This window comes from Triticum urartu, chromosome 4A (assembly GCF_056163025.1).
Source record: "Triticum urartu cultivar PI428250 chromosome 4A, HENAU_Tu73, whole genome shotgun sequence".
Classification (NCBI taxonomy): Eukaryota; Viridiplantae; Streptophyta; class Magnoliopsida; order Poales; family Poaceae; genus Triticum; species Triticum urartu.
In genome coordinates, this window is record NC_141876.1 from 194157080 (window position 1) to 194229168 (window position 72089).

The following is a 72089-nucleotide window of genomic DNA, read 5'->3' on the forward strand; positions in this document are numbered from 1 at the left end:
AACAAGAACCAATAATATAGTAAGAAGAGGCAGGGGAGGTATGCCAACAAATAGAGGAGTGAAACCTCCAACTGAGAAGAACCGACATAACCTCCAACATCGAAAACATCATACAAGATGCGAGTGAACTCCGTTTTCGATGAACTCGAGCTTGTCACCAAGATGACCATAAGCTCCAAAACTCACAAAGAGAAGAACCAAACAAGAACCGATAATATAGAGGCAGGGGAGGTACGCCAACAAATAGAGGAGTGAAACCTCCAACTGAGAAGAACCGACATAACCTCCAACATCGAAAACATCATAGAAGATGCGAGTGAATTCCGTTTTCGAGGAACTCAAGCTTGTCAACAAGATGACCATGAGCTCCAAAACTCACAAAGAGAAGAACCAGACAAGAACCGATAATATAGTAAGCAGAGGCAGGGGAGGTATGCCAACAAATAGAGGTGTGAAACCTCCAACTGAGAAGAACCGGCATGACCTCCAACATCGAAAACATCATAAAAGATGCGAGTGAACTCCGTTTTCGATGTACTCGAGCTTGTCACCAAGATGACCTTAAGCTCCAAAACTCACAAAGAGAAGAACCAAACAAGAACCAATAATATAGTAAGAAGAGGCAGGGGAGGTATGCCAACAAATAGAGGAGTGAAACCTCCAACTGAGAAGAACCGACATAACCTCCAACATCGAAAACATCATACAAGATGCGAGTGAACTCCATTTTCGATGTACTCGAGCTTGTCACCAAGATGACCATAAGCTCCAAAACTCACAAAGAGAAGAACCAAACAAGAACCAATAATATAGTAAGAAGAGGCAGGGGAGGTATGCCAACAAATAGAGGAGTGAAACCTCCAACCGAGAAGAACCGGCATAACCTCGAACATCGAAAGCATCATAGAAGATGCGAGTGAACTCCGTTTTCGATGTACTCGAGCTTGTCACCAAGATGACCATAAGCTCCAAAACTCACAAAGAGAAGAAGCAAACAAGAACCAATAATATAGTAAGAAGAGGCAGGGGAGGTATGCCAACAAATAGAGGAGTGAAACCTCCAACTGAGAAGAACAGGCATAACCTCCAACATCGAAAACATCATAAAAGATGCGAGTGAACTCCGTTTTCGATGAACTTGAGCTTGTCACCAAGATGACCATAAGCTCCAAAACTCACAAAGAGAAGAACCAAAGAAGAACCGATAATATAGTAAGAAGATGCAGGGGAGGTATGCCAACAAATAGAGGAGTGAAACCTCCAACTGAGAAGAACCGGCATAACCTCCAACATCGAAAACATCATAGAAGATGCGAGTGAACTCCGTTTTCGATGAACTCGAGCTTGTCACCAAGATGACCATAAGCTCCAAAACTCACAAAGAGAAGAACCAAACAAGAACCGATAATATAGAGGCAGGGGAGGTATGACAACAAATAGAGGAGTGAAACCTCCAACTGAGAAGAACCGGCATAACCTCGAACATCGAAAACATCATAGAAGATGCGAGTGAACTCCGTTTTCGACGAACTCGAGCTTGTCACCAAGATAACCATAAGCGCCAAAACTCACAAAGAGAAGAACCAAAGAAGAACCAATAATATAGTAAGAAGAGGCAGGGGAGGTATGCCAACAAATAGAGGAGTGAACCCTCCAACTGAGAAGAACCAACATAACTTCCAACATCGAAAACATCATAGAAGATGCGAGTGAACTCCGTTTTTGATGAACTCGAGCTTGTCACGAAGATGACCATAAGCTCCAAAACTCACAAAGAGAAGAACCAAACAAGAACCAATAATATAGTAAGAAGAGGCAGGGGAGGTATGCCAACAAATAGAGGAGTGCAACCTCCAACTCAGAAGAACCGACATAACCTCCAACATCGAAAACATCATAGAAGATGCGAGTGAACTCCGTTTTTGATGAACTCGAGCTTGTCACCAAGATGACCATAAGCTCCAAAACTCACAAAGAGAAGAACCAAACATTAACCGATAATATAGTAAGAAAAGGCAGGGGAGGTATGCCAACAAATAGAGGAGTGAAACCTCCAACTTAGAAGAACCGGCATAACCTCCAACATCGAAAACATCATAGAAGATGCGAGTGAACTCCGTTTTCGATGAACTCGAGCTTGTCACCAAGATGACCATAAGCTCCAAAACTCACAAAGAGAAGAACCAAGCAAGAACTGATAATATAGAGGCAGGGGAGGTATGCCAACAAATAGAGGAGTGAAACCTCCAACTGAGAAGAACCAACATAACCTCCAACATCGAAAACATCATAGAAGATGCGAGTGAACTCCGTTTTCGATGAACTCGAGCATGTCACCAAGATGACCATAAGCTCCAAAACTCACAAAGAGAAGAACCAAACAAGAACCGATAATATAGAGGCAGGCGAGGTACGCCAACAAATAGAGGAGTGAAACCTCCAAATGAGAAGAACCGACATAACCTCCAACATCGAAAACATCATAGAAGATGCGAGTGAACTCCGTTTTCGATGAACTCGAGCTTGTCACCAAGATGACCATAAGCTCCAAAACTCACAAAGAGAAGAACCAAACAAGAACCAATAATATAGTTTAAAGAGGCAGGGGAGGTATGCCAACAAATAGAGGAGTGAAACCTCCAACTGAGAAGAACCGGCATGACCTCCAACATTGAAAACATCATAGAAGATGCGAGTGAACTCCATTTTCGATGAACTGGAATTTGTCACCAAGATGACCATAAGCTCCAAAAGTCACAAAGAGAAGAACCAAACAAGAACCAATAATATAGTAAGAAGAGGCAGGGGAGATATGCCAACAAATAGAGGAGTGAAACCTCCAACCGAGAAGAACCGGCATAACCTTGAACATCGAAAGCATCATAGAAGATGCGAGTGAACTCCGTTTTCGATGTAGTCGAGCTTGTCACCAAGATGACCATAAGCTCCAAAACTCACAAAGAGAAGAAGCAAACAAGAACCAATAATATAGTAAGAAGAGGCAGGGGAGGTATGCCAACAAATAGAGGAGTGAAACCTCCAACTGAGAAGAACAGGCATAACCTCCAACATCGAAAACATCATAAAAGATGCGAGTGAACTCCGTTTTCGATGAACTCGAGCTTGTCACCAAGATGACCATAAGCTCCAAAACTCAGAAAGAGAAGAACCAAAGAAGAACCGATAATATAGTAAGAAGATGCAGGGGAGGTATGCCAACAAATAGAGGAGTGAAACCTCCAACAGAGAAGAACCGGCATAACCTCCAACATCGAAAACATCATAGAAGATGCGAGTGAACTCCGTTTTCGATGAACTCGAGCTTGTCACCAAGATGACCATAAGCTCCAAAACTCACAAAGAGAAGAACCAAACAAGAACCGATAATATAGAGGCAGGGGAGGTATGACAACAAATAGAGGAGTGAAACCTCCAACTGAGAAGAACCGGCATAACCTCGAACATCGAAAACATAATAGAAGATGCGAGTGAAGTCCGTTTACTACAAACTCGAGCTTGTCACCAAGATAACCATAAGCGCCAAAACTCACAAAGAGAAGAACCAAAGAAGAATCAATAATATAGTAAGAAGAGGCAGGGGAGGTATGCCAACAAATAGAGGAGTGAACCCTCCAACTGAGAAGAACCAACATAACTTCCAACATCGAAAACATCATAGAAGATGCGAGTGAACTCCGTTTTTGATGAACTCGAGCTTGTCACCAAGATGACCATAAGCTCCAAAACTCACAAAGAGAAGAACCAAACAAGAACCAATAATATAGTAAGAAGAGGCAGGGGAGGTATGCCAACAAATAGAGGAGTGCAACCTCCAACTCAGAAGAACCGACATAACCTCCAACATCGAAAACATCATAGAAGATGCGAGTGAACTCCGTTTTTGATGAACTCGAGCTTGTCACCAAGATGACCATAAGCTCCAAAACTCACAAAGAGAAGAACCAAACAAGAACCGATAATATAGTAAGAAAAGGCAGGGGAGGTATGCCAACAAATAGAGGAGTGAAACCTCCAACTTAGAAGAACCGGCATAACCTCCAACATCGAAAACATCATAGAAGATGCGAGTGAACTCCGTTTTCGATGAACTCGAGCTTGTCACCAAGATGACCATAAGCTCCAAAACTCACAAAGAGAAGAACCAAGCAAGAACTGATAATATAGAGGCAGGGGAGGTATGCCAACAAATAGAGGAGTGAAACCTCCAACTGAGAAGAACCAACATAACCTCCAACATCGAAAACATCATAGAAGATGCGAGTGAACTCCGTTTTCGATGAACTCGAGCATGTCACCAAGATGACCATAAGCTCCAAAACTCACAAAGAGAAGAACCAAACAAGAACCGATAATATAGAGGCAGGCGAGGTACGCCAACAAATAGAGGAGTGAAACCTCCAAATGAGAAGAACCGACATAACCTCCAACATCGAAAACATCATAGAAGATGCGAGTGAACTCCGTTTTCGATGAACTCGAGCTTGTCACCAAGATGACCATAAGCTCCAAAACTCACAAAGAGAAGAACCAAACAAGAACCAATAATATAGTTTAAAGAGGCAGGGGAGGTATGCCAACAAATAGAGGAGTGAAACCTCCAACTGAGAAGAACCGGCATGACCTCCAACATTGAAAACATCATAGAAGATGCGAGTGAACTCCATTTTCGATGAACTGGAATTTGTCACCAAGATGACCATAAGCTCCAAAAGTCACAAAGAGAAGAACCAAACAAGAACCAATAATATAGTAAGAAGAGGCAGGGGAGGTATGCCAACAAATAGAGGAGTGAAACCTCCAACCGAGAAGAACCGGCATAACCTTGAACATCGAAAGCATCATAGAAGATGCGAGTGAACTCCGTTTTCGATGTAGTCGAGCTTGTCACCAAGATGACCATAAGCTCCAAAACTCACAAAGAGAAGAAGCAAACAAGAACCAATAATATAGTAAGAAGAGGCAGGGGAGGTATGCCAACAAATAGAGGAGTGAAACCTCCAACTGAGAAGAACAGGCATAACCTCCAACATCGAAAACATCATAAAAGATGCGAGTGAACTCCGTTTTCGATGAACTCGAGCTTGTCACCAAGATGACCATAAGCTCCAAAACTCACAAAGAGAAGAACCAAAGAAGAACCGATAATATAGTAAGAAGATGCAGGGGAGGTATGCCAACAAATAGAGGAGTGAAACCTCCAACAGAGAAGAACCGGCATAACCTCCAACATCGAAAACATCATAGAAGATGCGAGTGAACTCCGTTTTCGATGAACTCGAGCTTGTCACCAAGATGACCATAAGCTCCAAAACTCACAAAGAGAAGAACCAAACAAGAACCGATAATATAGAGGCAGGGGAGGTATGACAACAAATAGAGGAGTGAAACCTCCAACTGAGAAGAACCGGCATAACCTCGAACATCGAAAACATAATAGAAGATGCGAGTGAACTCCGTTTACTACGAACTCGAGCTTGTCACCAAGATAACCATAAGCGCCAAAACTCACAAAGAGAAGAACCAAAGAAGAACCAATAATATAGTAAGAAGAGGCAGGGGAGGTATGCCAACAAATAGAGGAGTGAACCCTCCAACTGAGAAGAACCAACATAACTTCCAACATCGAAAACATCATAGAAGATGCGAGTGAACTCCGTTTTTGATGAACTCGAGCTTGTCACGAAGATGACCATAAGCTCCAAAACTCACAAAGAGAAGAACCAAACAAGAACCAATAATATAGTAAGAAGAGGCAGGGGAGGTATGCCAACAAATAGAGGAGTGCAACCTCCAACTCAGAAGAACCGACATAACCTCCAACATCGAAAACATCATAGAAGATGCGAGTGAACTCCGTTTTTGATGAACTCGAGCTTGTCACCAAGATGACCATAAGCTCCAAAACTCACAAAGAGAAGAACCAAACAAGAACCGATAATATAGTAAGAAAAGGCAGGGGAGGTATGCCAACAAATAGAGGAGTGAAACCTCCAACTTAGAAGAACCGGCATAACCTCCAACATCGAAAACATCATAGAAGATGCGAGTGAACTCCGTTTTCGATGAACTCGAGCTTGTCACCAAGATGACCATAAGCTCCAAAACTCACAAAGAGAAGAACCAAGCAAGAACTGATAATATAGAGGCAGGGGAGGTATGCCAACAAATAGAGGAGTGAATCCTCCAACTGAGAAGAACCAACATAACCTCCAACATCGAAAACATCATAGAAGATGCGAGTGAACTCTGTTTTCGATGAACTCGAGCATGTCACCAAGATGACCATAAGCTCCAAAACTCACAAAGAGAAGAACCAAACAAGAACCGATAATATAGAGGCAGGCGAGGTACGCCAACAAATAGAGGATTGAAACCTCCAAATGAGAAGAACCGACATAACCTCCAACATCGAAAACATCATAGAAGATGCGAGTGAACTCCGTTTTCGATGAACTCGAGCTTGTCACCAAGATGACCATAAGCTCCAAAACTCACAAAGAGAAGAACCAAACAAGAACCAATAATATAGTTTAAAGAGGCAGGGGAGGTATGCCAACAAATAGAGGAGTGAAACCTCCAACTGAGAAGTACCGGCATGACCTCCAACATCGAAAACATCATAGAAGATGCGAGTGAACTCCATTTTCGATGAACTCGAGCTTGTCACCAAGATGACCATAAGCTCCAAAACTCACAAAGAGAAGAACCAAACAAGAACCAATAATATAGTAAGAAGAGGCAGGGGAGGTATGCCAACAAATAGAGGAGTGAAACCTCCAACCGAGAAGAACCGGCATAACCTCGAACATCGAAAGCATCATAGAAGATGCGAGTGAACTCCGTTTTCGATGTACTCGAGCTTGTCACCAAGATGACCATAAGCTCCAAAACTCACAAAGAGAAGAAGCAAACAAGAACCAATAATATAGTAAGAAGAGGCAGGGGACGTGTGCCAACAAATAGAGGAGTGAAACCTCCAACTGAGAAGAACAGGCATAACCTCCAACATCGAAAACATCATAAAAGATGCGAGTGAACTCCGTTTTTGATGAACTCGAGCTTGTCACCAAGATGACCATAAACTCCAAAAGTCACAAAGAGAAGAACCAAAGAAGAACCGATAATATAGTAAGAAGATGCAGGGGAGGTATGCCAACAAATAGAGGAGTGAAACCTCCCACTGAGAAGAACCGGCATAACCTCCAACATCGAAAACATCATAAAAGATGCGAGTGAACTCCGTTTTCGATGAACTCGAGCTTGTCACCAAGATGACCATAAGCTCCAAAACTCACAAAGAGAAGAACCAAGCAAGAACTGAAAATATAGAGGCAGGGGAGGTATGCCAACAAATAGAGGAGTGAAACCTCCAACTGAGAAGAACCAACATAACCTCCAACATCGAAAACATCATAGAAGATGCGAGTGAACTCCGTTTTCGATGAACTCGAGCTTGTCACCAAGATGACCATAAGCTCCAAAACTCACAAAGAGAAGAACCAAAGAAGAACAAATAATATAGTAAGAAGAGGTAGGGGAGGTATGCCAACAAATAGAGGAGTGAAACCTCCAACTTAGAAGAACCGGCATAACCTCCAACATCGAAAACATCATAGAAGATGCGAGTGAACTCCGTTTTCGATGAACTCGAGCTTGTCACCAAGATGACCATAAGCTCCATAACTCACAAAGAGAAGAACCAAGCAAGAAGTGATAATATAGAGGCAGGGGAGGTATGCCAACAAATAGAGGAGTGAAACCTCCAACTGAGAAGAACCAACATAACCTCCAACATCGAAAACATCATAGAAGATGCGAGTGAACTCCGTTTTCGATGAACTCGAGCATGTCACCAAGATGACCATAAGCTCCAAAACTCACAAAGAGAAGAACCAAACAAGAACCGATAATATAGAGGCAGGCGAGGTACGCCAACAAATAGAGGAGTGAAACCTCCAAATGAGAAGAACCGACATAACCTCCAACATCGAAAACATCATAGAAGATGCGAGTGAACTCCGTTTTCGATGAACTCGAGCTTGTCACCAAGATGACCATAAGCTCCAAAACTCACAAAGAGAAGAACCAAACAAGAACCAATAATATAGTTTAAAGAGGCAGGGGAGGTATGCCAACAAATAGAGGAGTGAAACCTCCAACTGAGAAGAACCGGCATGACCTCCAACATCGAAAACATCATAGAAGATGCGAGTGAACTCCATTTTCGATGAACTGGAATTTGTCACCAAGATGACCATAAGCTCCAAAACTCACAAAGAGAAGAACCAAACAAGAACCAATAATATAGTAAGAAGAGGCAGGGGAGGTATGCCAACAAATAGAGGAGTGAAACCTCCAACCGAGAAGAACCGGCATAACCTTGAACATCGAAAGCATCATAGAAGATGCGAGTGAACTCCGTTTTCGATGTAGTCGAGCTTGTCACCGAGATGACCATAAGCTCCAAAACTCACAAAGAGAAGAACCAAAGAAGAACCGATAATATAGTAAGAAGATGCAGGGGAGGTATGCCAACAAATAGAGGAGTGAAACCTCCCACTAAGAAGAACCGGCATAACCTCCAACATCGAAAACATCATAAAAGATGCGAGTGAACTCCGTTTTCGATGAACTCGAGCTTGTCACCAAGATGACCATAAGCTCCAAAACTCACAAAGAGAAGAACCAAGCAAGAACTGAAAATATAGAGGCAGGGGAGGTATGCCAACAAATAGAGGAGTGAAACCTCCAACTGAGAAGAACCAACATAACCTCCAATATCGAAAACATCATAGAAGATGCGAGTGAACTCCGTTTTCGATGAACTCGAGCTTGTCACCAAGATGACCATAAGCTCCAAAACTCACAAAGAGAAGAACCAAAGAAGAACAAATAATATAGTAAGAAGAGGCAGGGGAGGTATGCCAACAAATAGAGGAGTGAAACCTCCAACTTAGAAGAACCGGCATAACCTCCAACATCGAAAACATCATAGAAGATGCGAGTGAACTCCGTTTTCGATGAACTCGAGCTTGTCACCAAGATGACCATAAGCTCCAAAACTCACAAAGAGAAGAACCAAGCAAGAACTGATAATATAGAGGCAGGGGAGGTATGCCAACAAATAGAGGAGTGAAACCTCCAACTGAGAAGAACCAACATAACCTCCAACATCGAAAACATCATAGAAGATGCGAGTGAACTCCGTTTTCGATGAACTCGAGCATGTCACCAAGATGACCATAAGCTCCAAAACTCACAAAGAGAAGAACCAAACAAGAACCGATAATATAGAGGCAGGCGAGGTACGCCAACAAATAGAGGAGTGAAACCTCCAAATGAGAAGAACCGACATAACCTCCAACATCGAAAACATCATAGAAGATGCGAGTGAACTCCGTTTTCGATGAACTCGAGCTTGTCACCAAGATGACCATAAGCTCCAAAACTCACAAAGAGAAGAACCAAACAAGAACCAATAATATAGTTTAAAGAGGCAGGGGAGGTATGCCAACAAATAGAGGAGTGAAACCTCCAACTGAGAAGAACCGGCATGACCTCCAACATCGAAAACATCATAGAAGATGCGAGTGAACTCAATTTTCGATGAACTGGAATTTATCACCAAGATGACCATAAGCTCCAAAACTCACAAAGAGAAGAACCAAACAAGAACCAATAATATAGTAAGAAGAGGCAGGGGAGGTATGCCAACAAATAGAGGAGTGAAACCTCCAACCGAGAAGAACCGGCATAACCTTGAACATCGAAAGCATCATAGAAGATGCGAGTGAACTCCGTTTTCGATGTAGTCGAGCTTGTCACCAAGATGACCATAAGCTCCAAAACTCACAAAGAGAAGAAGCAAACAAGAACCAATAATATAGTAAGAAGAGGCAGGGGAGGTATGCCAACAAATAGAGGAGTGAAACCTCCAACTGAGAAGAACAGGCATAACCTCCAACATCGGAAACATCATAAAAGATGCGAGTGAACTCCGTTTTCGATGAACTCGAGCTTGTCACCAAGATGACCATAAGCTCCAAAACTCACAAAGAGAAGAACCAAAGAAGAACCGATAATATAGTAAGAAGATGCAGGGGAGGTATGCCAACAAATAGAGGAGTGAAACCTCCAACAGAGAAGAACCGGCATAACCTCCAACATCGAAAACATCATAGAAGATGCGAGTGAACTCCGTTTTCGATGAACTCGAGCTTGTCACCAAGATGACCATAAGCTCCAAAACTCACAAAGAGAAGAACCAAACAAGAACCGATAATATAGAGGCAGGGGAGGTATGACAACAAATAGAGGAGTGAAACCTCCAACTGAGAAGAACCGGCATAACCTCGAACATCGAAAACATAATAGAAGATGCGAGTGAACTCCGTTTACTACGAACTCGAGCTTGTCACCAAGATAACCATAAGCGCCAAAACTCACAAAGAGAAGAACCAAAGAAGAACCAATAATATAGTAAGAAGAGGCAGGGGAGGTATGCCAACAAATAGAGGAGCGAACCCTCCAACTGAGAAGAACCAACATAACTTCCAACATCGAAAACATCATAGAAGATGCGAGTGAACTCCGTTTTTGATGAACTCGAGCTTGTCACGAAGATGACCATAAGCTCCAAAACTCACAAAGAGAAGAACCAAACAAGAACCAATAATATAGTAAGAAGAGGCAGGGGAGGTATGCCAACAAATAGAGGAGTGCAACCTCCAACTCAGAAGAACCGACATAACCTCCAACATCGAAAACATCATAGAAGATGCGAGTGAACTCCGTTTTTGATGAACTCGAGCTTGTCACCAAGATGACCATAAGCTCCAAAACTCACAAAGAGAAGAACCAAACAAGAACCGATAATATAGTAAGAAAAGGCAGGGGAGGTATGCCAACAAATAGAGGAGTGAAACCTCCAACTTAAAAGAACCGGCATAACCTCCAACATCGAAAACATCATAGAAGATGCGAGTGAACTCCGTTTTCGATGAACTCGAGCTTGTCACCAAGATGACCATAAGCTCCAAAACTCACAAAGAGAAGAACCAAGCAAGAACTGATAATATAGAGGCAGGGGAGGTATGCCAACAAATAGAGGAGTGAAACCTCCAACTGAGAAGAACCAACATAACCTCCAACATCGAAAACATCATAGAAGATGCGAGTGAACTCTGTTTTCGATGAACTCGAGCATGTCACCAAGATGACCATAAGCTCCAAAACTCACAAAGAGAAGAACCAAACACGAACCGATAATATAGAGGCAGGCGAGGTACGCCAACAAATAGAGGAGTGAAACCTCCAAATGAGAAGAACCGACATAACCTCCAACATCGAAAACATCATAGAAGATGCGAGTGAACTCCGTTTTCGATGAACTCGAGCTTGTCACCAAGATGACCATAAGCTCCAAAACTCACAAAGAGAAGAACCAAACAAGAACCAATAATATAATTTAAAGAGGCAGGGGAGGTATGCCAACAAATAGAGGAGTGAAACCTCCAACTGAGAAGAACCGGCATGACCTCCAACATCGAAAACATCATAGAAGATGCGAGTGAACTCCATTTTCGATGAACTCGAGCTTGTCACCAAGATGACCATAAGCTCCAAAACTCACAAAGAGAAGAACCAAACAAGAACCAATAATATAGTAAGAAGAGGCAGGGGAGGTATGCCAACAAATAGAGGAGTGAAACCTCCAACCGAGAAGAACCGGCATAACCTCGAACATCGAAAGCATCATAGAAGATGCGAGTGAACTCCGTTTTCGATGTACTCGAGCTTGTCACCAAGATGACCATAAGCTCCAAAACTCACAAAGAGAAGAAGCAAACAAGAACCAATAATATAGTAAGAAGAGGCAGGGGACGTATGCCAACAAATAGAGGAGTGAAACCTCCAACTGAGAAGAACAGGCATAACCTCCAAAATCGAAAACATCATAAAAGATGCGAGTGAACTCCGTTTTCGATGAACTCGAGCTTGTCACCAAGATGACCATAAACTCCAAAACTCACAAAGAGAAGAACCAAAGAAGAACCGATAATATAGTAAGAAGATGCAGGGGAGGTATCCCAACAAATAGAGGAGTGAAACCTCCCACTGAGAAGAACCGGCATAACCTCCAACATCGAAAACATCATAAAAGATGCGAGTGAACTCCGTTTTCGATGAACTCGAGCTTGTCACCAAGATGACCATAAGCTCCAAAACTCACAAAGAGAAGAACCAAGCAAGAACTGAAAATATAGAGGCAGGGGAGGTATGCCAACAAATAGAGGAGTGAAACCTCCAACTGAGAAGAACCAACATAACCTCCAACATCGAAAACATCATAGAAGATGTGAGTGAACTCCGTTTTCGATGAACTCGAGCTTGTCACCAAGATGACCATAAGCTCCAAAACTCACAAAGAGAAGAACCAAAGAAGAACCAATAATATAGTAAGAAGAGGCAGGGGAGGTATGCCAACAAATAGAGGAGTCAAACCTCCAACTGAGAAGAACCAACATAACCTCGAACATCGAAAACATCATAGAAGATGCGAGTGAACTCCGTTTTCGATGTACTCGAGCTTGTCACCAAGATGACCATAAGCTCCAAAACTCACAAAGAGAAGAAGCAAACAAGAACCAATAATATAGTAAGAAGAGGCAGGGGACGTATGCCAACAAATAGAGGAGTGAAACCTCCAACTGAGAAGAACAGGCATAACCTCCAACATCGAAAACATCATAAAAGATGCGAGTGAACTCCGTTTTCGATGAACTCGAGCTTGTCACCAAGATGACCATAAACTCCAAAACTCACAAAGAGAAGAACCAAAGAAGAACCGATAATATAGTAAGAAGATGCAGGGGAGGTATGCCAACAAATAGAGGAGTGAAACCTCCCACTGAGAAGAACCGGCATAACCTCCAACATCGAAAACATCATAAAAGATGCGAGTGAACTCCGTTTTCGATGAACTCGAGCTTGTCACCAAGATGACCATAAGCTCCAAAACTCACAAAGAGAAGAACCAAGCAAGAACTGAAAATATAGAGGCAGGGGAGGTATGCCAACAAATAGAGGAGTGAAACCTCCAACTGAGAAGAACCAACATAACCTCCAACATCGAAAACATCATAGAAGATGCGAGTGAACTCCGTTTTCGATGAACTCGAGCTTGTCACCAAGATGACCATAAGCTCCAAAACTCACAAAGAGAAGAACCAAAGAAGAACAAATAGTATAGTAAGAAGAGGCAGTGGAGGTATGCCAACAAATAGAGGAGTGAAACCTCCAACTTAGAAGAACCGGCATAACCTCCAACATCGAAAACATCATAGAAGATGCGAGTGAACTCCGTTTTCGATGAACTCGAGCTTGTCACCAAGATGACCATAAGCTCCAAAACTCACAAAGAGAAGAACCAAGCAAGAACTGATAATATAGAGGCAGGGGAGGTATGCCAACAAATAGAGGAGTGAAACCTCCAACTGAGAAGAACCAACATAACCTCCAACATCGAAAACATCATAGAAGATGCGAGTGAACTCCGTTTTCGATGAACTCGAGCATGTCACCAAGATGACCATAAGCTCCAAAACTCACAAAGAGAAGAACCAAACAAGAACCGATAATATAGAGGCAGGCGAGGTACGCCAACAAATAGAGGAGTGAAACCTCCAAATGAGAAGAACCGACATAACCTCCAACATCGAAAACATCATAGAAGATGCGAGTGAACTCCGTTTTCGATGAACTCGAGCTTGTCACCAAGATGACCATAAGCTCCAAAACTCACAAAGAGAAGAACCAAACAAGAACCAATAATATAGTTTAAAGAGGCAGGGGAGGTATGCCAACAAATAGAGGAGTGAAACCTCCAACTGAGAAGAACCGGCATGACCTCCAACATCGAAAACATCATAGAAGATGCGAGTGAACTCAATTTTCGATGAACTGGAATTTGTCACCAAGATGACCATAAGCTCCAAAACTCACAAAGAGAAGAACCAAACAAGAACCAATAATATAGTAAGAAGAGGCAGGGGAGGTATGCCAACAAATAGAGGAGTGAAACCTCCAACCGAGAAGAACCGGCATAACCTGGAACATCGAAAGCATCATAGAAGATGCGAGTGAACTCCGTTTTCGATGTAGTCGAGCTTGTCACCAAGATGACCATAAGCTCCAAAACTCACAAAGAGAAGAAGCAAACAAGAACCAATAATATAGTAAGAAGAGGCAGGGGAGGTATGCCAACAAATAGAGGAGTGAAACCTCCAACTGAGAAGAACAGGCATAACCTCCAACATCGGAAACATCATAAAAGATGCGAGTGAACTCCGTTTTCGATGAACTCGAGCTTGTCACCAAGATGACCATAAGCTCCAAAACTCACAAAGAGAAGAACCAAAGAAGAACCGATAATATAGTAAGAAGATGCAGGGGAGGTATGCCAACAAATAGAGGAGTGAAACCTCCAACAGAGAAGAACCGGCATAACCTCCAACATCGAAAACATCATAGAAGATGCGAGTGAACTCCGTTTTCGATGAACTCGAGCTTGTCACCAAGATGACCATAAGCTCCAAAACTCACAAAGAGAAGAACCAAACAAGAACCGATAATATAGAGGCAGGGGAGGTATGACAACAAATAGAGGAGTGAAACCTCCAACTGAGAAGAACCGGCATAACCTCGAACATCGAAAACATAATAGAAGATCCGAGTGAACTCCGTTTACTACGAACTCGAGCTTGTCACCAAGATAACCATAAGCGCCAAAACTCACAAAGAGAAGAACCAAAGAAGAACCAATAATATAGTAAGAAGAGGCAGGGGAGGTATGCCAACAAATAGAGGAGTGAACCCTCCAACTGAGAAGAACCAACATAACTTCCAACATCGAAAACATCATAGAAGATGCGAGTGAACTCCGTTTTTGATGAACTCGAGCTTGTCACGAAGATGACCATAAGCTCCAAAACTCACAAAGAGAAGAACCAAACAAGAACCAATAATATAGTAAGAAGAGGCAGGGGAGGTATGCCAACAAATAGAGGAGTGCAACCTCCAACTCAGAAGAACCGACATAACCTCCAACATCGAAAACATCATAGAAGATGCGAGTGAACTCCGTTTTTGATGAACTCGAGCTTGTCACCAAGATGACCATAAGCTCCAAAACTCACAAAGAGAAGAACCAAACAAGAACCGATAATATAGTAAGAAAAGGCAGGGGAGGTATGCCAACAAATAGAGGAGTGAAACCTCCAACTTAGAAGAACCGGCATAACCTCCAACATCGAAAACATCATAGAAGATGCGAGTGAACTCCGTTTTCGATGAACTCGAGCTTGTCACCAAGATGACCATAAGCTCCAAAACTCACAAAGAGAAGAACCAAGCAAGAACTGATAATATAGAGGCAGGGGAGGTATGCCAACAAATAGAGGAGTGAAACCTCCAACTGAGAAGAACCAACATAACCTCCAACATCGAAAACATCATAGAAGATGCGAGTGAACTCTGTTTTCGATGAACTCGAGCATGTCACCAAGATGACCATAAGCTCCAAAACTCACAAAGAGAAGAACCAAACAAGAACCGATAATATAGAGGCAGGCGAGGTACGCCAACAAATAGAGGAGTGAAACCTCCAAATGAGAAGAACCGACATAACCTCCAACATCGAAAACATCATAGAAGATGCGAGTGAACTCCGTTTTCGATGAACTCGAGCTTGTCACCAAGATGACCATAAGCTCCAAAACTCACAAAGAGAAGAACCAAACAAGAACCAATAATATAGTTTAAAGAGGGAGGGGAGGTATGCCAACAAATAGAGGAGTGAAACCTCCAACTGAGAAGAACCGGCATGACCTCCAACATCGAAAACATCATAGAAGATGCGAGTGAACTCCATTTTCGATGAACTCGAGCTTGTCACCAAGATGACCATAAGCTCCAAAACTCACAAAGAGAAGAACCAAACAAGAACCAATAATATAGTAAGAAGAGGCAGGGGAGGTATGCCAACAAATAGAGGAGTGAAACCTCCAACCGAGAAGAACCGGCATAACCTCGAACATCGAAAGCATCATAGAAGATGCGAGTGAACTCCGTTTTCGATGTACTCGAGCTTGTCACCAAGATGACCATAAGCTCCAAAACTCACAAAGAGAAGAAGCAAACAAGAACCAATAATATAGTAAGAAGAGGCAGGGGACGTATGCCAACAAATAGAGGAGTGAAACCTCCAACTGAGAAGAACAGGCATAACCTCCAACATCGAAAACATCATAAAAGATGCGAGTGAACTCCGTTTTCGATGAACTCGAGCTTGTCACCAAGATGACCATAAACTCCAAAACTCACAAAGAGAAGAACCAAAGAAGAACCGATAATATAGTAAGAAGATGCAGGGGAGGTATGCCAACAAATAGAGGAGTGAAACCTCCCACTGAGAAGAACCGGCATAACCTCCAACATCGAAAACATCATAAAAGATGCGAGTGAACTCCGTTTTCGATGAACTCGAGCTTGTCACCAAGATGACCATAAGCTCCAAAACTCACAAAGAGAAGAACCAAGCAAGAACTGAAAATATAGAGGCAGGGGAGGTATGCCAACAAATAGAGGAGTGAAACCTCCAACTGAGAAGAACCAACATAACCTCCAACATCGAAAACATCATAGAAGATGTGAGTGAACTCCATTTTCGATGAACTCGAGCTTGTCACCAAGATGACCATAAGCTCCAAAACTCACAAAGAGAAGAACCAAAGAAGAACCAATAATATAGTAAGAAGAGGCAGGGGAGGTATGCCAACAAATAGAGGAGTCAAACCTCCAACTGAGAAGAACCAACATAACCTCGAACATCGAAAACATCATAGAAGATGCGAGTGAACTCCGTTTTCGATGTACTCGAGCTTGTCACCAAGATGACCATAAGCTCCAAAACTCACAAAGAGAAGAAGCAAACAAGAACCAATAATATAGTAAGAAGAGGCAGGGGACGTATGCCAACAAATAGAGGAGTGAAACCTCCAACTGAGAAGAACAGGCATAACCTCCAACATCGAAAACATCATAAAAGATGCGAGTGAACTCCGTTTTCGATGAACTCGAGCTTGTCACCAAGATGACCATAAACTCCAAAACTCACAAAGAGAAGAACCAAAGAAGAACCGATAATATAGTAAGAAGATGCAGGGGAGGTATGCCAACAAATAGAGGAGTGAAACCTCCCACTGAGAAGAACCGGCATAACCTCCAACATCGAAAACATCATAAAAGATGCGAGTGAACTCCGTTTTCGATGAACTCGAGCTTGTCACCAAGATGACCATAAGCTCCAAAACTCACAAAGAGAAGAACCAAGCAAGAACTGAAAATATAGAGGCAGGGGAGGTATGCCAACAAATAGAGGAGTGAAACCTCCAACTGAGAAGAACCAACATAACCTCCAACATCCAAAACATCATAGAAGATGCGAGTGAACTCCGTTTTCGATGAACTCGAGCTTGTCACCAAGATGACCATAAGCTCCAAAACTCACAAAGAGAAGAACCAAAGAAGAACCAATAATATAGTAAGAAGAGGCAGGGGAGGTATGCCAACAAATAGAGGAGTCAAACCTCCAACTGAGAAGAACCAACATAACCTCGAACATCGAAAACATCATAGAAGATGCGAGTGAACTCCGTTTTCGATGAACTCGAGCTTTTCACCAAAATGACCATAAGCTCCAAAACTCACAAAGAGAAGAACCAAACAAGAACCGATAATATAGTAAGAAGAGGCAGGGGAAGTAAGCCAACAAATAGAGGAGTGAAACCTCCAACTGAGAAGAACCGGCATAACCTCCAACATCGAAAACATCATAGAAGATGCGAGTGAACTCCGATTTCGATGAACTTGAGCTTGTCACCAAGATGACCATAAGCTCCAAAACTCACAAAGAGAAGAACCAAACAAGAACCAATAATATAGTAATAAGAGGCATGCGAGGTATGCCAACAAATAGAGGAGTGAAACCTCCAACTGAGAAGAACCGGCATAACCTCCAACATCGAAAACATCATAGAAGATGCGAGTGAACTCCGTTTTCGATGAACTTGAGCTTGTCAGCAAGATGACCATAAGCTCCAAAACTCACAAAGAGAAGAACCAAACAAGAACCAATAATATAGTAATAAGAGGCATGCGAGGTATGCCAACAAATAGAGGAGTGAAACCTCCAACTGAGAAGAACCGGCATAACCTCCAACATCAAAAACATCATAGAAGATGCGAGTGAACTCCGTTTTCGATGAACTCGAGCTTGTGACCAAGATGACCATAAGCTCCAAAACTCACAAAGAGAAGAACCAAAGAAGAACCGATAATATAGTAAGAAGATGCAGGGGAGGTATGCCAACAAATAGAGGAGTGAAACCTCCAACTGAGAAGAACCGGCATAACCTCCAACATCGAAAATATCATAGAAGATGCGAGTGAACTCCGTTTTCGATTACTCGAGCTTGTCACCAAGATGACCATAAGCTCCAAAACTCATAAAGAGAAGAACCAAAAAAGAAGCAAAAATATAGTAAGAAGAGGCAGGGGAGGTATGCCAACAAATAGAGGAGTGAAACCTCCAACTGAGAAGAACAGGCATAACCTCCAACATCGAAAACATCATAAAAGATGCGAGTGAACTCCGTTTTCGATGAACTCGAGCTTGTCACCAAGATGACCATAAGCTCCAAAACTCACAACGAGAAGAACCAAACAAGAACCAATAATATCGTAAGAAGAGGCAGGGGAGGTATACCAACAAATAGAGGAGTGAAACCTCCAACTGAGAAGAACCGGCATGACCTCCAACATTGAAAACATCATAGAAGATGCGAGTGAACTCCTTCGATGAACTCGAGCTTGTCACCAAGATGACCATAAGCTCCAAACCTCACAAAGAGAAGAACCAAACAAGCACCAATAATATAGTAAGAAGAGGCAGGGGAGGTATGCCAACAAATAGAGGAGTGAAACCTCCAACTGAGAAGAACCGGCATAACCTCCAACATCGAAAACATCATAGAAGATGCGATTGAACTCCGTTTTCGATGTACTCGAGCTTGTCACCAAGATGACCATAAGCTCCAAAACTCACAAAGAGAAGAAGCAAACAAGAACCAATAATATAGTAAGAAGAGGCAGGGGAGGTATGCCAACAAATAGAGGAGTGAAACCTCCAAGTGAGAAGAACAGGCATAACCTCCAACATCGAAAACATCATAAAAGATGCGAGTGAACTCCGTTTTCGATGAACTCGAGCTTGTCACCAAGATGACCATAAGCTCCAAAACTCACAAAGAGAAGAACCAAACAAGAACCAATAATATAGAGGCAGGGGAGGTATGCCAACAAATAGAGGAGTGAAACCTCCAACTGAGAAGAAGCGGCATAACCTCCAACATCGAAAACATCATAGAAGATGCGAGTGAACTCCGTTTTCGATGAACTTGAGCTTGTCACCAAGATGAACATAAGCTCCAAAACTCACAAAGAGAAGAACCAAACAAGAACCAATAATATAGTAATAAGAGGCATGCGAGGTATGCCAACAAATAGAATAGTGAAACCTCCATCTGAGAAGAACCGGCATAACCTCCAACATCGAAATATCATAGACGATGCGAGTGAACTCTGTTTTCGATGAACTCGAGCTTGTCACCAAGATGACCATAAGCTCCAAAACTCACAAAGAGAAGAACCAAAGAAGAACCGATAATATAGTAAGAATAATCAGGGGAGATATGCCAACAAATAGAGGAATGAAACCTCCAACTGAGAAGAACCGACATAACCTCCAACATCGAAAACATCATAGAAGATGCGAGTGAACTCCGTTTTCAATGAACTCAAGCTTGTCACCAAGATGACCGTAAGCTCCAAAACTCACAAAGAGAAGAACCAAACAATAACCGATAATATAGTAAGAAGAGGCAGGGGAGGTATGCCGACAAATAGAGGAGTGAAACCTCCAACTGAGAAGAACAGGCATAACCTCCAACATCGAAAACATCATAGAAGATGCGAGTGAACTACGTTTTCGATGAACTCGAGCTTGTCACCAAGATGACCATAAGCTCCAAAACTCACAAAGAGAAGAACCAAAGAAGAACCGATAATATAGTAAGAAGATGCAGGGGAGGTATGCCAACAAATAGAGGAGTGAAACCTCCAACTGAGAAGAACCGGCATAACTCCAACATCGAAAACATCATAGAAGATGCGAGTGAACTCCGTTTTCGATGAACTCGAGCTTGTCACCAAGATGACCATAAGCTCCAAAACTCATAAAGAGAAGAACCAAAAAAGAACCAATAATATAGTAAGAAGAGGCAGGGGAGGTATGCCAACAAATAGAGGAGTGAAACCTCCAACTGAGAAGAACAGGCATAACCTCCAACATCGAAAACATCATAAAAGATGCGAGTGAACTCCGTTTTCGATGAACTCGAGCTTGTCACCAAGATGACCGTAAGCTCCAAAACTCACAACGAGAAGAACCAAACAAGAACCAATAATATCGTAAGAAGAGGCAGGGGAGGTATGCCAACAAATAGAGGAGTGAAACCTCCAACTGAGAAGAACCGGCATGACCTCCAACATTGAAAACATCATAGAAGATGCGAGTGAACTCCTTCGATGAACTCGAGCTTGTCACCAAGATAACCATAAGCTCCAAACCTCACAAAGAGAAGAACCAAACAAGCACCAATAATATAGTACGAAGAGGCAGGGGAGGTATGCCAACAAATAGAGGAGTGAAACCTCCAACTGAGAAGAACCGGCATAACCTCCAACATCGAAAACATCATAGAAGATGCGAGTGAACTCCGTTTTCGATGTACTCGAGCTTGTCACCAAGATGACCATAAGCTCCAAAACTCACAAAGAGAAGAAGCAAACAAGAACCAATAATATAGTAAGAAGAGGCAGGGGAGGTATGCCAACAAATAGAGGAGTGAAACCTCCAAGTGAGAAGAACAGGCATAACCTCCAACATCGAAAACATCATAAAAGATGTGAGTGAACTCCGTTTTCGATGAACTCAAGCTTGTCACCAAGATGACCATAAGCTCCAAAACTCACAAAGAGAAGAACCAAACAAGAACCGATAATATAGAGGCAGGGGAGGTATGCCAACAAATAGAGGAGTGAAACCTCCAACTGAGAAGAACCGGCATAACCTCCAACATCGAAAACATCATAGAAGATGCGAGTGAACTCCGTTTTCGATGAACTTGAGCTTGTCACCAAGATGACCATAAGCTCCGAAACTCACAAAGAGAAGAACCAAACAAGAACCAATAATATAGTAATCAGAGGCATGCGAGGTATGCCAACAAATAGAGGAGTGAAACCTCCAACCGAGAAGAACCGGCATAACCTCCAACATCGAAAACATCATAGACGATGCGAGTGAACTCCGTTTTCGATGAACTCGAGCTTGTCACCAAGATGACCATAAGCTCCAAAACTCACAAAGAGAAGAAGCAAACAAGAACCAATAATATAGTAAGAAGAGGCAGGGGAGGTATGCCAACAAATAGAGGAGTGAAACCTCCAACTGAGAAGGACAGGCATAACCTCCAACATCGAAAACATCATAAAAGATGCGAGTGAACTCCGTTTTCGATGAACTCGAGCTTGTCACCAAGATGACCATAAGCTCCAAAACTCACAAAGAGAAGAACCAAAGAAGAACCGATAATATAGTAAGAAGATGCAGGGAAGGTATGCCAACAAATAGAGGAGTGAAACCTCCAACTGAGAAGAACCGGCATAACCTCCAACATCGAAAACATCATAAAAGATGAGAGTGAACTCCGTTTTCGATGAACTCGAGCTTGTCACCAAGATGACCATAAGCTCCAAAACTCACAAAGAGAAGAACCAAACAAGAACCAATAATATAGAGGCAGGGGAGGTATGCCAACAAATAGAGGAGTGAAACCTCCAACTGAGAAGAATCGGCATAACCTCCAACATCGAAAACATCATAGAAGATGCGAGTGAACTCCGTTTTCGATGAACTTGAGCTTGTCACCAAGATGAACATAAGCTCCAAAACTCACAAAGAGAAGAACCAAACAAGAACCAATAATATAGTAAGAAGAGGCAGGGGAGGTATGCCAACAAATAGAGGAGTGAAACCTCCAAGTGAGAAGAACAGGCATAACCTCCAACATCGAAAACATCATAAAAGATGCGAGTGAACTCCGTTTTCGATGAACTCGAGCTTGTCACCAAGATGACCATAAGCTCCAAAACTCACAAAGAGAAGAACCAAACAAGAACCAATAATATAGAGGCAGGGGAGGTATGCCAACAAATAGAGGAGTGAAACCTCCAACTGAGAAGAATCGGCATAACCTCCAACATCGAAAACATCATAGAAGATGCGAGTGAACTCCGTTTTCGATGAACTTGAGCTTGTCACCAAGATGAACATAAGCTCCAAAACTCACAAAGAGAAGAACCAAACAAGAACCAATAATATAGTAATAAGAGGCATGCGAGGTATGCCAACAAATAGAATAGTGAAACCTCCATCTGAGAAGAACCGGCATAACCTCCAACATCGAAATATCATAGACGATGCGAGTGAACTCTGTTTTCGATGAACTCGAGCTTGTCACCAAGATGACCATAAGCTCCAAAACTCACAAAGAGAAGAACCAAAGAAGAACCGATAATATAGTAAGAATAATCAGGGGAGATATGCCAACAAATAGAGGAGTGAAAGCTCCAACTGAGAAGAACCGACATAACCTCCAACATCGAAAACATCATAGAAGATGCGAGTGAACTCCGTTTTCAATGAACTCAAGCTTGTCACCAAGATGACCGTAAGCTCCAAAACTCACAAAGAGAAGAACCAAACAATAACCGATAATATAGTAAGAAGAGGCAGGGGAGGTATGCCGACAAATAGAGGAGTGAAACCTCCAACTGAGAAGAACAGGCATAACCTCCAACATCGAAAACATCATAGAAGATGCGAGTGAACTACGTTTTCGATGAACTCGAGCTTGTCACCAAGATGACCATAAGCTCCAAAACTCACAAAGAGAAGAACCAAACAAGAACCGATAATATAGTAAGAAGATGCAGGGGAGGTATGCCAACAAATAGAGGAGTGAAACCTCCAACTGAGAAGAACCGGCATAACTCCAACATCGAAAACATCATAGAAGATGCGAGTGAACTCCGTTTTCGATGAACTCGAGCTTGTCACCAAGATGACCATAAGCTCCAAAACTCATAAAGAGAAGAACCAAAAAAGAACCAATAATATAGTAAGAAGAGGCAGGGGAGGTATGCCAACAAATAGAGGAGTGAAACCTCCAACTGAGAAGAACAGGCATAACCTCCAACATCGAAAACATCATAAAAGATGCGAGTGAACTGCGTTTTCGATGAACTCGAGCTTGTCACCAAGATGACCGTAAGCTCCAAAACTCACAACGAGAAGAACCAAACAAGAACCAATAATATCGTAAGAAGAGGCAGGGGAGGTATGCCAACAAATAGAGGAGTGAAACCTCCAACTGAGAAGAACCGGCATGACCTCCAACATTGAAAACATCATAGAAGATGCGAGTGAACTCCTTCGATGAACTCGAGCTTGTCACCAAGATAACCATAAGCTCCAAACCTCACAAAGAGAAGAACCAAACAAGCACCAATAATATAGTACGAAGAGGCAGGGGAGGTATGCCAACAAATAGAGGAGTGAAACCTCCAACTGAGAAGAACCGGCATAACCTCCAACATCGAAAACATCATAGAAGATGCGAGTGAACTCCGTTTTCGATGTACTCGAGCTTGTCACCAAGATGACCATAAGCTCCAAAACTCACAAAGAGAAGAAGCAAACAAGAACCAATAATATAGTAAGAAGAGGCAGGGGAGGTATGCCAACAAATAGAGGAGTGAAACCTCCAAGTGAGAAGAACAGGCATAACCTCCAACATCGAAAACATCATAAAAGATGTGAGTGAACTCCGTTTTCGATGAACTCAAGCTTGTCACCAAGATGACCATAAGCTCCAAAACTCACAAAGAGAAGAACCAAACAAGAACCGATAATATAGAGGCAGGGGAGGTATGCCAACAAATAGAGGAGTGAAACCTCCAACTGAGAAGAACCGGCATAACCTCCAACATCGAAAACATCATAGAAGATGCGAGTGAACTCCGTTTTCGATGAACTTGAGCTTGTCACCAAGATGACCATAAGCTCCGAAACTCACAAAGAGAAGAACCAAACAAGAACCAATAATATAGTAATCAGAGGCATGCGAGGTATGCCAACAAATAGAGGAGTGAAACCTCCAACCGAGAAGAACCGGCATAACCTCCAACATCGAAAACATCATAGACGATGCGAGTGAACTCCGTTTTTGATGAACTCGAGCTTGTCACCAAGATGACCATAAGCTCCAAAACTCACAAAGAGAAGAACCAAAGAAGAACCGATAATATAGTAAGAAGATGCAGGGGAGGTATGCCAACAAATAGAGGAGTGAAACCTCCAACTGAGAAGAACCGGCATAACCTCCAACATCGAAAACATCATAGAAGATGCGAGTGAACTCCGTTTTCGATGAACTCGAGCTTGTCACCAAGATGACCATAAGCTCAAAACTCACAAAGAGAAGAACCAAACAAGAACCGGTAATATAGTAAGAAGAGGCAGGGGAGGTATGCCGACAAATAGAGGAGTGAAACCTCCAACCGAGAAGAACCGGCATAACCTCCAACATCGAAACCATCATAGAAGATGCGAGTGAACTCCGTTTTCGATGAGCTCGAGCTTGTCACCAAGATGACCATAAGCTCCAAAACTCAAAAAGAGAAGAACCAAAGAAGAACCAATAATATAGTAAGAAGACGCAGGGGAGGTATGCCAACAAATAGAGGAGTGAAACCTCCAACTGAGAAGAACCAACATAACCTCAAACATCGAAAACATCATAGAAGATGCGAGTGAACTCCGTTTTCGATGAACTCGAGCTTTTCACCAAGATGACCATAAGCACCAAAACTCACAAAGAGAAGAACCAAACAAGAACCGATAATACAGAGGCAGGGGAGGTATGCCAACAAATAGAGGAGTGAAACCTCCAACTGGGAAGAACCGGCATAACCTCCAACATCGAAAACATCATAGATGATGCGAGTGAACTCCATTTTCAATGAACTTGAGCTTGTCACCAAGATGACCATAAGCTCCAAAACTCACAAAGAGAAGAACCAAACAAGAACCAATAATATAGTAATAAGAGGCATGCGAGGTATGCCAACAAATAGAGGAGTGAAACCTCCAACTGAGAAGAACAGGCATAACCTCCAACATCGAAAACATCATAGAAGATGCGAGTGAACTACGTTTTTGATGAACTCGAGCTTGTCACCAAGATGACCATAAGCTCCAAAACTCACAAAGAGAAGAACCAAACAAGAACCGATAATATAGAGGCAGGGGAGGTATGCCAACAAATAGAGGAGTGAAACCTCCAACTGAGAAGAACCGGCATAACCTCCAACATCGAAAACATCATAGAAGATGCGAGTGAACTCCGTTTTCGACGAACTCGAACTTGTCACCAAGATGACCATAAGCTCCAAAACTCACAAAGAGAAGAACCAAAGCAAAACCAATAATATAGTAAGAAGAAGCAGGGGAGGTATGCCAACAAATAGAGGAGTGAAACCTCCAACTGAGAAGAACCAACATAACCTCGAACATCGAAAACATCATAGAAGATGCGAGTGAACTCCGTTTTCGATGAACTCGAGCTTATCACCAAGATGACCATAAGCTCCAAAACTCACAAAGAGAAGAACCAAACAAGAACCGATAATATAGTAAGAAGAGGCAGGGGAGGTATGCCAACAAATAGAGGAGTGAAACCTCCAACTGAGAAGAACCGGCATAACCTCCAACATCGAAAACATCATAGAAGATGCGAGTGAACTCCGTTTTCGATGAACTTGAGCTTGTCACCAAGATGACCATATGCTCCAAAACTCACAAGGAGAAGAACCAAACAGGAACCGATAATATAGAGGCAGGGGAGGTATGACAACAAATAGAGGAGTGAAACCTCCAACAGAGAAGAACCGGCATAACCACCAGCATCGAAAACATCATAGAAGATGCGAGTGAACTCCGTTTTCGACGAACTCGAGCTTGTCACCAAGATGACCATAAGCGCCAAAACTCACAAAGAGAAGAACCAAAGAAGAACCAATAATATAGTAAGAAGAGGCAGGGGAGGTATGCCAACAAATAGAGGAGTGAACCCTCCAACTGAGAAGAACCAACATAACCTCCAACATCGAAAACATCATAGAAGATGAGAGTGAACTCCGTTTTCGATGAACTCGAGCTTGTCACGAAGATGACCATAAGCTCCAAAACTCACAAAGAGAAGAACCAAAACAGAACCAATAATATAGTAAGAAGAGGCAGGGGAGGTATGCCAACAAATAGAGGAGTGAGACCTCCAACTCAGAAGAACCGACATAACCTCCAACATCGAAAACATCATAGAAGATGCGAGTGAACTCCGTTTTTGATGAACTCGAGCTTGTCACCAAGATGACTATAAGCTCCAAAACTCACAAAGAGAAGAACCAAACAAGAACCGATAATATAGTAAGAAGAGGCAGGGGAGGTATGCCAACAAATAGAGGAGTGAAACCTCCAACTGAGAAGAACCGGCATAACCTCCAACATCGAAAACATCATAGAAGATGCGAGTGAACTCCGTTTTCGATGAACTTGAGCTTGTCACCAAGATGACCATAAGCTCCAAAACTCACAAAGAGAAGAACCAAACAAGAACCAATAATATAGTAACGAGAGGCATGCGAGGTATGCCAACAAATAGAGGAGTGAAACCTGCAACTGAGAAGAACCGGCATAACCTCCAACATCGAAAACATCATAGACGATGCGAGTGAACTCCGTTTTCGATGAACTCGAGCTTGTCACCAAGATGACCATAAGCTCCAAAACTCACAAAGAGAAGAACCAAACAAGAACCGATAATATAGAGGCAAGGGAGGTATGCCAACAAATAGAGGAGTGAATCCTCCAACTGAGAAGAACCGGCATAACCTCCAACATCGAAAACATCATAGAAGATGCGAGTGAACTCCGTTTTTGATGAACTCGAGCTTGTCACCAAGATGACCATAAGCTCCAAAACTCACAAAGAGAAGAACCAAACAAGAACCGATAATATAGTAAGAAGAGGCAGGGGAGGTATGCCAACAAATAGAGGAGTGAAACCTCCAACTGAGAAGAACCGGCATAACCTCCAACATCGAAAACATCATAAAAGATGCGAGTGAACTCCGTTTTCGATGAACTCGAGCTTGTCACCAAGATGACCATAAGCTCCAAAACTCACAAAGAGAAGAACCAAACAAGAACCAATAATATAGAGGCAGGGGAGGTATGCCAACAAATAGAGGAGTGAAACCTCCAACTGAGAAGAATCGGCATAACCTCCAACATCGAAAACATCATAGAAGATGCGAGTGAACTCCGTTTTCGATGAACTTGAGCTTGTCACCAAGATGAACATAAGCTCCAAAACTCACAAAGAGAAGAACCAAACAAGAACCAATAATATAGTAATAAGAGGCATGCGAGGTATGCCAACAAATAGAATAGTGAAACCTCCATCTGAGAAGAACCGGCATAACCTCCAACATCGAAATATCATAGACGATGCGAGTGAACTCTGTTTTCGATGAACTCGAGCTTGTCACCAAGATGACCATAAGCTCCAAAACTCACAAAGAGAAGAACCAAAGAAGAACCGATAATATAGTAAGAATAATCAGGGGAGATATGCCAACAAATAGAGGAGTGAAAGCTCCAACTGAGAAGAACCGACATAACCTCCAACATCGAAAACATCATAGAAGATGCGAGTGAACTCCGTTTTCAATGAACTCAAGCTTGTCACCAAGATGACCGTAAGCTCCAAAACTCACAAAGAGAAGAACCAAACAATAACCGATAATATAGTAAGAAGAGGCAGGGGAGGTATGCCGACAAATAGAGGAGTGAAACCTCCAACTGAGAAGAACAGGCATAACCTCCAACATCGAAAACATCATAGAAGATGCGAGTGAACTACGTTTTCGATGAACTCGAGCTTGTCACCAAGATGACCATAAGCTCCAAAACTCACAAAGAGAAGAACCAAACAAGAACCGATAATATAGTAAGAAGATGCAGGGGAGGTATGCCAACAAATAGAGGAGTGAAACCTCCAACTGAGAAGAACCGGCATAACTCCAACATCGAAAACATCATAGAAGATGCGAGTGAACTCCGTTTTCGATGAACTCGAGCTTGTCACCAAGATGACCATAAGCTCCAAAACTCATAAAGAGAAGAACCAAAAAAGAACCAATAATATAGTAAGAAGAGGCAGGGGAGGTATGCCAACAAATAGAGGAGTGAAACCTCCAACTGAGAAGAACAGGCATAACCTCCAACATCGAAAACATCATAAAAGATGCGAGTGAACTCCGTTTTCGATGAACTCGAGCTTGTCACCAAGATGACCGTAAGCTCCAAAACTCACAACGAGAAGAACCAAACAAGAACCAATAATATCGTAAGAAGAGGCAGGGGAGGTATGCCAACAAATAGAGGAGTGAAACCTCCAACTGAGAAGAACCGGCATGACCTCCAACATTGAAAACATCATAGAAGATGCGAGTGAACTCCTTCGATGAACTCGAGCTTGTCACCAAGATAACCATAAGCTCCAAACCTCACAAAGAGAAGAACCAAACAAGCACCAATAATATAGTACGAAGAGGCAGGGGAGGTATGCCAACAAATAGAGGAGTGAAACCTCCAACTGAGAAGAACCGGCATAACCTCCAACATCGAAAACATCATAGAAGATGCGAGTGAACTCCGTTTTCGATGTACTCGAGCTTGTCACCAAGATGACCATAAGCTCCAAAACTCACAAAGAGAAGAAGCAAACAAGAACCAATAATATAGTAAGAAGAGGCAGGGGAGGTATGCCAACAAATAGAGGAGTGAAACCTCCAAGTGAGAAGAACAGGCATAACCTCCAACATCGAAAACATCATAAAAGATGTGAGTGAACTCCGTTTTCGATGAACTCAAGCTTGTCACCAAGATGACCATAAGCTCCAAAACTCACAAAGAGAAGAACCAAACAAGAACCGATAATATAGAGGCAGGGGAGGTATGCCAACAAATAGAGGAGTGAAACCTCCAACTGAGAAGAACCGGCATAACCTCCAACATCGAAAACATCATAGAAGATGCGAGTGAACTCCGTTTTCGATGAACTTGAGCTTGTCACCAAGATGACCATAAGCTCCGAAACTCACAAAGAGAAGAACCAAACAAGAACCAATAATATAGTAATCAGAGGCATGCGAGGTATGCCAACAAATAGAGGAGTGAAACCTCCAACCGAGAAGAACCGGCATAACCTCCAACATCGAAAACATCATAGACGATGCGAGTGAACTCCGTTTTTGATGAACTCGAGCTTGTCACCAAGATGACCATAAGCTCCAAAACTCACAAAGAGAAGAACCAAAGAAGAACCGATAATATAGTAAGAAGATGCAGGGGAGGTATGCCAACAAATAGAGGAGTGAAACCTCCAACTGAGAAGAACCGGCATAACCTCCAACATCGAAAACATCATAGAAGATGCGAGTGAACTCCGTTTTCGATGAACTCGAGCTTGTCACCAAGATGACCATAAGCTCAAAACTCACAAAGAGAAGAACCAAACAAGAACCGGTAATATAGTAAGAAGAGGCAGGGGAGGTATGCCGACAAATAGAGGAGTGAAACCTCCAACCGAGAAGAACCGGCATAACCTCCAACATCGAAACCATCATAGAAGATGCGAGTGAACTCCGTTTTCGATGAGCTCGAGCTTGTCACCAAGATGACCATAAGCTCCAAAACTCAAAAAGAGAAGAACCAAAGAAGAACCAATAATATAGTAAGAAGACGCAGGGGAGGTATGCCAACAAATAGAGGAGTGAAACCTCCAACTGAGAAGAACCAACATAACCTCAAACATCGAAAACATCATAGAAGATGCGAGTGAACTCCGTTTTCGATGAACTCGAGCTTTTCACCAAGATGACCATAAGCACCAAAACTCACAAAGAGAAGAAGCAAACAAGAACCGATAATACAGAGGCAGGGGAGGTATGCCAACAAATAGAGGAGTGAAACCTCCAACTGGGAAGAACCGGCATAACCTCCAACATCGAAAACATCATAGATGATGCGAGTGAACTCCATTTTCAATGAACTTGAGCTTGTCACCAAGATGACCATAAGCTCCAAAACTCACAAAGAGAAGAACCAAACAAGAACCAATAATATAGTAATAAGAGGCATGCGAGGTATGCCAACAAATAGAGGAGTGAAACCTCCAACTGAGAAGAACAGGCATAACCTCCAACATCGAAAACATCATAGAAGATGCGAGTGAACTACGTTTTTGATGAACTCGAGCTTGTCACCAAGATGACCATAAGCTCCAAAACTCACAAAGAGAAGAACCAAACAAGAACCGATAATATAGAGGCAGGGGAGGTATGCCAACAAATAGAGGAGTGAAACCTCCAACTGAGAAGAACCGGCATAACCTCCAACATCGAAAACATCATAGAAGATGCGAGTGAACTCCGTTTTCGACGAACTCGAACTTGTCACCAAGATGACCATAAGCTCCAAAACTCACAAAGAGAAGAACCAAAGCAAAACCAATAATATAGTAAGAAGAAGCAGGGGAGGTATGCCAACAAATAGAGGAGTGAAACCTCCAACTGAGAAGAACCAACATAACCTCGAACATCGAAAACATCATAGAAGATGCGAGTGAACTCCGTTTTCGATGAACTCGAGCTTATCACCAAGATGACCATAAGCTCCAAAACTCACAAAGAGAAGAACCAAACAAGAACCGATAATATAGTAAGAAGAGGCAGGGGAGGTATGCCAACAAATAGAGGAGTGAAACCTCCAACTGAGAAGAACCGGCATAACCTCCAACATCGAAAACATCATAGAAGATGCGAGTGAACTCCGTTTTCGATGAACTTGAGCTTGTCACCAAGATGACCATATGCTCCAAAACTCACAAGGAGAAGAACCAAACAAGAACCGATAATATAGAGGCAGGGGAGGTATGACAACAAATAGAGGAGTGAAACCTCCAACAGAGAAGAACCGGCATAACCACCAGCATCGAAAACATCATAGAAGATGCGAGTGAACTCCGTTTTCGACGAACTCGAGCTTGTCACCAAGATGACCATAAGCGCCAAAACTCACAAAGAGAAGAACCAAAGAAGAACCAATAATATAGTAAGAAGAGGCAGGGGAGGTATGCCAACAAATAGAGGAGTGAACCCTCCAACTGAGAAGAACCAACATAACCTCCAACATCGAAAACATCATAGAAGATGAGAGTGAACTCCGTTTTCGATGAACTCGAGCTTGTCACGAAGATGACCATAAGCTCCAAAACTCACAAAGAGAAGAACCAAAACAGAACCAATAATATAGTAAGAAGAGGCAGGGGAGGTATGCCAACAAATAGAGGAGTGAGACCTCCAACTCAGAAGAACCGACATAACCTCCAACATCGAAAACATCATAGAAGATGCGAGTGAACTCCGTTTTTGATGAACTCGAGCTTGTCACCAAGATGACCATAAGCTCCAAAACTCACAAAGAGAAGAACCAAACAAGAACCGATAATATAGTAAGAAGAGGCAGGGGAGGTATGCCAACAAATAGAGGAGTGAAACCTCCAACTGAGAAGAACCGGCATAACCTCCAACATCGAAAACATCATAGAAGATGCGAGTGAACTCCGTTTTCGATGAACTTGAGCTTGTCACCAAGATGACCATAAGCTCCAAAACTCACAAAGAGAAGAACCAAACAAGAACCAATAATATAGTAATGAGAGGCATGCGAGGTATGCCAACAAATAGAGGAGTGAAACCTGCAACTGAGAAGAACCGGCATAACCTCCAACATCGAAAACATCATAGACGATGCGAGTGAACTCCGTTTTCGATGAACTCGAGCTTGTCACCAAGATGACCATAAGCTCCAAAACTCACAAAGAGAAGAACCAAACAAGAACCGATAATATAGAGGCAAGGGAGGTATGCCAACAAATAGAGGAGTGAATCCTCCAACTGAGAAGAACCGGCATAACCTCCAACATCGAAAACATCATAGAAGATGCGAGTGAACTCCGTTTTTGATGAACTCGAGCTTGTCACCAAGATGACCATAAGCTCCAAAACCCACAAAGAGAAGAACCAAACAAGAACCGATAATATAGTAAGAAGAGGCAGGGGAGGTATGCCAACAAATAGAGGAGTGAAACCTCCAACTGAGAAGAACCGGCATAACCTCCAACATCGGAAACATCATAGAAGATGCGAGTGAACTCCGTTTTCGAAGAACTCGAGCTTGTCACCAAGATGACCATAAGCTCCAAAACTCACAAAGAGAAGAACCAAACAAGAACCGATAATATAGAGGCAGGGGAGGTATGCCAACAAATAGAGGAGTGAAACCTCCAACTGAGTAGAACCGGCGTAACCTCCAACATCGAAAACATCATAGAAGATGCGAGTGAACTCCGTTTTCGATGAACTCGAGCTTTTCACCAATATGACCATAAGCTCCAAAACTCACAAAGAGAAGAACCAAAGAAGAACCAATAATATAGTAAGAAGAGGCAGGGGAGGTATGCCAACAAATAGAGGAGTGAAACCTCCAACTGAGAAGAACTAATATAACCTCGAACATCGAAAACATCATAGAAGATGCGAGTGAACTCCGTTTTCGATAAACTCGAGCTTGTCACCAAGATGACCATAAGATCCAGATCTCACAAAGAGAAGAACCAAACAAGAACCAATAATATAGTAAGAGGAGGCAGGGGATGTATGCCAACAAATAGAGGAGTGAAACCTCCAACTGGGAAGAACCGGCATAACCTCCAACATCGAAAACAACATAGAAGATGCGAGTGATCTCCGTTTTCGATGAACTCGAGCTTGTCACCAAGATGACCATAAACTCCAAAACTCACAAAGAGAAGAACCAATAATATAGTAAGAAGAGGCAGGGGAGGTATGCCAACAAATAGAGGAGTGAAACCTCCAACTGAGAAAAACCGGCATAACCTCCAACATTAAAAACATCATAGAAGATGCGAGTGAACTCCGTTTTTGATGAACTCGAGCTTGTCACCAAGATGACCATAAGCTCCAAAACTCACAAAGAGAAGAACCAAACAAGAACCGATAATATAGAGGCAAGGGAGGTATGCCAACAAATAGAGGAGTGAAACCTCCAACTGAGAAGAACCGACATAACCTCCAACATCGAAAACATCATAGAAGATGCGAGTGAACTCCGTTTTTGATGAACTCGAGCTTGTCACCAAGATGACCATAAGCTCCAAAACTCACAAAGAAAAGAACCAAACAAGAACCAATAATATAGTAAGAAGAGGCTGGGGAGGTATGCCAACAAATAGAGGAGTGAAACCTCCAACTGAGAAGAACCGGTATAACCTCCAACATCAAAAACATCATAGAAGATGCGAGTGAACTCCGTTTTCGATGAACTCGAGCTTGTCACCAAGATGACCATAGGCTCCAAAACTCACAAAGAGAACATCCAAACAAGAGCCCATAATATAGTAAGAAGAGGCAGGGCAGGTATGCCAACAAATAGAGGAGTGAAACCTCCAACTGAGAAGAACCGGCATAACCTCCAACATCGAAAACATCATAGAAGATGCGAGTGAACTCCGTTTTCGATGAACTCGAGCTTGTCACCAAGATGACCATAAGCTCCAAAACTCACAAAGAGAAGAACCAAACAAGAACCAATAATATAGTAAGAAGAGGCAGGGGAGGTATGCCAACAAATAGAGGAGTGAAACCTCCAACTGAGAAGAACCGGCATAACCTCCAACATCGAAAACATCATAAAAGATGCGAGTGAACTACGTTTTCGATGAACTCGAGCCTGTCACCAAGGTGACCATAAGCTCCAAAACGCACAAAGAGAAGAACCAAACAAGAACCGATAATATAGAGGCAAGGGAGGTATGCCAACAAATAGAGGAGTGAAACCTCCAACTGAGAAGAACCGACATAACCTCCAACATCGAAAACATCATAGAAGATGCGAGTGAACTCCGTTTTTGATGAACTCGAGCTTGTCACCAAGATGACCATAAGCTCCAAAACTCACAAAGAGAAGAACCAAACAAGAACTAATAATATAGTAAGAAGAGGCAGGGGAGTTAAGCCAACAAAAGAGGAGTGAAACCTCCAACTGAGAAGAACCAACATAACCTCCAACATCGAAAACATCATAGAAGATGCGAGTGAACTCCGTTTTCGATGAACTCGAGCTTGTCACCAAGATGACCATAAGCTCCAAAACTCACAAAGAGAAGAACCAAAGAAGAACCGATAATATAGAGGCAGGGGAGGTATGCCAACAAATAGAGGAGTGAAACCTCCAACTGAGTAGAACCGGCGTAACCTCCCACATCGAAAACATCATAGAAGATGCGAGTGAACTCCGTTTTCGATGAACTCGAGCTTGTCACCAATATGACCATAAGCTCCAAAACTCACAAAGAGAAGAACCAAAGAAGAACCAATAATATAGTAAGAAGAGGCAGGGGAGGTATGCCAACAAATAGAGGAGTGAAACCTCCAACTGAGAAGAACCGGCATAACCTCCAACATCGAAAACAACATAGAAGATGTGAGTGATCTCCGTTTTCGATGAACTCGAGCTTGTCACCAAGATGACCATAAACTCCAAAACTCACAAAGAGAAGAACCAATAATATAGTAAGAAGAGGCAGGGGAGGTATGCCAACAAATAGAGGAGTGAAACCTCCAACTGAGAAAAACCGGCATAACCTCCAACATTAAAAACATCATAGAATATGCGAGTGAACTCCGTTTTTGATGAACTTGAGGTTGTCACCAAGATGACCATAAGCTCCAAAACTCACAAAGAGAAGAACCAAACAAGAACCGATAATATAGAGGCAAGGGAGGTATGCCAACAAATAGAGGAGTGAAACCTCCAACTGAGAAGAACCGACATAACCTCCAACATCGAAAACATCATAGAAGATGCGAGTGAACTCCGTTTTTGATGAACTCGAGCTTGTCACCAAGATGACCATAAGCTCCAAAACTCACAAAGAGAAGAACCAAACAAGAACCAATAATATAGTAAGAAGAGGCAGGGGAGGTATGCCAACAAATAGAGGAGTGAAACCTCCAACTGAGAAGAACCGGTATAACCTCCAACATCAAAAACATCATAGAAGATGCGAGTGAATTCCGTTTTCGATGAACTCGAGCTTGTCACCAAGATGACCATAAGCTCCAAAACTCACAAAGAGAAGAACCAAACAAGAACCAATAATATAGTAAGAAGAGGCAGGGGAGGTATGCCAACAAATAGAGGAGTGAAACCTCCAACTGAGAAGAACCGGCATAACCTCCAACATCGAAAACATCATAGAAGATGCGAGTGAACTCCGTTTTCGATGAACTTGAGCTTGTCACCAAGATGACCATAAGCTCCGAAACTCACAAAGAGAAGAACCAAACAAGAACCAATAATATAGTAATCAGAGGCATGCGAGGTATGCCAACAAATAGAGGAGTGAAACCTCCAACCGAGAAGAACCGGCATAACCTCCAACATCGAAAACATCATAGACGATGCGAGTGAACTCCGTTTTTGATGAACTCGAGCTTGTCACCAAGATGACCATAAGCTCCAAAACTCACAAAGAGAAGAACCAAAGAAGAACCGATAATATAGTAAGAAGATGCAGGGGAGGTATGCCAACAAATAGAGGAGTGAAACCTCCAACTGAGAAGAACCGGTATAACCTCCAACATCAAAAACATCATAGAAGATGCGAGTGAACTCCGTTTTCGATGAACTCGAGCTTGTCACCAAGATGACCATAGGCTCCAAAACTCACAAAGAGAACATCCAAACAAGAGCCCATAATATAGTAAGAAGAGGCAGGGGAGGTATGCCAACAAATAGAGGAGTGAAACCTCCAACTGAGAAGAACCGGCATAACCTCCAACATCGAAAACATCATAGAAGATGCGAGTGAACTCCGTTTTCGATGAACTCGAGCTTGTCACCAAGATGACCATAAGCTCCAAAACTCACAAAGAGAAGAACCAAACAAGAACCAATAATATAGTAAGAAGAGGCAGGGGAGGTATGCCAACAAATAGAGGAGTGAAACCTCCAACTGAGAAGAACCGGCATAACCTCCAACATCGAAAACATCATAAAAGATGCGAGTGAACTACGTTTTCGATGAACTCGATCCTGTCACCAAGGTGACCATAAGCTCCAAAACTCACAAAGAGAAGAACCAAACAAGAACCGATAATATAGAGGCAAGGGAGGTATGCCAACAAATAGAGGAGTGAAACCTCCAACTGAGAAGAACCGACATAACCTCCAACATCGAAAACATCATAGAAGATGCGAGTGAACTCCGTTTTTGATGAACTCGAGCTTGTCACCAAGATGATCGTAAGCTCCAAAACTCACAAAGAGAAGAACCAAACAAGAACTAATAATATAGTAAGAAGAGGCAGGGGAGTTAAGCCAACAAAAGAGGAGTGAAACCTCCAACTGAGAAGAACCAACATAACCTCCAACATCGAAAACATCATAGAAGATGCGAGTGAACTCCGTTTTCGATGAACTCGAGCTTGTCACCAAGATGACCATAAGCTCCAAAACTCACAAAGAGAAGAACCAAAGAAGAACCGATAATATAGAGGCAGGGGAGGTATGCCAACAAATAGAGGAGTGAAACCTCCAACTGAGTAGAACCGGCGTAACCTCCCACATCGAAAACATCATAGAAGATGCGAGTGAACTCCGTTTTCGATGAACTCGAGCTTGTCACCAATATGACCATAAGCTCCAAAACTCACAAAGAGAAGAACCAAAGAAGAACCAATAATATAGTAAGAAGAGGCAGGGGAGGTATGCCAACAAATAGAGGAGTGAAACCTCCAACTGAGAAGAACCGACATAACCTCCAACATCGAAAACAACATAGAAGATGTGAGTGATCTCCGTTTTCGATGAACTCGAGCTTGTCACCAAGATGACCATAAACTCCAAAACTCACAAAGAGAAGAACCAATAATATAGTAAGAAGAGGCAGGGGAGGTATGCCAACAAATAGAGGAGTGAAACCTCCAACTGAGAAAAACCGGCATAACCTCCAACATTAAAAACATCATAGAAGATGCGAGTGAACTCCGTTTTTGATGAACTTGAGGTTGTCACCAAGATGACCATAAGCTCCAAAACTCACAAAGAGAAGAACCAAATAAGAACCGATAATATAGAGGCAAGGGAGGTATGCCAACAAATAGAGGAGTGAAACCTCCAACTGAGAAGAACCGACATAACCTCCAACATCGAAAACATCATAGAAGATGCAAGTGAACTCCGTTTTTGATGAACTCGAGCTTGTCACCAAGATGACCATAAGCTCCAAAACTCACAAAGAGAAGAACCAAACAAGAACCAATAATATAGTAAGAAGAGGCAGGGGAGGTATGCCAACAAATAGAGGAGTGAAACCTCCAACTGAGAAGAACCGGTATAACCTCCAACATCAAAAACATCATAGAAGATGCGAGTGAATTCCGTTTTCGATGAACTCGAGCTTGTCACCAAGATGACCATAAGCTCCAAAACTCACAAAGAGAAGAACCAAACAAGAACCAATAATATAGTAAGAAGAGGCAGGGGAGGTATGCCAACAAATAGAGGAGTGAAACCTCCAACATCGAAAACATCATAGAAGATGCGAGTGAACTCCGTTTTCGATGAACTTGAGCTTGTCACCAAGATGACCATAAGCTCCGAAACTCACAAAGAGAAGAACCAAACAAGAACCAATAATATAGTAATCAGAGGCATGCGAGGTATGCCAACAAATAGAGGAGTGAAACCTCCAACCGAGAAGAACCGGCATAACCTCCAACATCGAAAACATCATAGACGATGCGAGTGAACTCCGTTTTTGATGAACTCGAGCTTGTCACCAAGATGACCATAAGCTCCAAAACTCACAAAGAGAAGAACCAAAGAAGAACCGATAATATAGTAAGAAGATGCAGGGGAGGTATGCCAACAAATAGAGGAGTGAAACCTCCAACTGAGAAGAACCGGCATAACCTCCAACATCGAAAACATCATAGAAGATGCGAGTGAACTCCGTTTTCGATGAACTCGAGCTTGTCACCAAGATGACCATAAGCTCAAAACTCACAAAGAGAAGAACCAAACAAGAACCGGTAATATAGTAAGAAGAGGCAGGGGAGGTATGCCGACAAATAGAGGAGTGAAACCTCCAACCGAGAAGAACCGGCATAACCTCCAACATCGAAACCATCATAGAAGATGCGAGTGAACTCCGTTTTCGATGAGCTCGAGCTTGTCACCAAGATGACCATAAGCTCCAAAACTCAAAAAGAGAAGAACCAAATAAGAACCAATAATATAGTAAGAAGACGCAGGGGAGGTATGCCAACAAATAGAGGAGTGAAACCTCCAACTGAGAAGAACCAACATAACCTCAAACATCGAAAACATCATAGAAGATGCGAGTGAACTCCGTTTTCGATGAACTCGAGCTTTTCACCAAGATGACCATAAGCACCAAAACTCACAAAGAGAAGAACCAAACAAGAACCGATAATACAGAGGCAGGGGAGGTATGCCAACAAATAGAGGAGTGAAACCTCCAACTGGGAAGAACCGGCATAACCTCCAACATCGAAAACATCATAGATGATGCGAGTGAACTCCATTTTCAATGAACTTGAGCTTGTCACCAAGATGACCATAAGCTCCAAAACTCACAAAGAGAAGAACCAAACAAGAACCAATAATATAGTAATAAGAGGCATGCGAGGTATGCCAACAAATAGAGGAGTGAAACCTCCAACTGAGAAGAACAGGCATAACCTCCAACATCGAAAACATCATAGAAGATGCGAGTGAACTACGTTTTCGATGAACTCGAGCTTGTCACCAAGATGACCATAAGCTCCAAAACTCACAAAGAGAAGAAACAAACAAGAACCGATAATATAGAGGCAGGGGAGGTATGCCAACAAATAGAGGAGTGAAACCTCCAACTGAGAAGAACCGGCATAACCTCCAACATCGAAAACATCATAGAAGATGCGAGTGAACTCCGTTTTCGACGAACTCGAACTTGTCACCAAGATGACCATAAGCTCCAAAACTCACAAAGAGAAGAACCAAAGCAAAACCAATAATATAGTAAGAAGAAGCAGGGGAGGTATGCCAACAAATAGAGGAGTGAAACCTCCAACTGAGAAGAACCAACATAACCTCGAACATCGAAAACATCATAGAAGATGCGAGTGAACTCCGTTTTCGATGAACTCGAGCTTATCACCAAGATGACCATAAGCTCCAAAACTCACAAAGAGAAGAACCAAACAAGAACCGATAATATAGTAAGAAGAGGCAGGGGAGGTATGCCAACAAATAGAGGAGTGAAACCTCCAACTGAGAAGAACCGGCATAACCTCCAACATCGAAAACATCATAGAAGATGCGAGTGAACTCCGTTTTCGATGAACTTGAGCTTGCCACCAAGATGACCATATGCTCCAAAACTCACAAGGAGAAGAACCAAACAAGAACCGATAATATAGAGGCAGGGGAGGTATGACAACAAATAGAGGAGTGAAACCTTCAACAGAGAAGAACCGGCATAACCACCAGCATCGAAAACATCATAGAAGATGCGAGTGAACTCCGTTTTCGACGAACTCGAGCTTGTTACCAAGATGACCATAAGCGCCAAAACTCACAAAGAGAAGAACCAAAGAAGAACCAATAATATAGTAAGAAGAGGCAGGGGAGGTATGCCAACAAATAGAGGAGTGAACCCTCCAACTGAGAAGAACCAACATAACCTCCAACATCGAAAACATCATAGAAGATGAGAGTGAACTCCGTTTTCGATGAACTCGAGCTTGTCACGAAGATGACCATAAGCTCCAAAACTCACAAAGAGAAGAACCAAAACAGAACCAATAATATAGTAAGAAGAGGCAGGGGAGGTATGCCAACAAATAGAGGAGTGAGACCTCCAACTCAGAAGAACCGACATAACCTCCAACATCGAAAACATCATAGAAGATGCGAGTGAACTCCGTTTTTGATGAACTCGAGCTTGTCACCAAGATGACCATAAGCTCCAAAACTCACAAAGAGAAGAACCAAACAAGAACCGATAATATAGTAAGAAGAGGCAGGGGAGGTATGCCAACAAATAGAGGAGTGAAACCTCCAACTGAGAAGAACCGGCATAACCTCCAACATCGAAAACATCATAGAAGATGCGAGTGAACTCCGTTTTCGATGAACTTGAGCTTGTCACCAAGATGACCATAAGCTCCAAAACTCACAAAGAGAAGAACCAAACAAGAACCAATAATATAGTAATGAGAGGCATGCGAGGTATGCCAACAAATAGAGGAGTGAAACCTGCAACTGAGAAGAACCGGCATAACCTCCAACATCGAAAACATCATAGACGATGCGAGTGAACTCCGTTTTCGATGAACTCGAGCTTGTCACCAAGATGACCATAAGCTCCAAAACTCACAAAGAGAAGAACCAAACAAGAACCAATAATATAGTAAGAAGAGGCAGGGGAGGTATGCCAACAAATAGAGGAGTGAAACCTCCAACTGAGAAGAACCGGCATAACCTCCAACATCGAAAACATCATAAAAGATGCGAGTGAACTACGTTTTCGATGAACTCGAGCCTGTCACCAAGGTGACCATAAGCTCCAAAACTCACAAAGAGAAGAACCAAACAAGAACCGATAATATAGAGGCAAGGGAGGTATGCCAACAAATAGAGGAGTGAAACCTCCAACTGAGAAGAACCGACATAACCTCCAACATCGAAAACATCATAGAAGATGCGAGTGAACTCCGTTTTTGATGAACTCGAGCTTGTCACCAAGATGACCATAAGCTCCAAAACTCACAAAGAGAAGAACCAAACAAGAACCGATAATATAGAGGCAAGGGAGGTATGCCAACAAATAGAGGAGTGAAACCTCCAACTGAGAAGAACCGGTATAACCTCCAACATCAAAAACAACATAGAAGATGTGAGTGATCTCCGTTTTCGATGAACTCGAGCTTGTCACCAAGATGACCATAAACTCCAAAACTCACAAAGAGAAGAACCAATAATATAGTAAGAAGAGGCAGGGGAGGTATGCCAACAAATAGAGGAGTGAAACCTCCAACTGAGAAAAACCGGCATAACCTCCAACATTAAAAACATCATAGAAGATGCGAGTGAACTCCGTTTTTGATGAACTTGAGCTTGTCACCAAGGTGACCATAAGCTCCAAAACTCACAAAGAGAAGAACCAAACAAGAACCGATAATATAGAGGCAAGGGAGGTATGCCAACAAATAGAGGAGTGAAACCTCCAACTGAGAAGAACCGACATAACCTCCAACATCGAAAACATCATAGAAGATGCGAGTGAACTCCGTTTTTGATGAACTCGAGCTTGTCACCAAGATGACCATAAGCTCCAAAACTCACAAAGAGAAGAACCAAACAAGAACTAATAATATAGTAAGAAGAGGCAGGGGAGTTAAGCCAACAAAAGAGGAGTGAAACCTCCAACTGAGAAGAACCAACATAACCTCCAACATCGAAAACATCATAGAAGATGCGAGTGAACTCCGTTTTCGATGAACTCGAGCTTGTCACCAAGATGACCATAAGCTCCAAAACTCACAAAGAGAAGAACCAAAGAAGAACCGATAATATAGAGGCAGGGGAGGTATGCCAACAAATAGAGGAGTGAAACCTCCAACTGAGTAGAACCGGCGTAACCTCCCACATCGAAAACATCATAGAAGATGCGAGTGAACTCCGTTTTCGATGAACTCGAGCTTGTCACCAATATGACCATAAGCTCCAAAACTCACAAAGAGAAGAACCAAAGAAGAACCAATAATATAGTAAGAAGAGGCAGGGGAGGTATGCCAACAAATAGAGGAGTGAAACCTCCAACTGAGAAGAACCGGCATAACCTCCAACATCGAAAACAACATAGAAGATGTGAGTGATCTCCGTTTTCGATGAACTCGAGCTTGTCACCAAGATGACCATAAACTCCAAAACTCACAAAGAGAAGAACCAATAATATAGTAAGAAGAGGCAGGGGAGGTATGCCAACAAATAGAGGAGTGAAACCTCCAACTGAGAAAAACCGGCATAACCTCCAACATTAAAAACATCATAGAAGATGCGAGTGAACTCCGTTTTTGATGAACTTGAGCTTGTCACCAAGATGACCATAAGCTCCAAAACTCACAAAGAGAAGAACCAAAGAAGAACCAATAATATAGTAAGAAGAGGCAGGGGAGGTATGCCAAAAAATAGAGGAGTGAAACCTCCAACTGAGAAGAACCGGCATAACCTCCAACATCGAAAACAACATAGAAGATGTGAGTGATCTCCGTTTTCGATGAACTCGAGCTTGTCACCAAGATGACCATAAACTCCAAAACTCACAAAGAGAAGAACCAATAATATAGTAAGAAGAGGCAGGGGAGGTATGCCAACAAATAGAGGAGTGAAACCTCCAACTGAGAAAAACCGGCATAACCTCCAACATTAAAAACATCATAGAAGATGCGAGTGAACTCCGTTTTTGATGAACTTGAGCTTGTCACCAAGATGACCATAAGCTCCAAAACTCACAAAGAGAAGAACCAAACAAGAACCGATAATATAGAGGCAAGGGAGGTATGCCAACAAATAGAGGAGTGAAACCTCCAACTGAGAAGAACCGACATAACCTCCAACATCGAAAACATCATAGAAGATGCGAGTGAACTCCGTTTTCGATGAACTTGAGCTTGTCACCAAGATGACCATATGCTCCAAAACTCACAAGGAGAAGAACCAAACAAGAACCGATAATATAGAGGCAGGGGAGGTATGACAACAAATAGAGGAGTGAAACCTCGAACAGAGAAGAACCGGCATAACCACCAGCATCGAAAACATCATAGAAGATGCGAGTGAACTCCGTTTTCGACGAACTCGAGCTTGTTACCAAGATGACCATAAGCGCCAAAACTCACAAAGAGAAGAACCAAAGAAGAACCAATAATATAGTAAGAAGAGGCAGGGGAGGTATGCCAACAAATAGAGGAGTGAACCCTCCAACTGAGAAGAACCAACATAACCTCCAACATCGAAAACATCATAGAAGATGAGAGTGAACTCCGTTTTCGATGAACTCGAGCTTGTCACGAAGATGACCATAAGCTCCAAAACTCACAAAGAGAAGAACCAAAACAGAACCAATAATATAGTAAGAAGAGGCAGGGGAGGTATGCCAACAAATAGAGGAGTGAGACCTCCAACTCAGAAGAACCGACATAACCTCCAACATCGAAAACATCATAGAAGATGCGAGTGAACTCCGTTTTTGATGAACTCGAGCTTGTCACCAAGATGACCATAAGCTCCAAAACTCACAAAGAGAAGAACCAAACAAGAACCGATAATATAGTAAGAAGAGGCAGGGGAGGTATGCCAACAAATAGAGGAGTGAAACCTCCAACTGAGAAGAACCGGCATAACCTCCAACATCGAAAACATCATAGAAGATGCGAGTGAACTCCGTTTTCGATGAACTTGAGCTTGTCACCAAGATGACCATAAGCTCCAAAACTCACAAAGAGAAGAACCAAACAAGAACCAATAATATAGTAATGAGAGGCATGCGAGGTATGCCAACAAATAGAGGAGTGAAACCTGCAACTGAGAAGAACCGGCATAACCTCCAACATCGAAAACATCATAGACGATGCGAGTGAACTCCGTTTTCGATGAACTCGAGCTTGTCACCAAGATGACCATAAGCTCCAAAACTCACAAAGAGAAGAACCAAACAAGAACCAATAATATAGTAAGAAGAGGCAGGGGAGGTATGCCAACAAATAGAGGAGTGAAACCTCCAACTGAGAAGAACCGGCATAACCTCCAACATCGAAAACATCATAAACGATGCGAGTGAACTACGTTTTCGATGAACTCGAGCCTGTCACCAAGGTGACCATAAGCTCCAAAACTCACAAAGAGAAGAACCAAACAAGAACCGATAATATAGAGGCAAGGGAGGTATGCCAACAAATAGAGGAGTGAAACCTCCAACTGAGAAGAACCGACATAACCTCCAACATCGAAAACATCATAGAAGATGCGAGTGAACTCCGTTTTTGATGAACTCGAGCTTGTCACCAAGATGACCATAAGCTCCAAAACTCACAAAGAGAAGAACCAAACAAGAACCGATAATATAGAGGCAAGGGAGGTATGCCAACAAATAGAGGAGTGAAACCTCCAACTGAGAAGAACCGGTATAACCTCCAACATCAAAAACAACATAGAAGATGTGAGTGATCTCCGTTTTCGATGAACTCGAGCTTGTCACCAAGATGACCATAAACTCCAAAACTCACAAAGAGAAGAACCAATAATATAGTAAGAAGAGGCAGGGGAGGTATGCCAACAAATAGAGGAGTGAAACCTCCAACTGAGAAAAACCGGCATAACCTCCAACATTAAAAACATCATAGAAGATGCGAGTGAACTCCGTTTTTGATGAACTTGAGCTTGTCACCAAGGTGACCATAAGCTCCAAAACTCACAAAGAGAAGAACCAAACAAGAACCGATAATATAGAGGCAAGGGAGGTATGCCAACAAATAGAGGAGTGAAACCTCCAACTGAGAAGAACCGACATAACCTCCAACATCGAAAACATCATAGAAGATGCGAGTGAACTCCGTTTTTGATGAACTCGAGCTTGTCACCAAGATGACCATAAGCTCCAAAACTCACAAAGAGAAGAACCAAACAAGAACTAATAATATAGTAAGAAGAGGCAGGGGAGTTAAGCCAACAAAAGAGGAGTGAAACCTCCAACTGAGAAGAACCAACATAACCTCCAACATCGAAAACATCATAGAAGATGCGAGTGAACTCCGTTTTCGATGAACTCGAGCTTGTCACCAAGATGACCATAAGCTCCAAAACTCACAAAGAGAAGAACCAAAGAAGAACCGATAATATAGAGGCAGGGGAGGTATGCCAACAAATAGAGGAGTGAAACCTCCAACTGAGTAGAACCGGCGTAACCTCCCACATCGAAAACATCATAGAAGATGCGAGTGAACTCCGTTTTCGATGAACTCGAGCTTGTCACCAATATGACCATAAGCTCCAAAACTCACAAAGAGAAGAACCAAAGAAGAACCAATAATATAGTAAGAAGAGGCAGGGGAGGTATGCCAACAAATAGAGGAGTGAAACCTCCAACTGAGAAGAACCGGCATAACCTCCAACATCGAAAACAACATAGAAGATGTGAGTGATCTCCGTTTTCGATGAACTCGAGCTTGTCACCAAGATGACCATAAACTCCAAAACTCACAAAGAGAAGAACCAATAATATAGTAAGAAGAGGCAGGGGAGGTATGCCAACAAATAGAGGAGTGAAACCTCCAACTGAGAAAAACCGGCATAACCTCCAACATTAAAAACATCATAGAAGATGCGAGTGAACTCCGTTTTTGATGAACTTGAGCTTGTCACCAAGATGACCATAAGCTCCAAAACTCACAAAGAGAAGAACCAAACAAGAACCGATAATATAGAGGCAAGGGAGGTATGCCAACAAATAGAGGAGTGAAACCTCCAACTGAGAAGAACCGACATAACCTCCAACATCGAAAACATCATAGAAGATGCGAGTGAACTCCGTTTTTGATGAACTCGAGCTTGTCACCAAGATGACCATAAGCTCCAAAACTCACAAAGAGAAGAACCAAACAAGAACCAATAATATAGTAAGAAGAGGCAGGGGAGGTATGCCAACAAATAGAGGAGTGAAACCTCCAACTGAGAAGAACCGGCATAACCTCCAACATCGAAAACATCATAAAAGATGCGAGTGAACTACGTTTTCGATGAACTCGAGCCTGTCACCAAGGTGACCATAAGCTCCAAAACTCACAAAGAGAAGAACCAAACAAGAACCGATAATATAGAGGCAAGGGAGGTATGCCAACAAATAGAGGAGTGAAACCTCCAACTGAGAAGAACCGACATAACCTCCAACATCGAAAACAACATAGAAGATGTGAGTGATCTCCGTTTTCGATGAACTCGAGCTTGTCACCAAGATGACCATAAACTCCAAAACTCACAAAGAGAAGAACCAATAATATAGTAAGAAGAGGCAGGGGAGGTATGCCAACAAATAGAGGAGTGAAACCTCCAACTGAGAAAAACCGGCATAACCTCCAACATTAAAAACATCATAGAAGATGCGAGTGAACTCCGTTTTTGATGAACTTGAGCTTGTCACCAAGGTGACCATAAGCTCCAAAACTCACAAAGAGAAGAACCAAACAAGAACCGATAATATAGAGGCAAGGGAGGTATGCCAACAAATAGAGGAGTGAAACCTCCAACTGAGAAGAACCGACATAACCTCCAACATCGAAAACATCATAGAAGATGCGAGTGAACTCCGTTTTTGATGAACTCGAGCTTGTCACCAAGATGACCATAAGCTCCAAAACTCACAAAGAGAAGAACCAAACAAGAACTAATAATATAGTAAGAAGAGGCAGGGGAGTTAAGCCAACAAAAGAGGAGTGAAACCTCCAACTGAGAAGAACCAACATAACCTCCAACATCGAAAACATCATAGAAGATGCGAGTGAACTCCGTTTTCGATGAACTCGAGCTTGTCACCAAGATGACCATAAGCTCCAAAACTCACAAAGAGAAGAACCAAAGAAGAACCGATAATATAGAGGCAGGGGAGGTATGCCAACAAATAGAGGAGTGAAACCTCCAACTGAGTAGAACCGGCGTAACCTCCCACATCGAAAACATCATAGAAGATGCGAGTGAACTCCGTTTTCGATGAACTCGAGCTTGTCACCAATATGACCATAAGCTCCAAAACTCACAAAGAGAAGAACCAAAGAAGAACCAATAATATAGTAAGAAGAGGCAGGGGAGGTATGCCAACAAATAGAGGAGTGAAACCTCCAACTGAGAAGAACCGGCATAACCTCCAACATCGAAAACAACATAGAAGATGTGAGTGATCTCCGTTTTCGATGAACTCGAGCTTGTCACCAAGATGACCATAAACTCCAAAACTCACAAAGAGAAGAACCAATAATATAGTAAGAAGAGGCAGGGGAGGTATGCCAACAAATAGAGGAGTGAAACCTCCAACTGAGAAAAACCGGCATAACCTCCAACATTAAAAACATCATAGAAGATGCGAGTGAACTCCGTTTTTGATGAACTTGAGCTTGTCACCAAGATGACCATAAGCTCCAAAACTCACAAAGAGAAGAACCAAACAAGAACCGATAATATAGAGGCAAGGGAGGTATGCCAACAAATAGAGGAGTGAAACCTCCAACTGAGAAGAACCGACATAACCTCCAACATCGAAAACATCATAGAAGATGCGAGTGAACTCCGTTTTTGATGAACTCGAGCTTGTCACCAAGATGACCATAAGCTCCAAAACTCACAAAGAGAAGAACCAAACAAGAACCAATAATATAGTAAGAAGAGGCAGGGGAGGTATGCCAACAAATAGAGGAGTGAAACCTCCAACTGAGAAGAACCGGCATAACCTCCAACATCGAAAACATCATAAAAGATGCGAGTGAACTACGTTTTCGATGAACTCGAGCCTGTCACCAAGGTGACCATAAGCTCCAAAACTCACAAAGAGAAGAACCAAACAAGAACCGATAATATAGAGGCAAGGGAGGTATGCCAACAAATAGAGGAGTGAAACCTCCAACTGAGAAGAACCGACATAACCTCCAACATCGAAAACAACATAGAAGATGTGAGTGATCTCCGCTTTCGATGAACTCGAGCTTGTCACCAAGATGACCATAAACTCCAAAACTCACAAAGAGAAGAACCAATAATATAGTAAGAAGAGGCAGGGGAGGTATGCCAACAAATAGAGGAGTGAAACCTCCAACTGAGAAAAACCGGCATAACCTCCAACATTAAAAACATCATAGAAGATGCGAGTGAACTCCGTTTTTGATGAACTTGAGCTTGTCACCAAGGTGACCATAAGCTCCAAAACTCACAAAGAGAAGAACCAAACAAGAACCGATAATATAGAGGCAAGGGAGGTATGCCAACAAATAGAGGAGTGAAACCTCCAACTGAGAAGAACCGACATAACCTCCAACATCGAAAACATCATAGAAGATGCGAGTGAACTCCGTTTTTGATGAACTCGAGCTTGTCACCAAGATGACCATAAGCTCCAAAACTCACAAAGAGAAGAACCAAACAAGAACTAATAATATAGTAAGAAGAGGCAGGGGAGTTAAGCCAACAAAAGAGGAGTGAAACCTCCAACTGAGAAGAACCAACATAACCTCCAACATCGAAAACATCATAGAAGATGCGAGTGAACTCCGTTTTCGATGAACTCGAGCTTGTCACCAAGATGACCATAAGCTCCAAAACTCACAAAGAGAAGAACCAAAGAAGAACCGATAATATAGAGGCAGGGGAGGTATGCCAACAAATAGAGGAGTGAAACCTCCAACTGAGTAGAACCGGCGTAACCTCCCACATCGAAAACATCATAGAAGATGCGAGTGAACTCCGTTTTCGATGAACTCGAGCTTGTCACCAATATGACCATAAGCTCCAAAACTCACAAAGAGAAGAACCAAAGAAGAACCAATAATATAGTAAGAAGAGGCAGGGGAGGTATGCCAACAAATAGAGGAGTGAAACCTCCAACTGAGAAGAACCGGCATAACCTCCAACATCGAAAACAACATAGAAGATGTGAGTGATCTCCGTTTTCGATGAACTCGAGCTTGTCACCAAGATGACCATAAACTCCAAAACTCACAAAGAGAAGAACCAATAATATAGTAAGAAGAGGCAGGGGAGGTATGCCAACAAATAGAGGAGTGAAACCTCCAACTGAGAAAAACCGGCATAACCTCCAACATTAAAAACATCATAGAAGATGCGAGTGAACTCCGTTTTTGATGAACTTGAGCTTGTCACCAAGATGACCATAAGCTCCAAAACTCACAAAGAGAAGAACCAAACAAGAACCGATAATATAGTAAGAAGAGGCAGGGGAGGTATGCCAACAAATAGAGGAGTGAAACCTCCAACTGAGAAGAACCGGCATAACCTCCAACATCGAAAACATCATAGAAGATGCGAGTGAACTCCGTTTTCGATGAACTTGAGCTTGTCACCAAGATGACCATATGCTCCAAAACTCACAAGGAGAAGAACCAAACAAGAACCGATAATATAGAGGCAGGGGAGGTATGACAACAAATAGAGGAGTGAAACCTCCAACAGAGAAGAACCGGCATAACCACCAGCATCGAAAACATCATAGAAGATGCGAGTGAACTCCGTTTTCGACGAACTCGAGCTTGTTACCAAGATGACCATAAGCGCCAAAACTCACAAAGAGAAGAACCAAAGAAGAACCAATAATATAGTAAGAAGAGGCAGGGGAGGTATGCCAACAAATAGAGGAGTGAACCCTCCAACTGAGAAGAACCAACATAACCTCCAACATCGAAAACATCATAGAAGATGAGAGTGAACTCCGTTTTCGATGAACTCGAGCTTGTCATGAAGATGACCATAAGCTCCAAAACTCACAAAGAGAAGAACCAAAACAGAACCAATAATATAGTAAGAAGAGGCAGGGGAGGTATGCCAACAAATAGAGGAGTGAGACCTCCAACTCAGAAGAACCGACATAACCTCCAACATCGAAAACATCATAGAAGATGCGAGTGAACTCCGTTTTTGATGAACTCGAGCTTGTCACCAAGATGACCATAAGCTCCAAAACTCACAAAGAGAAGAACCAAACAAGAACCGATAATATAGTAAGAAGAGGCAGGGGAGGTATGCCAACAAATAGAGGAGTGAAACCTCCAACTGAGAAGAACCGGCATAACCTCCAACATCGAAAACATCATAGAAGATGCGAGTGAACTCCGTTTTCGATGAACTTGAGCTTGTCACCAAGATGACCATAAGCTCCAAAACTCACAAAGAGAAGAACCAAACAAGAACCAATAATATAGTAATGAGAGGCATGCGAGGTATGCCAACAAATAGAGGAGTGAAACCTGCAACTGAGAAGAACCGGCATAACCTCCAACATCGAAAACATCATAGACGATGCGAGTGAACTCCGTTTTCGATGAACTCGAGCTTGTCACCAAGATGACCATAAGCTCCAAAACTCACAAAGAGAAGAACCAAACAAGAACCAATAATATAGTAAGAAGAGGCAGGGGAGGTATGCCAACAAATAGAGGAGTGAAACCTCCAACTGAGAAGAACCGGCATAACCTCCAACATCGAAAACATCATAAAAGATGCGAGTGAACTACGTTTTCGATGAACTCGAGCCTGTCACCAAGGTGACCATAAGCTCCAAAACTCACAAAGAGAAGAACCAAACAAGAACCGATAATATAGAGGCAAGGGAGGTATGCCAACAAATAGAGGAGTGAAACCTCCAACTGAGAAGAACCGACATAACCTCCAACATCGAAAACATCATAGAAGATGCGAGTGAACTCCGTTTTTGATGAACTCGAGCTTGTCACCAAGATGACCATAAGCTCCAAAACTCACAAAGAGAAGAACCAAACAAGAACCGATAATATAGAGGCAAGGGAGGTATGCCAACAAATAGAGGAGTGAAACCTCCAACTGAGAAGAACCGGTATAACCTCCAACATCAAAAACAACATAGAAGATGTGAGTGATCTCCGTTTTCGATGAACTCGAGCTTGTCACCAAGATGACCATAAACTCCAAAACTCACAAAGAGAAGAACCAATAATATAGTAAGAAGAGGCAGGGGAGGTATGCCAACAAATAGAGGAGTGAAACCTCCAACTGAGAAAAACCGGCATAACCTCCAACATTAAAAACATCATAGGAGATGCGAGTGAACTCCGTTTTTGATGAACTTGAGCTTGTCACCAAGGTGACCATAAGCTCCAAAACTCACAAAGAGAAGAACCAAACAAGAACCGATAATATAGAGGCAAGGGAGGTATGCCAACAAATAGAGGAGTGAAACCTCCAACTGAGAAGAACCGACATAACCTCCAACATCGAAAACATCATAGAAGATGCGAGTGAACTCCGTTTTTGATGAACTCGAGCTTGTCACCAAGATGACCATAAGCTCCAAAACTCACAAAGAGAAGAACCAAACAAGAACTAATAATATAGTAAGAAGAGGCAGGGGAGTTAAGCCAACAAAAGAGGAGTGAAACCTCCAACTGAGAAGAACCAACATAACCTCCAACATCGAAAACATCATAGAAGATGCGAGTGAACTCCGTTTTCGATGAACTCGAGCTTGTCACCAAGATGACCATAAGCTCCAAAACTCACAAAGAGAAGAACCAAAGAAGAACCGATAATATAGAGGCAGGGGAGGTATGCCAACAAATAGAGGAGTGAAACCTCCAACTGAGTAGAACCGGCGTAACCTCCCACATCGAAAACATCATAGAAGATGCGAGTGAACTCCGTTTTCGATGAACTCGAGCTTGTCACCAATATGACCATAAGCTCCAAAACTCACAAAGAGAAGAACCAAAGAAGAACCAATAATATAGTAAGAAGAGGCAGGGGAGGTATGCCAACAAATAGAGGAGTGAAACCTCCAACTGAGAAGAACCGGCATAACCTCCAACATCGAAAACAACATAGAAGATGTGAGTGATCTCCGTTTTCGATGAACTCGAGCTTGTCACCAAGATGACCATAAACTCCAAAACTCACAAAGAGAAGAACCAATAATATAGTAAGAAGAGGCAGGGGAGGTATGCCAACAAATAGAGGAGTGAAACCTCCAACTGAGAAAAACCGGCATAACCTCCAACATTAAAAACATCATAGAAGATGCGAGTGAACTCCGTTTTTGATGAACTTGAGCTTGTCACCAAGATGACCATAAGCTCCAAAACTCACAAAGAGAAGAACCAAACAAGAACCGATAATATAGAGGCAAGGGAGGTATGCCAACAAATAGAGGAGTGAAACCTCCAACTGAGAAGAACCGACATAACCTCCAACATCGAAAACATCATAGAAGATGCGAGTGAACTCCGTTTTTGATGAACTCGAGCTTGTCACCAAGATGACCATAAGCTCCAAAACTCACAAAGAGAAAAACCAAACAAGAACCAATAATATAGTAAGAAGAGGCAGGGGAGGTATGCCAACAAATAGAGGAGTGAAACCTCCAACTGAGAAGAACCGGCATAACCTCCAACATCGAAAACATCATAAAAGATGCGAGTGAACTACGTTTTCGATGAACTCGAGCCTGTCACCAAGGTGACCATAAGCTCCAAAACTCACAAAGAGAAGAACCAAACAAGAACCGATAATATAGAGGCAAGGGAGGTATGCCAACAAATAGAGGAGTGAAACCTCCAACTGAGAAGAACCGACATAACCTCCAACATCGAAAACAACATAGAAGATGTGAGTGATCTCCGTTTTCGATGAACTCGAGCTTGTCACCAAGATGACCATAAACTCCAAAACTCACAAAGAGAAGAACCAATAATATAGTAAGAAGAGGCAGGGGAGGTATGCCAACAAATAGAGGAGTGAAACCTCCAACTGAGAAAAACCGGCATAACCTCCAACATTAAAAACATCATAGAAGATGCGAGTGAACTCCGTTTTTGATGAACTTGAGCTTGTCACCAAGGTGACCATAAGCTCCAAAACTCACAAAGAGAAGAACCAAACAAGAACCGATAATATAGAGGCAAGGGAGGTATGCCAACAAATAGAGGAGTGAAACCTCCAACTGAGAAGAACCGACATAACCTCCAACATCGAAAACATCATAGAAGATGCGAGTGAACTCCGTTTTTGATGAACTCGAGCTTGTCACCAAGATGACCATAAGCTCCAAAACTCACAAAGAGAAGAACCAAACAAGAACTAATAATATAGTAAGAAGAGGCAGGGGAGTTAAGCCAACAAAAGAGGAGTGAAACCTCCAACTGAGAAGAACCAACATAACCTCCAACATCGAAAACATCATAGAAGATGCAAGTGAACTCCGTTTTCGATGAACTCGAGCTTGTCACCAAGATGACCATAAGCTCCAAAACTCACAAAGAGAAGAACCAAAGAAGAACCGATAATATAGAGGCAGGGGAGGTATGCCAACAAATAGAGGAGTGAAACCTCCAACTGAGTAGAACCGGCGTAACCTCCCACATCGAAAACATCATAGAAGATGCGAGTGAACTCCGTTTTCGATGAACTCGAGCTTGTCACCAATATGACCATAAGCTCCAAAACTCACAAAGAGAAGAACCAAAGAAGAACCAATAATATAGTAAGAAGAGGCAGGGGAGGTATGCCAACAAATAGAGGAGTGAAACCTCCAACTGAGAAGAACCGGCATAACCTCCAACATCGAAAACAACATAGAAGATGTGAGTGATCTCCGTTTTCGATGAACTCGAGCTTGTCACCAAGATGACCATAAACTCCAAAACTCACAAAGAGAAGAACCAATAATATAGTAAGAAGAGGCAGGGGAGGTATGCCAACAAATAGAGGAGTGAAACCTCCAACTGAGAAAAACCGGCATAACCTCCAACATTAAAAACATCATAGAAGATGCGAGTGAACTCCGTTTTTGATGAACTTGAGCTTGTCACCAAGATGACCATAAGCTCCAAAACTCACAAAGAGAAGAACCAAACAAGAACCGATAATATAGAGGCAAGGGAGGTATGCCAACAAATAGAGGAGTGAAACCTCCAACTGAGAAGAACCGACATAACCTCCAACATCGAAAACATCATAGAAGATGCGAGTGAACTCCGTTTTTGATGAACTCGAGCTTGTCACCAAGATGACCATAAGCTCCAAAACTCACAAAGAGAAGAACCAAACAAGAACCAATAATATAGTAAGAAGAGGCAGGGGAGGTATGCCAACAAATAGAGGAGTGAAACCTCCAACTGAGAAGAACCGGCATAACCTCCAACATCGAAAACATCATAAAAGATGCGAGTGAACTACGTTTTCGATGAACTCGAGCCTGTCACCAAGGTGACCATAAGCTCCAAAACTCACAAAGAGAAGAACCAAACAAGAACCGATAATATAGAGGCAAGGGAGGTATGCCAACAAATAGAGGAGTGAAACCTCCAACTGAGAAGAACCGACATAACCTCCAACATCGAAAACAACATAGAAGATGTGAGTGATCTCCGTTTTCGATGAACTCGAGCTTGTCACCAAGATGACCATAAACTCCAAAACTCACAAAGAGAAGAACCAATAATATAGTAAGAAGAGGCAGGGGAGGTATGCCAACAAATAGAGGAGTGAAACCTCCAACTGAGAAAAACCGGCATAACCTCCAACATTAAAAACATCATAGAAGATGCGAGTGAACTCCGTTTTTGATGAACTTGAGCTTGTCACCAAGGTGACCATAAGCTCCAAAACTCACAAAGAGAAGAACCAAACAAGAACCGATAATATAGAGGCAAGGGAGGTATGCCAACAAATAGAGGAGTGAAACCTCCAACTGAGAAGAACCGACATAACCTCCAACATCGAAAACATCATAGAAGATGCGAGTGAACTCCGTTTTTGATGAACTCGAGCTTGTCACCAAGATGACCATAAGCTCCAAAACTCACAAAGAGAAGAACCAAACAAGAACTAATAATATAGTAAGAAGAGGCAGGGGAGTTAAGCCAACAAAAGAGGAGTGAAACCTCCAACTGAGAAGAACCAACATAACCTCCAACATCGAAAACATCATAGAAGATGCGAGTGAACTCCGTTTTCGATGAACTCGAGCTTGTCACCAAGATGACCATAAGCTCCAAAACTCACAAAGAGAAGAACCAAAGAAGAACCGATAATATAGAGGCAGGGGAGGTATGCCAACAAATAGAGGAGTGAAACCTCCAACTGAGTAGAACCGGCGTAACCTCCCACATCGAAAACATCATAGAAGATGCGAGTGAACTCCGTTTTCGATGAACTCGAGCTTGTCACCAATATGACCATAAGCTCCAAAACTCACAAAGAGAAGAACCAAAGAAGAACCAATAATATAGTAAGAAGAGGCAGGGGAGGTATGCCAACAAATAGAGGAGTGAAACCTCCAACTGAGAAGAACCGGCATAACCTCCAACCTCGAAAACAACATAGAAGATGTGAGTGATCTCCGTTTTCGATGAACTCGAGCTTGTCACCAAGATGACCATAAACTCCAAAACTCACAAAGAGAAGAACCAATAATATAGTAAGAAGAGGCAGGGGAGGTATGCCAACAAAGAGAGGAGTGAAACCTCCAACTGAGAAAAACCGGCATAACCTCCAACATTAAAAACATCATAGAAGTTGCGAGTGAACTCCGTTTTTGATGAACTTGAGCTTGTCACCAAGGTGACCATAAGCTCCAAAACTCACAAAGAGAAGAACCAAACAAGAACCGATAATATAGAGGCAAGGGAGGTATGCCAACAAATAGAGGAGTGAAACCTCCAACTGAGAAGAACCGGCATAACCTCCAACATCGAAAACATCATAGAAGATGCGAGTGAACTCCGTTTTCGATGAACTCGAGCTTGTCACCAAGATGACCATAAGCTCCAAAACTCAGAAAGAGAAGAACCAAACAAGAACCAATAATATAGTAAGAAGAGGCAGGGGAGGTATGCCAACAAATAGAGTAGTGAAACCTCCAACTGAGAAGAACCGGCATAACATCCAACATCGAAAACATCATAGAAGATGCGAGTGAACTCCGTTTTCGATGAACTCGAGCTTGTCACCAAGATGACCATAAGCTCCAAAACTCACAATGAGAAGAACCAAACAAGAACCCATAATATAGTAAGAAGAGGCAGGGGAGGTATGCCAACAAATAGAGGAGTGAAACCTCCAACCGAGAAGAACCGGCATAACCTCCAACATCGAAAACATCATAGAAGATGCGAGTGAACTCCGTTTTCGATGAACCTGAGCTCGTCACCAAGATGACCATAAACTCCAAAACTCACAAAGAGAAGAACCAATAATATAGTAAGAAGAGGCAGGGGAGGTATGCCAACAAATAGAGGAGTGAAACCTCCAACTGAGAAAAACCGGCATAACCTCCAACATTAAAAACATCATAGAAGATGCGAGTGAACTCCGTTTTTGATGAACTTGAGCTTGTCACCAAGATGACCATAAGCTCCAAAACTCACAAAGAGAAGAACCAAACAAGAACCGATAATATAGAGGCAAGGGAGGTATGCCAACAAATAGAGGAGTGAAACCTCCAACTGAGAAGAACCGACATAACCTCCAACATCGAAAACAACATAGAAGATGTGAGTGATCTCCGTTTTCGATGAACTCGAGCTTGTCACCAAGATGACCATAAACTCCAAAACTCACAAAGAGAAGAACCAATAATATAGTAAGAAGAGGCAGGGGAGGTATGCCAACAAATAGAGGAGTGAAACCTCCAACTGAGAAAAACCGGCATAACCTCCAACATTAAAAACATCATAGAAGATCCGAGTGAACTCCGTTTTTGATGAACTTGAGCTTGTCACCAAGGTGACCATAAGCTCCAAAACTCACAAAGAGAAGAACCAAACAAGAACCGATAATATAGAGGCAAGGGAGGTATGCCAACAAATAGAGGAGTGAAACCTCCAACTGAGAAGAACCGACATAACCTCCAACATCGAAAACATCATAGAAGATGCGAGTGAACTCCGTTTTTGATGAACTCGAGCTTGTCACCAAGATGACCATAAGCTCCAAAACTCACAAAGAGAAGAACCAAACAAGAACTAATAATATAGTAAGAAGAGGCAGGGGAGTTAAGCCAACAAAAGAGGAGTGAAACCTCCAACTGAGAAGAACCAACATAACCTCCAACATCGAAAACATCATAGAAGATGCGAGTGAACTCCGTTTTCGATGAACTCGAGCTTGTCACCAAGATGACCATAAGCTCCAAAACTCACAAAGAGAAGAACCAAAGAAGAACCGATAATATAGAGGCAGGGGAGGTATGCCAACAAATAGAGGAGTGAAACCTCCAACTGAGTAGAACCGGCGTAACCTCCCACATCGAAAACATCATAGAAGATGCGAGTGAACTCCGTTTTCGATGAACTCGAGCTTGTCACCAATATGACCATAAGCTCCAAAACTCACAAAGAGAAGAACCAAAGAAGAACCAATAATATAGTAAGAAGAGGCAGGGGAGGTATGCCAACAAATAGAGGAGTGAAACCTCCAACTAAGAAGAACCGGCATAACCTCCAACATCGAAAACAACATAGAAGATGTGAGTGATCTCCGTTTTCGATGAACTCGAGCTTGTCACCAAGATGACCATAAACTCCAAAACTCACAAAGAGAAGAACCAATAATATAGTAAGAAGAGGCAGGGGAGGTATGCCAACAAATAGAGGAGTGAAACCTCCAACTGAGAAAAACCGGCATAACCTCCAACATTAAAAACATCATAGAAGATGCGAGTGAACTCCGTTTTTGATGAACTTGAGCTTGTCACCAAGATGACCATAAGCTCCAAAACTCACAAAGAGAAGAACCAAACAAGAACCGATAATATAGAGGCAAGGGAGGTATGCCAACAAATAGAGGAGTGAAACCTCCAACTGAGAAGAACCGACATAACCTCCAACATCGAAAACAACATAGAAGATGTGAGTGATCTCCGTTTTCGATGAACTCGAGCTTGTCACCAAGATGACCATAAACTCCAAAACTCACAAAGAGAAGAACCAATAATATAGTAAGAAGAGGCAGGGGAGGTATGCCAACAAATAGAGGAGTGAAACCTCCAACTGAGAAAAACTGGCATAACCTCCAACATTAAAAACATCATAGAAGATGCGAGTGAACTCCGTTTTTGATGAACTTGAGCTTGTCACCAAGGTGACCATAAGCTCCAAAACTCACAAAGAGAAGAACCAAACAAGAACCGATAATATAGAGGCAAGGGAGGTATGCCAACAAATAGAGGAGTGAAACCTCCAACTGAGAAGAACCGGCATAACCTCCAACATCGAAAACATCATAGAAGATGCGAGTGAACTCCGTTTTCGATGAACTCGAGCTTGTCACCAAGATGACCATAAGCTCCAAAACTCACAAAGAGAAGAACCAAACAAGAACCAATAATATAGTAAGAAGAGGCAGGGGAGGTATGCCAACAAATAGAGTAGTGAAACCTCCAACTGAGAAGAACCGGCATAACATCCAACATCGAAAACATCATAGAAGATGCGAGTGAACTCCGTTTTCGATGAACTCGAGCTTGTCACCAAGATGACCATAAGCTCCAAAACTCACAATGAGAAGAACCAAACAAGAACCAATAATATAGTAAGAAGAGGCAGGGGAGGTATGCCAACAAATAGAGGAGTGAAACCTCCAACCGAGAAGAACCGGCATAACCTCCAACATCGAAAACATCATAGAAGATGCGAGTGAACTCCGTTTTCGATGAACCTGAGCTCGTCACCAAGATGACCATAAACTCCAAAACTCACAAAGAGAAGAACCAATAATATAGTAAGAAGAGGCAGGGGAGGTATGCCAACAAATAGAGGAGTGAAACCTCCAACTGAGAAAAACCGGCATAACCTCCAACATTAAAAACATCATAGAAGATGCGAGTGAACTCCGTTTTTGATGAACTTGAGCTTGTCACCAAGATGACCATAAGCTCCAAAACTCACAAAGAGAAGAACCAAACAAGAACCGATAATATAGAGGCAAGGGAGGTATGCCAACAAATAGAGGAGTGAAACCTCCAACTGAGAAGAACCGACATAACCTCCAACATCGAAAACAACATAGAAGATGTGAGTGATCTCCGTTTTCGATGAACTCGAGCTTGTCACCAAGATGACCATAAGCTCCAAAACTCACAAAGAGAAGAACCAAAGAAGAACCGATAATATAGAGGCAGGGGAGGTATGCCAACAAATAGAGGAGTGAAACCTCCAACTGAGTAGAACCGGCGTAACCTCCCACATCGAAAACATCATAGAAGATGCGAGTGAACTCCGTTTTCGATGAACTCGAGCTTGTCACCAATATGACCATAAGCTCCAAAACTCACAAAGAGAAGAACCAAAGAAGAACCAATAATATAGTAAGAAGAGGCAGGGGAGGTATGCCAACAAATAGAGGAGTGAAACCTCCAACTAAGAAGAACCGGCATAACCTCCAACATCGAAAACAACATAGAAGATGTGAGTGATCTCCGTTTTCGATGAACTCGAGCTTGTCACCAAGATGACCATAAACTCCAAAACTCACAAAGAGAAGAACCAATAATATAGTAAGAAGAGGCAGGGGAGGTATGCCAACAAATAGAGGAGTGAAACCTCCAACTGAGAAAAACCGGCATAACCTCCAACATTAAAAACATCATAGAAGATGCGAGTGAACTCCGTTTTTGATGAACTTGAGCTTGTCACCAAGATGACCATAAGCTCCAAAACTCACAAAGAGAAGAACCAAACAAGAACCGATAATATAGAGGCAAGGGAGGTATGCCAACAAATAGAGGAGTGAAACCTCCAACTGAGAAGAACCGACATAACCTCCAACATCGAAAACATCATAGAAGATGCGAGTGAACTCCGTTTTTGATGAACTCGAGCTTGTCACCAAGATGACCATAAGCTCCAAAACTCACAAAGAGAAGAACCAAACAAGAACCAATAATATAGTAAGAAGAGGCAGGGGAGGTATGCCAACAAATAGAGGAGTGAAACCTCCAACTGAGAAGAACCGGTATAACCTCCAACATCAAAAACATCATAGAAGATGCGAGTGAATTCCGTTTTCGATGAACTCGAGCTTGTCACATAGATGACCATAGGCTCCAAAACTCACAAAGAGAACATCCAAACAAGAGCCCATAATATAGTAAGAAGAGGCAGGGGAGGTATGCCAACAAATAGAGGAGTGAAACCTCCAACTGAGAAGAACCGGCATAACCTCCAACATCGAAAACATCATAGAAGATGCGAGTGAACTCCGTTTTCGATGAACTCGAGCTTGTCACCAAGATGACCATAAGCTCCAAAACTCACAAAGAGAAGAACCAAACAAGAACCAATAATATAGTAAGAAGAGGCAGGGGAGGTATGCCAACAAATAGAGTAGTGAAACCTCCAACTGAGAAGAACCGGCATAACATCCAACATCGAAAACATCATAGAAGATGCGAGTGAACTCCGTTTTCGATGAACTCGAGCTTGTCACCAAGATGACCATAAGCTCCAAAACTCACAATGAGAAGAACCAAACAAGAACCAATAATATAGTAAGAAGAGGCAGGGGAGGTATGCCAACAAATAGAGGAGTGAAACCTCCAACCGAGAAGAACCGGCATAACCTCCAACATCGAAAACATCATAGAAGATGCGAGTGAACTCCGTTTTCGATGAACCTGAGCTCGTCACCAAGATGACCATAAACTCCAAAACTCACAAAGAGAAGAACCAATAATATAGTAAGAAGAGGCAGGGGAGGTATGCCAACAAATAGAGGAGTGAAACCTCCAACTGAGAAAAACCGGCATAACCTCCAACATTAAAAACATCATAGAAGATGCGAGTGAACTCCGTTTTTGATGAACTTGAGCTTGTCACCAAGATGACCATAAGCTCCAAAACTCACAAAGAGAAGAACCAAACAAGAACCGATTATATAGAGGCAAGGGAGGTATGCCAACAAATAGAGGAGTGAAACCTCCAACTGAGAAGAACCGACATAACCTCCAACATCGAAAACATCATAGAAGATGCGAGTGAACTCCGTTTTTGATGAACTCGAGCTTGTCACCAAGATGACCATCAGCTCCAAAACTCACAAAGAGAAGAACCAAACAAGAACCAATAATATAGTAAGAAGAGGCAGGGGAGGTATGCCAACAAATAGAGGAGTGAAACCTCCAACTGAGAAGAACCGGTATAACCTCCAACATCAAAAACATCATAGAAGATGCGAGTGAATTCCGTTTTCGATGAACTCGAGCTTGTCACATAGATGACCATAGGCTCCAAAACTCACAAAGAGAACATCCAAACAAGAGCCCATAATATAGTAAGAAGAGGCAGGGGAGGTATGCCAACAAATAGAGGAGTGAAACCTCCAACTGAGAAGAACCGGCATAACCTCCAACATCGAAAACATCATAGAAGATGCGAGTGAACTCCGTTTTCGATGAACTCGAGCTTGTCACCAAGATGACCATAAGCTCCAAAACTCACAAAGAGAAGAACCAAACAAGAACCAATAATATAGTAAGAAGAGGCAGGGGAGGTATGCCAACAAATAGAGGAGTGAAACCTCCAACTGAGAAGAACCGGCATAACATCCAACATCGAAAACATCATAGAAGATGCGAGTGAACTCCGTTTTCGATGAACTCGAGCTTGTCACCAAGATGACCATAAGCTCCAAAACTCACAAAGAGAAGAACCAAACAAGAACCAATAATATAGTAAGAAGAGGCAGGGGAGGTATGCCAACAAATAGAGGAGTGAAACCTCCAACCGAGAAGAACCGGCATAACCTCCAACATCGAAAACATCATAGAAGATGCGAGTGAACTCCGTTTTCGATGAACCTGAGCTTGTCACCAAGATGACCATAAACTCCAAAACTCACAAAGAGAAGAACCAGTAATATAGTAAGAAGAGGCAGGGGAGGTATGCCAACAAATAGAGGAGTGAAACCTCCAAATGAGAAGAACCGGCATAACCTCCAACATCGAAAACAGCATAGAAGATGCGAGTGAACTCCGTTTTTGATAAACTCGAGCTTGTCACCAAGATGACCATAAGCTCCAAAACTCACAAAGAGAAGAACCAAACAAGAACCAATAATATAATAAGAAGAGGCAGGGGAGGTATGCCAACAAATAGAGGAGTGAAACCTCCAACTAAGAAGAACCGACATAACCTCCAACATCGAAAACATCATAGAAGATGCGAGTGAACTCCGTTTTCGATGAACTCGAGCTTGTCACCAAGATGACCATAAGCTCCAAAACGCACAAAGAGAAGAACCAAACAAGAACCAATAAAGATGATGCAAGGATGCAATGATTTGAGCTCTCTACGAATGATACGATCAAGCTACTCATCGAGAGCCCCCCTTGTTAGTATGACAATCGATGCTATAACTCGGTCTCCCAACCACCACTATGAGATGGTAAAATAGAAAACTTATCAAGGGCAATCCTTTGTCTTGCACATAGTCCACTTGAGCTAGATGATGACGATCTTGACTTCCTCAAGTTGGACCACCTTTCTTGATTATGTTGGCTCGATGAAGACTAGTTGATTGCTCCCCCATACTCCGCTATGGGTGAGACACTCTTCGACACATCTTCATAAATCCATTGTTACCATAATGGACGGCAAGTTTCATGCATTTGATCTCTTCGTGATGCTCCACTTGAACTTGCACATCGCAACCTAACCCCACAAAGAACTCTCACGAAAACCATGGGTTAGCAAACAAAGCGCAATGGACAATGCTTACCATTCCATGGGATCACTTGATCCCTCCGTACATCTTGTATGCTTTGTGTGTTGATCAACTTGATCCATTCTTGACTTAATCTTGATCAACCTTGAATCTTTCCAATTCTCTTCATTTGGATGATGTCTTGAAGGTAGACATGAATGATCACACAATCTTTTTCTTCAAGACATGCTTGCAATACGCTCAACACTCACATGACCAATCTTGGATAATTCCTTGAATAGCACCTTGGTGGACACCAACTCTCCTTCAAACCAACACATGTACTCCAAGAAAAGCCTATGGAAAAAACCTTCAAATAACTCAAAGCAACCATTAGTCCATAGAGATTGTCATCAATTACCAAAACCAAACATGGGGGCACCGCATGTTCTTTCACGGGGGTCCCCAGACTTGCCTGCCTATGGCCGCTACGTCGCTAAGCCAGCAGGCCGTACGGCCCATCTTCATCAACAAGGCATCCAAGACCCTCGCGAGGGGACGAGCCTCGCGAGAAGGATGACACGAGACCTCCTCTGGAGTGGCCTAGTCAGGCAGGCTCACAAGGAGCGGAGATATCAAGGCGAGGCAAACCTCACGAGGCTCTCGTGACGTGAGCCATGACGATCGACACCAGGCGGGCGCCAGCATGTGCAGCGTCCTTGTTTCCTCTTTGGTGCTAACGAAACTAGCGCAGGCGAGGAGTACCGAGGCATCAGGCAAAGGTTGCCATTTTGGTGCAACAAGACCAAGACTAGAAGGACGATAAGATGGAGGTCATCATGGAGCCCAAGACGGCGTCACCACGAGAGCTGTTCGCAGGCGCAGACCACCTTTTGTCAGGATAGCTTGTACTAGCTGCCCCCTTCAAATTTGCCCGCCGTTGTTGGCTCCCTTCCCGCTCAATATTTGGGAAGATGACCAAGGCCTCTATAAGTAGGGCTAGCCACCACCATAGAAAAGGGGGGCGAGGAGACGGCATCTTAGATCACTCTCTCACCCACACAATTTAGCCACACACAAGAACACCTCAACCTCAGGAGGCAGTTCTTCCCCTTGTATTGTTCATCATCAGCCCTAGAGGCAATCCACCACCACCACACTGGAGTAGGGTGTTACACCACAACGGTGGCCCGAACCAGTATAAATCCTGTGTCTTTCTGTGTTGCGAGTTCGTCCGCGAGATCTTAGCGAGCTAGGGCGTAGATCGGTAGGAGGGAATGACTTCGCGCGCACCCCAGTGTTCGAACCTTAAGGGTTTGCCGGAACCCCACATCCGACATTTGGCACGCCAGGTAGGGTTGCACCGTAGCTTTCCTTCCGTCAGTTCATCGCTCCGTCGCTCCATCGTCTCCATGGCGGATGCTCGCCGCGCTCGAGCTGAGCATCGGGCTGCTCTCACCGCCCGTGTTGCTCAGACAGCTCCCATCGGCGGGCCATCACATCGTTCTCCGTCCCCCGCTGCCAACACTGCCACCGGCCCGGTGGGGAACGAGCAGCAAGCGTCTTCGTTGCATCCTTCGGTGTGGTAGGACGGTCGCAGCGCCACTCCATCGCTGGCCCCAGCCGGGTCTTCATCTCACGCACACCGCGCTCCCATGGAGCCACGGGCCGCACTCCTTGCCGCAAACGAGCTCCTGCGCTACCTCCCAGTCGACGACCTCTACGACGAGTGGCTCGACCGCGTCGCCGAGCTCGTCCGCGCCGCAGGGGGCTCCCCGGCGTCGTCCCTCTCTCGGCCTCACCCTCAGTCAGCTACGGGCAACGAGGCCCGAGGCGTGCCTCCACCACCCCAGACCAAAGACGGCGCCTTGGCACCAAGGTGCGTGGCCCCGTGATGCCATCCGCCACGACCAGTGCCCTCGCGCGAAGAGAGAAGCTGCCAAGAAATCCCACGGCTGTGAGAAGCTGCACCCGCGCTTCCCGCGCCGCCTCGTCAAGACCGTGCACCGCTTGCGGCAGCGCCGCGCGGACCTCGACAAGACCAAGCTCCACCTCCGAGGCGGGCCCCAGTAACCACGGTTGGCTGCCGCGCCTTCACCCCCGAGCGTGGCAGCGTCGCCTGGCCAGGCATGTTCGAGCCGGATCTGCCTCCTCGCTACGACGGCACCGCCGACCCCGCAGAGTTCCTCCAGCTCTACAAGCTGAGCATCGAAGTAGCCAGCGGCGACGAGAAAGTCATGGCGAACTGGTTTCCCATGGCTCTAAAGGATGGGGCCCGCACCTGGCTCCTGAACTTAAAGCACTGCTCGATCTCCTCCTGGGACGAGATGCATGACCGCTTCGTCGCCAACTTCCAGGGCACTCGCGACCGCCCACCGGCCGCGACCGATCTGCACCGCATCAAGCAACAACCAGGGGAGACCGTCTAGAAGTACATCCAGCGCTTCAACAACACCCGCCTCAAGATCCCCAAGGTCACGGATGAGGCCATCATCTCCGCGTTCTCCGACGGCGTCCGTGATGTCAAGATGAAGGAAGAGCTAGCCATCCACGAGGAGCTCTGCACGTCTCAGGAGCTGTTCAACCTAGCAACCAAGTGCGCAAGAGCTGAGGAGGGGCGCCTTTCCCTCCTTGAGCTGCCAGCCGCAGGCACAGAGGAGAAGAAAGCCAAGGCCAAGGACGTGAAGCACAAGGAAGCGGTAGTGCTAGCTGCGTAGCCCGACACCAAACGCGGCAGAGATCAGCCCGAGTCATCCAAGGACAGCCGACCGTTCTGCGCCTTCCACAACCTAAACACCCACAACACCAGCGACTGCCAAGAGCTCCGAGCCCTACGCGAGGGATGCTACGGTCGACGCCCCGAGCGCGGCGAACGGGGCTACGGACGAGGACAAGGAGGCGGACGCTGGGACGACCGCGACCCGCGCCAGGAATGGCGCGACAGGCCTCGTGAGGACCGCTGGTAGGACCATCCTCGTGAGAGGCCCTGGAGGGACCAGCCTCGTGAGGATCGCCCCTAAGGCAAAACCGGTCTTCCTGCACTGCCGCCACCAAGAAGGAACGACGACCATCATCAGGACGAGGGGGCTGGGGGCTTCCAGGAGCCGCGTGCAATCACCTGCATCTTAGGCGGCACGCAGGCCCCAGCCTCTCAGCACATCTTCAAACGATTCGCTCGTGAGGTGAACGCGGCGCTCTCCAAGCTTGAGGCTGCGCGCCCGGTCAAGTGGTCCCAGTGCGCCATCACTTTCGACTCGGCAGATCAGCTCAAGTGCGCGGCCACCGCCGGCGTCCTCCCAATGTTGTGTTCCCCAGTCATCAGCAATGTGCAGGTTACCAAGACTCTCATCGATGGTGGTGCAGGACTCAACGTCCTGTCCGTTGACACTTTCGACAACCTCCAAGTGCCATATGAGCAGCTCCAGCCTACCAAACCTTTCTCGGGAGTAAGCGACGGCTCCACCACACCGATTGGGCAGGTCCGCCTGCCTGTCACCTTTGGCACACGTGAAAACTACCGCACTGAGCTCATCGACTTCGACGTCACGCACATCCGCCTGCCGTACAACGCCATCCTTGGGTATCTGGCCCTAGCGAGGTTCATGGCGGTCACCCACCACGACTACAACATCCTCAAGATGCCTGGTAGTAGTGAGGTCATCACGGTCCCGTGTGATGACAGGGATGCGGTGTGCTCCCTCGAGCGTGCCTTCCAAGCTGCAGCAATCAACGACCTTGACAGCAGAAGTGAGGGTCCTCCGGAGGCCATCCCCAAGAAGAAGCAGCCGTGCCGCGCAGGACCTCAGGAGGATGGCGTCGCGGTACGAGCCTCATTAGGATCAGCGTCCGTCCCAGGGGCGCCTCCCTCCATTGCATAGGAAGGCGCGCCCGGCGCCCTCCTCGGGCAGGGCTCTGGGGCTCTCTTCTGGAGGGCCTCAGACCTTGCCCACCTCACGAGGGAGGCGCTTGGGCACCACTTGGGGGCGTGCTACGCGGCATGTTTTCCTCAGGAGAACATCAGGCAAGGGGTGCCTGCCTCTCAGGAGATCATCGCCAAGACCACACAGGAACTGCAAGACGCAAGAGCCATGCACAGCGATAGCCGCTCACAGGGCGTGGCTCACCACCCATGCAAGGGTGCCGAGCTGCGTGTCTACATTGACATTCCAGGGCTCAACAGGGCCGCGTCTTAGGAGCGCTTCTGGCCTTCACATGTGGGCCATTGCGGAGGCCCGCCACACAGCTACGTTCGCATGCCCCTCGGCTTGCCGAGCGTGGCGTCGGCCTATCAGCGCGCCATGCGGCATGACCTGGCGGCTCAAGAGGCCAGGTACCGCGTCGTTCTAGAGGGAATGGAGACGGTCTTCAGGGAGCCGCCTGAGCCCCCAGAGCCTCCCGAGGCTCAGGGCTCTGGTGGCTCATGAGGAGTCGCTTCTTCGACGCACGGCTTCAGCTGCACCAACTCTGCTTCGTCTACAGAACCAGGTGACATCTTACAAGCTCATTAAGCTGGGAGCGCCCCTTGGGCTGCATCATTCCCAGGCCGTGTGGGTCCATCCCTACGGCATGTATCCCATTTGCTTATGTCTTTAGCTTACCTTGCTGGGGGCGCCCCTCGGCCTGCATCATCCCCAAGCCGCTCGGGCCGGACCCAGTGGCATGTGTCTTCCTACATTTACCCAAGCTGTTTTGCCTTCCCTGCTTAACCTGCCTATGGTCATCATCTGCCCGATCATCGCCTCCCACGGGGCCTCCTCACAGGCACGGTGCTGGTGCATGGATCCGTTCTTGCCATATCAACAAACCTGAGCGGTCGAGCTCTGGCTCGCGGCACGCCCCGCGCACGTCGCCTCACCAGGCCTCAGTGCCTTCATTTCATCTGGACCAACCAACGACAGGCTGACGGCTGTAAGGGCAAACCTTGTTCTTCTTATGCCTGTTCACAGGGACCCCGCGGGAAGGATATCAGGCGGCACCGCGAGTCTCCTCTTCGATCGTGCAATTCGCTTGCGCGTTAAAAGGGGGGCTCCTGAGCATCGTGACTCAGGAGCTCTTACTGGCTCTCCATCCCTCACCCCTGGCCTTGACCACGGCATCGCGACCTGGCATACCAGCGGCAGCTGAGCTCGCTTGAGGGCCGGGACCTGAGGACGCAAAGCACTAAGGAGAGCACGGGAGGAGGGAAACTTGTATGGGACGGCCCGGCTATGCCGCACAAGTTGGCGCGCAGCCCCAGCGCAATGTCAGGAATTGTCATGAAGTTCGCAAGATAAGTCTCGCCCTCGGATCGGCTAAATGTCTGGGCCTCATGGACACTCATGCCTTGCCGCAACCCTGTTGCGGCCACGTCAACTCCCTTTCTTCCCTAACCATGGCCGCTTGAGCGCTAAGGGGGACCTCCTGAGCATCGCGCCTCAGGGGCTCTTACTGGACCTCGGGTCGCACACCTCCTGACCTTGACCACGGCACGCGACCTGGCATACCAGCGATGGTTGTAGCCTGCCTGGGGACCAGGACCTGTCGGCGTAGAGCAACAAGCTATCGCGAGGAAAGAAAGGGGGGACCGAGCCTTAACGGGACGCGCATTCATCAAATCTTCATAATAGGGAAGAAAAGCACAAAAGACATTACAGACCCTTACATGCCCCCACGGGGCGCTTCATGATTCTTCGCAGGAAACAAAAGCTAAAACTGAGGAGGATCCTATCTACACCCCCCGTGGCAGACGCCATTATCAACAGTGAGCCACGGGAGGCCGGCGCCAACCCCATCCAGATCAGCCGTGGCGGCGGCCGGACACGGCAGCACTGCTCCAAGCGCGGCGAGAGCTCGGGGGCACGTAGCTGTCGTCGCTCATCTCCGGAGTCCCGTAGAGCTCAGGAGAGCTGCTGGACTCCCAAGGGCTGCTGCTGCTGGAGTGGACGCGAGTCGCGCTCCTCTCCGGAGCAGCACTCCAGGCGGCGGCCCTCAGCGTCGAAGACCTTGAAGAAGAGCGTGGAGACGCCGTCGTACTCAAGATGGATCGCGAGGGCGCCCCTCGTGCGGCAGACCCGTGCGATCTCGCCCCAGCTGCGGGTCATGAAGATCTTGCCGGAGGGGGCCGCTTCAATCTCCGCTCCAGTCACAGTAGCGCCGCAGTCGGCACGCTGCAACCAAAGCTCGAGAGGCGCCCTCTACGGCATCACGCCGGAGAAGAACCGCGGGAAGCGGATCCAAGAGCTTGGCGGCATCGGCGCCCACAGCACCAACTCACGCGAGGAGTCTGCGGCGTGGATTCCGGGGGCGATGGCGCGTGTCGCCGTGCCGCGGCGACCCCGAGCGCGGCCCCGGTGGCACTGCTCGTCGCCCCGCCCTCCTGAGCCCTAGGCTTGGGCGTACAGGGGGAGCGGGTACCCTAGAGGAGGCCGCTCGCACAAAGGCCTCACCACCACCCACTACAAAAAATACACTTCCGTGATGATACGTGTTTGTCACAGTAGGTCACTTTTTTGTCATGCATGTACATCCATGACAAATTTATGACAGAATAAAGATAGTCATACCTGGGCTGTCGTAGAAGTGTTCCATGACATTACCAAAATTATCATCACGGAAGTGTCCACTTCCATGACGATAAATCACGCGTCACAGAAGTGCTTTCGTCAAGGGTGACCGACACGTGGCATCCACTGTAACGGAACGCCGTTAAGCTATCAGGTCGGGTTTTGGATCCGATAACCCGTTAAAAACCCCGACCAATGGGGATTTTCTACGTGTAAAATCATCATTGGCTGGAGGAAACACGTGTCGGCTCATCGTTGGGATAGATGTCAACCACTCATTGGACGGAAGGCGCCTATGATACGTCGACACGTGGCACGGCCCAACAGAGGCCCATTCCTGTGAAAAGGCCGGCCCGTTTGTCTTGGTCAAAAGGTGGCAGGCCGGCCCATGGAAAGCCTATTAATGGCCTGTTCGCATATAGCCCATTTACAGCCCGTTAACCCAAGGCATGTTACGCCCTATCCGAATTAGGTCCAGTAGCGTCATCTGGGCCATCCAATATGATTCCAGCCTGTTTTCACTTCTGGCCCATGTATGGCCCATATGAGGGCCTATGTAACTCTTGGCCTATTAACGGCCCCTGGTGGAACTGGCCCGTAATGAACAGTGTATCACTTTACACCCATTAACGGCCCGTGCTGAAACTGGCCCGTAATGAATAATGTATCACGTTATACCCATTAACGACCCGTTATTCCATTGGGCCGTTTCCACCCCATGTTATCTTTTGGCCTTCTCAGAGCCCATTTATTCTTGGGCTCATTTCCAGCATTCGTTTACTTACGGCCCATTACTGTCATTTTCTGCTTGTGGGCCAAATTTTGCCCGTGGTTAGAGTCGGCACGTTTGTGGTCCGTTAATACGTTGAACCGTTTTCATAGTGTCATCAAATATGGCCTATTAACGATGGCCCATTACGGTCGGCCCATGAACGGACGATTCCAACTCTAGCCTGTTTACGGCCATAATGCGGCCTATTATTGGCCCATGTTTGGCCAATCAATCACATGGCCCGTATAAGGCCCATTGATGATACCGCCCGTAGAAGGCCCATTGTTTCTACGGCCCGTAGAAGGCCTATTGTTTCTATGGCCCATAGAAGGCCCACTGTTTCAACGGCCCGTAGGAGGCCCAGTGTCACTATAGTAAATATTAGCCCATGGTTATTGTGGCCTAGTTTTAAATATAGGTTATTGTAGCCACTAGTTAACCGCGGAAAAAGAACTACAATGACTACAAGCAAACAAATAAACAAGACAACAAGGAAATAAATAAGCAAGCAATTAACGCTAGGCTATCACGGCTATTACACATATTACATCCACTGGGCATCAAAGTTCGCCACCAGTGCAAATATAGGGAACAAGGCAGCATATCATATACACTGGCCGTCAAAATTGGCCACCAGTGCAAATAAACGCGGCAGCAAAACAAGAGCATAACTGAAACAACTTCAGAAGAGCTCAGGAAACGTTATCCTGGGTATCCACCATGCTGGCAATAAGCTTAGCAAGCTGATTAGCTTTGTCCTGTTTGGCGTTAAAATCCTCCAACGCTTGCTGTTGCACCAGAAAGTATGCATCTAAATGCTCCAGGGACTTCCGCAGTCCTTCCGCTTCTTGTCGTAGCACAGCTGATCGATGTCTTTCAGCTTGTAGTTGAGACCTAACAAACCGAACTGATTCAGACAATGAGTTTGAATAGCTTGTGCAAGCGGTAGTGGCCAGTAACTCCAACACTAAACCAAGACAGGATGTGTCACTATCCTGAACCTTATCTGCATTACTTCCTTTGTCGTTGCTTAATAAGGCACTCTTCCCCAATATTCTGTCAGCATTCTAAAAGAAGAAACAAGGAGACACATAACAAGTTTAGCATGTACTAGTATATGAAACTCATTGCGGTGAACCAGTTCATTAGTAAGGTGAACAGGATTAAACTACCAAGTCTTCTATTGCCAAGTACTAGTACATAATAAAAGCATCAAACAAACATATATCTATGTCCTATGGTAGCAATGGAATCTTAAATTAGAACAGTTGTTCTTCAGGTTTAGGCACTTGTTCTACATGAACAGAGTACAGTAAGACGCAAGAAAATAATACTTAAAAATATAAAATGAGCTCATAGACCTTACCACATTCTTGGTTCGGGACCAGTACAGAACAAGGCGTTCCCAGTCATCATCCAGTAAATGTGTCTCAGGAGAACGTAAGGGAATTTTATGAGTTTCTTTGCCGGTGAAGTACGTTTTCTTCAGGTAATTCTGATACTTCCACCAAGCATTCTTGAAGATAGCATAGGTATTAGCACAGGTTACCTCATCCTGAGTTTCCAAATCGGTCCTTCTCTATAGAGAAAAATGGGAAAATTTGCTGTATTATAACCATCATGGAGGTAGGATGTATGGGACGAAGCAAAGTAATTGCCATGAGTAACATTACTTACACATAACTCCTGGACAAACACCTTCAACTGGCATTTTCCTTCATATTCAGTATAATATTTCCAAGATGGGAAGATACGCACATACGATTTAACAACATCAAATGCG